This window comes from Neltuma alba, unplaced genomic scaffold (genome assembly GCF_004799145.2).
Source record: "Neltuma alba isolate B1F8T4 unplaced genomic scaffold, ASM479914v2 tig00011756_pilon, whole genome shotgun sequence".
Classification (NCBI taxonomy): Eukaryota; Viridiplantae; Streptophyta; class Magnoliopsida; order Fabales; family Fabaceae; genus Neltuma; species Neltuma alba.
The window spans coordinates 1-72089 of record NW_021636384.1 but is presented as its reverse complement, the minus strand read 5'-3'; the positions used below and the strand labels follow the sequence as shown (position 1 = coordinate 72089).

The 72089-nt window shown below is 32.1% G+C and overlaps 5 protein-coding genes and 1 pseudogene across 6 annotated transcripts; 5 read left to right on the top strand and 1 right to left on the bottom strand.

Annotated features, from left to right (window-relative positions):
• Positions 1 to 8962: 8962 nt before the first annotated feature.
• LOC114717564 (peptidyl-prolyl cis-trans isomerase FKBP13, chloroplastic-like) lies at positions 8963 to 10815 on the top strand. Its single transcript, XM_028902755.1, has 5 exons — positions 8963 to 9379; positions 9489 to 9581; positions 10152 to 10212; positions 10298 to 10366; positions 10539 to 10815. Exons 1-5 carry the CDS (start codon positions 8996 to 8998, stop codon positions 10601 to 10603), a joined length of 672 nt encoding a protein of 223 aa, XP_028758588.1. The 5' UTR covers positions 8963 to 8995; the 3' UTR covers positions 10604 to 10815.
• A 3043-nt stretch (positions 10816 to 13858) lies between these two features.
• On the top strand, positions 13859 to 14176 carry LOC114717592 (CLAVATA3/ESR (CLE)-related protein 41-like). The gene has a single exon (XM_028902803.1). The coding sequence runs from the start codon at positions 13859 to 13861 to the stop codon at positions 14174 to 14176; it is 318 nt and encodes a 105-aa protein (XP_028758636.1).
• A 13584-nt stretch (positions 14177 to 27760) lies between these two features.
• LOC114717591 (LRR receptor-like serine/threonine-protein kinase GSO1) lies at positions 27761 to 31653 on the top strand. The gene is made up of 2 exons (XM_028902802.1): positions 27761 to 31202; positions 31292 to 31653. Exons 1-2 carry the CDS (start codon positions 27761 to 27763, stop codon positions 31651 to 31653), a joined length of 3804 nt encoding a protein of 1267 aa, XP_028758635.1.
• A 1500-nt stretch (positions 31654 to 33153) lies between these two features.
• Positions 33154 to 36152, bottom strand: LOC114717624 (uncharacterized). Of its 2 annotated transcripts, XM_028902832.1 has the most exons (4): positions 36009 to 36152; positions 35788 to 35925; positions 35548 to 35550; positions 33154 to 33393 (listed from the first exon to the last, which is right to left on the bottom strand). In XM_028902832.1, the coding sequence occupies exons 1-4, from the start codon at positions 36097 to 36099 to the stop codon at positions 33380 to 33382; spliced, it is 246 nt and encodes an 81-aa protein (XP_028758665.1). In that variant the 5' UTR covers positions 36100 to 36152; the 3' UTR covers positions 33154 to 33379. The 2 variants fall into 2 exon arrangements, with proteins under 2 accessions (XP_028758665.1, XP_028758666.1); XM_028902833.1 differs by lacking the exon at positions 35548 to 35550 and having other exon boundaries at positions 36009 to 36149.
• A 7079-nt stretch (positions 36153 to 43231) lies between these two features.
• Positions 43232 to 47011, top strand: LOC114717590 (probable WRKY transcription factor protein 1). The gene is made up of 8 exons (XM_028902801.1): positions 43232 to 43938; positions 44026 to 44212; positions 44824 to 44918; positions 45061 to 45720; positions 45837 to 46320; positions 46426 to 46564; positions 46661 to 46766; positions 46894 to 47011. Exons 1-8 carry the CDS (start codon positions 43232 to 43234, stop codon positions 47009 to 47011), a joined length of 2496 nt encoding a protein of 831 aa, XP_028758634.1.
• Positions 47012 to 70768: 23757 nt separating this feature from the next.
• On the top strand, positions 70769 to 71965 carry LOC114717577 (galactan beta-1,4-galactosyltransferase GALS3-like; annotated as a pseudogene).
• The last annotated feature ends 124 nt before the right edge of the window (positions 71966 to 72089 follow it).

The window sequence follows — 72089 nt, the reverse complement described above, 5'->3', positions numbered from 1 at the left end:
CCGATAAAAAAATTCCGATTGGTTTTAGTGTCCCCATATTACAAGCTTTAAATCATGGAAATTAAAAAAAAAAACTAAGATAAAATAATCTTAATCTGTAATTAAAATTTTAAAAAAAAATTGTAAGCAATATTCTAACAAAAATATCTAAAGTAAAATAATTTCAAGTTTTAAATCTAAAATATTTTATTTTTTATTTGATATCTCAAAGTAAATACGCAGCCAAAGGAAGAAAATGGAGAGTTATCAAGATTTATGATGAGATTCATAATAGAGTTTTAAAAAAATGACACCCAAGTTTTATAGAAGACAAAATACTGCAAAAAAAAAAAAATCCCTTCAAACTTGCTAATTCCATTGGATCTCAAAAGAATCTGATTGCATTAATAAAAAAGGTGAGCACACACACATATGTTCTTGATAACAAAGACACATATAACGCTGAAAATTGAGAGGAAGAATGGATTTCTTATGTCTTCTTTCTTGAGTTCCTACATGAGAAAGAGAAGCTTAACGAAGAAGGAAGCAAAGTGGTGCAACATCTTTTCCGTCATAATAAGTGAAGTCTTTATTATCATAACCGATTTTGAGATTTAAAATTTTCTTTCCTCTCATTTCCTATAATTTGAGATATATGATCACTTACTTTGCAAGTGGCTTAAGATTTATGCATTGGGCTGCAAAAAAAGATATAAAATTAGTATGACAGAACAAACAGAATATACACCAATGCTAGAAGCTCAATTATAGCAACCCACTTGTGATCAACATCCTTTATGGAATTTCTAGCCCCTCGATCATGAACCCAATAGCACCAATCACCTACAAGCATCCTAGGGAAGTGAAACGATTCCGCATTGAATAAGCAAGCTCTTCAAATGCAAAATAGAGTTATCCTTAATTAATAACTCAACCCAAAGTTCATATCAGAAAGAGTAAATGGAAGGAAAAGGGCAAAACACAAGGAGCCAATAATTAAACACAAGCTTAGTTAAATCTCCTGGCCAGCTATCCTACCCTTCAAAATGTCTACAATTAGCAAATCTAGATTAGTCTGGACCCATTGACATATCTGAAAGATGGTTTGCCTACGATACTAGATGAGGTCACTCCAAAAAATAAATATATAAGATAAACACAAGCTTATGTGATGACATCAAACAAACCAAGCCGCACAGCACATGGCCCGCTCATTGTGAAGCCACGACGTTTATGAAAATATTGATGATTGATGATAATAGATAATAAATAAATAGATTGAAATCTTAATAATTTCATTTTTTTTTTCAATTTTTTTAAAAGCAGAACAGTGAATTTTCTTCCTTTAAATTAAAACCACAAGCCAGCACGTTGCTGCGGGGAAAGGCTCATTCAAAGTATAGTTTAACAAAAATATTCAAATAATTTAGTAAGCTGACATGGGGGATTAAAATAACGTGAGTTGGAACATTCTTAATTGTTGGATAGACCACAGATGAGTTGGTGTTGTTAGGAGCATGCAAGTATTTCTCATATAAGTATATAACTATTGCCTCCTATTGAAACGCCTAAATTTCATCCTCTTTCTCAGGTCCATCACAGGTTACTACGTACACATCACCAATGTCTAGGATCCCAGAAAAAATCCATCCCAACATGAGCATGGAGGATCCATGTGCCTAGAGTTATTCCAAGAGATTGTTCTTCCTCACAAAGGGAAATAATGATGCATGGCGATCACTTGCCGTTTCTTAGCCAAGATATCATCTTAGAGATTCTTATGCGACTGCCAGTAAAAATTCTAATCCGATGTAAACTTGTGTGCAAGAATTGGAAACATTTTATCGAGGCCGCCTCATCTGAACACGATGATCACTACTCATCAACTCTTTATTATAACCCTTCCCTTATTTTCTGTGACTATAACAGAACAGGCCAATCAAAGCTACATTTAATTGACTGTGATATGCAAGTCCGTGTGCTTAGCCATCCTTTATTTGATTATTCCTCTTCCACGGTTTCACTAATTAATTCCTGCAACGGCCTGCTCTGCATTAGAGTCACCCCTAGACACAGTCCTTTGCTAGACTCTATTTTATTGTGGAATCCAACTATTCAAAAGGTGAGGCAGGTTGCTACGGATTATAGGAGTTTTTCTTACGTCGGACTTGGGTACCTTGGAATTGTAAAAGATTACAAGCTAGTGAGAATCTGTGCCGACAAGGGTTCTAATTCCCACCGAGCAGAAATCTATTCATTACACACCAGATCATGGAGGCAAATTGAGTGTAGAAACTTAGAGGGTGTGGCGCTTTGGGGCAGAACCGTCTGGGTTGGTGGATCTATTTTTTGGCTAGTGGGCGAGCTGGATGAGGGGAGGTGGGAGGAGTTCCTCATGACGTCGCCCAACTGGAGGGGTGATCATTGTATTGTGATTGCTTCATTTGATATGGCAAAAGAAGAGTTTGGATTGATACGAACTCCGGTGACCCACTCTATTGGAAGGTCATACGCATTCCTTCATGCGTATGATGATAATAAACTTGCCATGATTTGTCGCATACTGGGAAGCACGATTAATTTGTGGGTGATGGAGGAGGGATTGAGTTGGAACTTGAAATACTCTATACAATGCCCTTCCAGTGGCTTGTGTTATCCATGCGGTATTTGGAATAAGAATAAACTTGTATGCAAGAACATTAATGAGCAGGAAGAAGAAACACAAGTATCTACCACCACCACCACTACTACTCTATCTTTCATTAATATCCATAGTTTTGTCCTGGAGAGGGTTATTACCATACACAGTCGCCTTGCAGATTGTTCAGATATTGTCAGTCATTGTGAAAGTATTGTGCCACTTGGCTACTCAAAAGACTAAAGCCAGGCCGAACAGAAGGCCGGCCAGGTGGGTGTGATTCTTTCATTTCCATATTTATATGTGGTCTTTCATAGCTCAAATGAGTGAGTTTGTTTACAATATTGTTCCTTGCTCTTTCCTTCCATTTGAACTGGAGCTGATTTCTTTTAGTATTAATAATAATGTTGTTTAATTTGATGCAACTAGTCTTTTGCTGAGGTTCTTTGTTTTCCCGTTTCTAACTGTTTATATGTAAGGTCTTGTCTTATAAAAGAGCCTTGAGTATTGACCTGATACTTCCATGTCTTGAGAATTTGTTAGTCCTAACAATTAATAAATACGTTGGAAGCAACGCTCATATGTAGATTTAACAACTGTTTAAACTCATCCTTGCAACAGCGTCGTTCATTCTCTCAAGGGTTAATATAAATTTTATCTCTCAAGTTTGCTTTCATTTTGGTTTTAGTCTTTTAAATTTCAAATCATAGGTTTTGGTCCCTCAAATTTCTTTTTCATTTATAATATTAGTCTCCACAACCCAATAAAACTTGGACCATTTTGCCCATTAAGGGACTAAAACTTATGGTTTCAAATTTGATAGACTAAAACCAAAATAAAGGCAAACTTGAAGAACCAAAAATTATATTAACCCAAAAGAAGAATAATAATCAACAATAAAATAAGGATTAGAGTGGAGATCCTACAACAAAAACTTCAAAAGTGGTTACTATATTAGATCCAAAAGAACAGGAGGGAAGCGGACGTTCCTTTATTTTTATTTTTATTTTTCTCCTCCGTTCCTTTTTCAATTATTATAATATATATAATATGTGTGTTATCTTTATTGTTTGATAGAATACTTTTGAATACTATTTTTTATTAAGATATTTTTTATAATAAAAATATGATTATTTTTACATATTTTAACTAAATTATATTATTTTAATTATCATCAGTTTAATATCTAGTTGACCCTGATTTGGCCAGCAACCCTGATATATTTCAGATTTTTCAATTCCTAATTATGAATTTCAAATATGCATAAGGAAGCTATCATAATGAAATATGAATTGTGGTAACCGTTTGCAATTTATTTCATTTTAAAATTTTAATTCAAAGTACGGGAAATAAGATAATTTGAAATTTGAATTCGATTTTAAAATGTTAATTAGCACATTCATCTGATAATTAGAATTGAAGTTAAATTCAAAATATGGGAAATAAAATAATCAGAATTGAATTTAAAATATCTCAAATAAATTCATGAGGAAATTAAAAATTATAGGTTTTATTTTACAACCCCCACAAGAACCGCAAATGGCTAACTAAATCGCGAAAATGAGGAGTTATTTAAATTTAGTTTTTATACTTTTCACTTTTCAAACAGACGAAATATTTTTCCATAATAAAAAGAGTGTAGTGCTGCCATACGTTAGGTTGGGAGGACTCTCCCATGTAGCGCGTTCTACTTGCACCAAGGGTGTGTTTGAATTTTCTTTCTTTAAATCCAAATCAGAACTCAGCACGTTGCGGGGAAAATGCTTAGTCAAAATATATTTTGATTAAGAAAAATATTGAAATAATTTTTATTTTAAAAAAAAAAATAGTGAAAATTAGTCGGCCGACATGGGGGATTAAAATAACACGAGTTCAAACATTCTTATTGAATAGAGTATTGATGAATTGGTACTCTTGAGGAGTAGGTTGGTATTTCTCATAAACCTATTGCCTTCTATTAAACGGCTAGATTTCATCCTCTTTTCATGTCCATCACAGGTTACTGCGCATCGTCTATGTATAGGATCCTGTAAACGTGACACAATCCATTCAAGAAATTGTTCTTTCTACGCTTCCCTTAGAATGGTGATTTTTTTTTCTTTGGCATTTGATGCAGATGGATCTCGCTTACTCTTTCACTGATGTTGAGGACAGGATAGGAGTCGCTCTCTTGTTTTCTTGTTTTGCTTAAGCTTTGTTGTTAGTTTGTATTGTTTTGGTGTGGTATGTTGTAAGCTTAGGTGTTTTCGCCAGTGCTTTTTTTTTTGGACCCTAAGGCTATGTTTGGATTGCAGTTGGAAACGACAAAAGCTCCTAGAAAAATATGAAACTGAAGTTTGCAACTGAGTTGGGCACAAATAGTTGTTTGGCTAGAGCTAAAAGCCCAACCAACTTCTGGCTTTTAACCTCAGCTGGACTCAACGAAATAAAATCTAACTTTTTAAACTATAGTTTCAAATGATGATCATTAAAAATGAGCATCCCAGATTTACCTTTATATTTTCCCTTTTGCCTCATATCCTTTTTTAGTATAATGAGTTTTTATTCAAACCAAATGAATTTTAATTTATATTCATGTTTGTCCATTATATATGTTTAATTAATTATCTACAATGTGTTTTCAAATTTTTCTCTATAACAAATATCTTTATTTTGTAATTTCACAAATAAACTATTCATATTTTATCATAATAATTTTATGTATTTTTTAAACTATTATCATGTTAAAAACATAAAATTTCAAACACTACTATTCAATAAAAGTCATGTCCTTTTCAATAATTTTACAATTAAACTAACTTTTCTATTAATCATCCAAGCAACTTTCAACTTTTTCAACTGACTTTTTACAAACACTTATCCAAACATAAATCATATTACACTAACTGACTTTTACTTTAACTTTAGTTACAAAAATCAGTTAGACTAGAAGTCAGTTTTGTCTAACGTCAATCCAAACATATCCTAAGTTGGCTATTTGTGTTTGTAACCTTTTTTTTTTTTGTTATTAATAAAATTGACTGTTTTTGCTCAAAAAAGAAAAACAAAAACAAAATAGGCCCCTCAAGGTTACATTTACTCGACTGTGATATGCAAGTCCGTGCACTTAACCATCTTTTAATTGATGATTCCTCTTCCATTGTTTCACTATGTATGTTCTTCCTGCAATGGCTTGCTCTGGCTTGAAATCATCTCTGTAGATTTTCCATCTCAACCTCTTTTTTACTGCGGCATTCAACTATTCAAGAGGGGAGGCAGGTTCCTATGAATAATTTTCAAAGTCTTTTAAAAAAAAAAAAAAATTTCGGGCTCGGGTACCTCGGAATTGTAAAGGATTACAAGCTAGTCAGAATTTGCGCAGAGGGTTGCGTTGTAACCAAGTCAGACGAGTGGAAATCTATTCATCACGCACGAGATGATGGAGGGAAATTGAGTGTGTTAGGAACTTAGAGGGTGTGGCACTTTCTTCTCCAAACTCGATCGATGGAACTATTTTTGGGTTAGCAACTGATCGACCTAGAAGATGGGAGGGGCAAATTCCACACGTCCAAGTTTGGTAGGGTATTGGATGGTTGTATTGGTATTGTTTCTTTTGATATGGCAAAAGAAGATTTTGCATTGATGCGAACTCCGGTGAGCTTGGGCGACAATCTTTCAATTGCATGTGCACACCTTGATGTGTATGATAATAAACTAGCTATGATTTGTTGTACACGGGGTACGATTAATTTGTGGATGATGGAAGGATTGACTTGGAGTTTGAAATATTCTATAGAATCCTCTTCTGGTTGGTTCTGTTATCCATCCTGTATTTTGAAGAATAAACCTGTATGCAAGAACATTAATGGGCAAGAAAAAACACGAGTTCAGACAAATATCTACTCTATCTATTTTTTATATCCATAGTTTTGTGTCGGAGAAGGTTACTATACACGAGCGTATTGCTTCTTATTCATATCTTTACTATCATACTGAAAGTGTTGTGCCCCTTCGCGATGTTTAAGTATTGATTACTTAGACGACTGGCCAAAAAGAAGTAGTGCGAAGGATGCTTTTGAGAAAGCTATATATGTTCAACAAGACTCAAAGACCAATTAAAGCCCGAACAAAAGGTTGGTGGCCCTTTCATTTCCATGCGGTGTTTTGTAGCTCAAATGAGTTTGTTTACGTTGTTCCTTGCTCTTTCCATTTGAACTGGAACTTGTCTCGCATTGATTTCTTTTAGTATTAATTACGTCACTTTTAAAGATATTGTGTTTTTAGCAGAATGCTAAGAGTTTGAATCTTATAAATGTTTGTTCCAACATTAACAGTTAGTTTTATTTTACCTTCTAAATATTCTTACGATGAAGACGAGGATGAAAATGAGATTATCTTGGCCACAGTAGTCACGCAGGGCTTTTTTGATGCTATTAGTCTTTCGCTAAGGCTCTTTTCTCGTTCCTAACTGTGTATATACGTACGTACATTAAGGCCTTATTGTCTTATAAAACAGCCTTGATTGGCGCATTGAATAGCATTGACTTGATGCTCCCAACTCTTGTTTTTGTCCCGAGTGATGCTCTTGAGGATTTGTATTGATGAAATTGCTTAAAATTTGATTGCCATATGACTCGTAATAAAATAAGAATGTGATATGAATCAGGATTGATATATTGCTCTCCAAGTGCCATCTGCCACCTTTTGCTCACATAAGGCCAATCTTTTGAGGTTGGCTTGTTGAATATAGTTTTCTGAAAAGCCTTCTTGACACTTGCTATTTCTTGGCCAGTTCTATGAGAGTAATACTTAACAACCACATATTTCCCTTCACAATCAAGCAGAAGGATTGATATTTTTCCCATAAGGATCAAAGTTATAATATTTTCAATAAAAAAGTAAGAAAGGATGTTTTCATTTTAACATCACAAACCTTTTTTTTCCCTGCTTTTATACATAGGTCAGGGTAAATAGCTAGTAAAGCATATGGATCATAATGGCGGTATTGACTTTAGATTAATAAATTATGTTACTTAGAATCTGTGTGTAATTTTCTCTTATATTAATTTAAGGTTAAATTGTTTCATTATTAATTTTTAATGGGACAAAGATTGAGGTCATTGCATGATGTCATATTGTGATTGTACCCCTCTAGTCCTTAATATAAGACCTAATTCTTGAGTTGATTTTGGTTCTAACTATAAAACTCATTTATCATATTTATTAATTTTTTCTAAATTACTCCTATGGATATTTCCTCAACCATAATCAAGTAGAAGAGGGAGAGGGGGTATTAAGAAAGATGATTATAGTGTTTTAGGAAAAATGTGTCACTTTTCTTATAATCAACTAATTCACCTAACTTTCTTAATCTAATCAATTTAGTTAAATAGATCTTATAAAAGATTAGAGGAGTACTGGATACAGATACCCCATTCTTCTTCTTCTTCTGTTCTTTTTTTTTTTTTGGGGAATTGAAAAGCTAAGCTAACGCCACGACATGATAAAATGATGACTACCTCTCATTTATGTGGGCAGGCAGTCCAGCTTGCAGTTCCAAAATAATAATCCTTCTAATTAACGAACTAACTAACTAAGAACGAACCCCAGGAGGCTCATAGCATTAGCAAGCCACCCTTTAACCCTTATATTTAATATTTGACAATTATACGTTATTGCCTCTCCTTTTAAGAACCCTTGCCCTCAAGGGTCTTTAATATGAAATGAAGGAACTGTTGATGTAACTGAAACACAAGCAACCTAGCTAGCGTCCTCTTCTGGAAGTTGTTTCCTCTGCACCAAAATTTACTAACAACTCTACCCCTGTTTCTCCCCATATGCTTAATTAGAATTTTTGATAATCAAGCCAATTCTGCTTCATGGTAGGTTATATATTTTGGAAAGAGCATTGGATTTGGACCCAAGAATCCCCCCTTTTTCCTAAGCCCAGATATACTTCTATTGAATGCAATCTTATACGATATACTATCAAGTACCAAACATAGACACCAACGGGAGTTGGATCTAGTGGAAGAGGCTAGTCTCTCACAACGTGACAAATTAATGTTCGAATCCCTGTTGGGAGGAGGATACCTATGTTTTAGCAAAAAAAAGTACTAAACATAGACATCTCTCTCAGTAAAAATTTAAACCTTAGTTTTTCATATTATAAGGGTTTAGTTTTTTTCTACTAGACTAATTGCCCTGCTTTTCATTTATAAATCTTTTGGCTGCATATTATCCTGGGCATCAAATGCAGGCTCAGTGTGAAATAAGCGGCCCAACCCAAAGAGCTTATGATAGTATTGTACGTGGAGAAGCAACGTCCACCACAAAGTCCAGAGTCCTAAACGAATAATCCCCGGCAGCCAAGCACAGGCTTGCTCTGTTTTTCTGGAAATGATTACGTTGCCATATTCTTCTCCTCTATCTCCCGCCTCTACTTGCTTCCGATCTAAACCCAAATTCAGTACGAGCTGCTTCCTCTCTCGAATTCAAAACAATGATTCTCCAACAAAACCATCCAATTTCGTCCCATTCTCGGGAAATCATCCCTCAGTAACCTTGCAAACCCCAGACGATAACTTCAAGCGAAGAGAGGCTATAATAGGTCTTGCCTTCGGATTCGGCCTTTGCAATGTTGCGCTTCACTCGCTGCCACAAGCCACGGTGGCGGCCGAATCAGCAGCTCCGTGCGAACTAACAGTGGCTGCTTCAGGCATCGCCTTCTGTGATAAAGTTGTGGGAAATGGTCCTCAAGCAGCTAAGGGGCAGCTCATTAAGGTAATCTGTAATATGATTTAGGTCTTACTGTTTTCTAATCACATTATTCCTTCGGGTTTACAATGAATTACAGCAAAATTGAAAACGACGTGGTTTCTTGTTTGGGTAGGCTCATTATGTTGGGAAATTGGAGAATGGGAAGATTTTCGACAGCAGCTATAATCGTGGCAAGCCTCTTACATTTCGCGTTGGCGTTGGGGAGGTATCTATTCTAATAATCGAGTAAATTCATATTTTAATTGGGTTTTCTAATATAGTTCGTTCATGAACAAAATACAGAAAAAAAAGGAATATATCAATACAAATTGAAGTCATATACTAATATGTTGATGTCATTGTTCCATCCTACTGTTTTCACTGGAACAGAACATATCATAATGCACCACCAAATTATTTGCGGGGTTGTAAGTCGGAGGATGTCCTCTAATGAGTCCCACGTTGGAGAATCTCATAAGCATTGCGGGGTTTATAAGTTTAAGAGGTTTTTCATCCTAACAGGCTAATCTTTTGGGATTGAGCTCTCTTGTTCTGTTATGAGTCCCATGTTGAAGAATCTCACAAGTAATATAGAGTTTAAAAGTTCAAAGGATTTTTCCTCTTAATAAGCTAGGCTCTTCATTTGGGCTTATCACATGTCCATGTTCTGTATTCTAAGATTTTGATCACAGAAGCTGAGTATGAGTTATGAAGTGGAATCCTGGGAATTGGTGATTGAAATTGGGGATTTTGAACAAAGATTTAATACTGATGAATGATGAATGTGAACGAACAGGTGATCAAAGGATGGGATGAAGGGATATTAGGAGGCGAAGGAATACCTCCCATGCTTACAGGTACTGTTTCGACCTTTGAACTTCAGTTTCTAAGGTTTTCACTTTTCAATTACCCATTTTATGATTTGTGTTTGTGTATGTGTAGGAGGCAAACGAACATTGAAAATTCCTCCAGAACTTGCATACGGCTCAAGAGGTGCTGGTTGTAGAGGAGGCAAGTCCACTTCCTTTCCTCTTTCTCTATAGATATTTACATCAGGTTCTTTGTATTCATTATATCCATTATGACTTGTTCTGCATCATCACATTATAGTTTTTATTGGAGATTTTTAATCTGAATTAATTGGAAATAATATCTGAAAAGTACTTTAATTTGTGTGACGTAGGTTCATGCATCATCCCTCCTGATTCGACCCTGTTATTTGACGTGGAGTTCATAAGCAAGGCCTGATTTGCTTAGTCATCCGATTTGCTGCAAAAATCTTCTTTTTTTTTGCCTTTCTCTCACCTGTATTTTAAATTATAATGAGCTTTTATTAAATTTTATTTCAACTCTTGATTTCTCATATAAAGGCAGCGAACTTTGCATTGTATTAATTTTGTTGCTTGTAAGCTCAAGTAAATCTAATAGTAATTAAAAAAAAACTCCAGGCTTATTTAATACTACCTACAGTTCTTAATCTAAGACCTCATTTAATTTTTATTTTGGTCCTAAATATAAGATTCCAATCCATTTTGTCTCTCATATTTATGTGTTTTTTTCAAGATAGTCCTTCTAACAATAGTAGTTTTAACTAATACACTTGATTAGTAAAGATATTTTAGGAAAAATAACACATATTTATTACAAATAACTATAACTTTTTTTCTTTAATTTTTTTAAATTAGTCAATTAGGTCTTATAATTAGGACCGGAGAAAGTATTCCATATGATCATTGGTGATTGATTGTATAAGCTAGTGCAAATACTTGGTTTTTTTTATTAAAAAAAAGTTTAATTTCTGACCCATCTTGAAATTTGTTCTGGACGTAAAAAAAATGTTGATAACGCTCTGTAGATCAAAGTTAAATTAGACCGAATCCATTTTTTAAGGCTCAATTAGGTTACATAATGTGTGATTCATTAGGCGGAAAAAATGGTAATTATAAGAGTTTAACTTCTCTTGCAAGTTTTTTCTTTTTTTCACCGCTATTGTCTCCTCCAACTTCGGTGATTATGACTGATGTGGATAACTATGGATAAAGCAGAAGAAATGATTGAAGACTGAAATCTTTGACTCGGGCCAAAAAAAAAAAAAAAAACGCACTAAAAAAGACACTTTGAGTTGGGGTCAATGGTCATAACGTCATAAATCCGGCAGGTCTATAATTTCATATAATGATCAGTGACAAGAGTCTCCGTATGCAAGTCTTTTAGATAATATACTTCTCTCATCTTATTTATAAACCCAATTAAAAAAAATTTCGTGATTGTTTTCATTTATAAATCATTTTATTAAATTTTTATATATGAAAATATTAGTTTATCCTTTATTTATTATAGTATAGATAATTTTCGTTTAAAATGTGTATGTATTAAATAAGAGTAAAGTTAAAAAATTATTATATTTTAACGAAAAGTTAATACAGTATAAGATTTTTTTTAGTATATATAAAATATGCTAAAAATAACTTATAAATAGGACCAATAAAGTACATCTTCAAGATGTTTAACACCAGTGAATTTGGCTTGGAGTGAAGAGAAACCTCATATCAAGTAGAATTGAATTAGAAAAAATGTATACAATTATAAATGAAAATATATTCAATATCTTAAAATTTTGATTTAATCTGAACGGATTAAGATGTGGTGTCGTGTCCACTTGTGTGCACCTCCGTGCCCTCTCATCTTTTGGGATGCTATTCGAGCTTAACAAGTGATATCAGACTCTGATTCTAGTAAAAACTGAACGATATGAAGACGATGGGAAAGATTTTGAGAGTGTTACAAGTTCATGTAAGTGTTACTGCGGACAGAGTTTAACCTCAGTTGCCAATGCTACAAAGGTAAAAAAAAAAAAAAAAAGGTTAATACAGATCATGCAATGGCAGTACTATATATATATGTTAACGGAGGAGTGACAGTGAGATAGTATAATTGTAAGAGATGGTTGTTAGGTGGGCTGCAGGGAGCGTGTCCGTGAGCATGGCAAAATTCCAGAAAATGCTATTTGTGTTAGGTGGCCTCTGTCTCCTCCTTTCTCCCTCTTTCTCATGCATCTCTTTCTCCAATATTTTTCAATAAATCCTACCAAACACTTTAAGGGTTACGAGACTGCGAGTTCGAATTTTCAGGAGAAGGTACAATGAATATTATTATTATTATTATTATTATTATTATTATTATTATTATTATTATTATTTATTTGTAATTTATTCTCTTATATAAAGGAATACATTAAAATGATAAAAAAATTTAAATTTATCCTCATTTAAAAAAATTTCTTTCGACATTTACAAATATTCATATTAGCATACTCTAATCATAAACTTCCGTGAAAACCATGTGAGATATATATATATATATATATATCTCTCTCTCTCTTCATGCTCCGTAAGGACAATTTTGTCTTCATATAATGTTTCATGTGATCGTTTCTGCTCATTAATTTCTTCATTTTTAATTTGCAGCTAAATTATTTTTAAAATTTTTACCTAAAAATAACAATTTAAATATGCATTCATAAAAAATTTTGCAAGTAAAACATACTGCTTCCTCTAATAGTAAATGTTAGTCATGTTGTAAAAGAAATTTTGAAGTCATAAACATGTGTCAGTTTGCATGAGTTTTTGGAGCATCTGATATTGCATTTTTTCAGAAATGGCCTCATTGCAATTTCCACCTGAGTTTTTGTGAAAACTTATTCAATTCTAAGACTATTTAAATGAAGAAATTAATTTTTCTTGGTTGAGTGTTTTTCTTCTTTTCTTTTTTGGCCAGCTTCTTGGTTAAGTGGTTAAGAACTGACATATTCAAAAATTTTCATAGTAGATTACATGAGAATGGTTGCATTTTTGCAAATATCCATTTTTTGGGCTTGTTAATAATTCAACAAAATTGATAATAAACCGTGTAATACATTCTTTATTAAAAAAATAAATTATGGAAATGGAAAAGGCACAATAACAAAAAAAAACTGGAATTTTATAAATGCTAAACAAGGAATATCAACAAAAATTTGATGTCATTTGTAAATTCAAACTTATCAATATCAAATAAAGTTGTGTTACCAAATCTCATTTGGGATTTGTAATTTTTAACTTTTTTTCTGTCATTCTGCCAATGAAAAATTCCCAAAATTAATTTTGTATAAATTAAATGTGAGGAACACAAGATTTTATTGTACATATTTTCACCGGCATGACGACAGAACATATACTTGATAAAGTTATGCACCTGGCGCCAGACATGGTTAAAGAGCCACTCCGCCATTTTCTGCTTTCCTGCTTTTCCTCTCTCTCTCTCTCTCTCTCTCTCTAACCCAGCTTTCTAATTTGAACTTCCTTTTCCCTTATAACAAACCCTGCAAGGTATCTTCTTCCCCACTCTTCTCTCTCTCTCCCCGACTTAGCTTTCATCAGCCATTAAACAATTTGATCTCTCTCTTAACCCTAGCTACCCACCTCCCTCTCTCTGCATGATTCTTCCTTCCTTCTTATTTCATGCATGGCGGCTTCTTCTTCTCCTCACTCCATCACCCTCCTCTTCTTCTTCTCTCTCTTCTTCATCTTCTTTTCTTTCTCTACCTCTCGCTCTCTCCTCCTTCTTCACTCTTCCTCTAACATTATGCCTCCACCTCCTTCTCCTTCTTCTTCTCCTCCTCCACCCGATAATCCCTGCAACTGCAACACCATTCATGCTCCACCTCATCAACGCCAAAAACGACGTCGCTCTCCTGTTCTGACGTCTTCGCACCGGACAATAAGCTTCAACGACAGTGAACATGAAGTCCCAAGTGGTCCAAACCCTATTTCAAACAGGTGACCTTTTAGCCCTTTGTGTAGAAGACGACCCTTCAGAATCCCACAAATTACCAAGAAAATCATATATGATATATGTTTGTATTGAATTCTTCTTACAGTTGGGTTTGTAATTTCTAGGGTTTTCTTTTTCTTTTTCTTTTTTTGGCCTACTCTTTATGATCTCGTTTATCTGGGTTTTTTTTCCCAATTTTTTTGTTCACCATATTGGGGGGTGTTGGAGGCTTAATTATCTAAAAATATATGAGTACAGTGTATTTAATTATATATATAATTATTATTGTTGTGAAAGAATTGGCAATCATTTGAAGATGAGGGTCATGTGGATATGAGATATTGTATGATTATGTTGATCATTCTCTTATGTGCAGCTGAAGCTTACTTCTTTTGAGATATGGTCATCATTATTTTTTTAACTTTTGTGTCAATTATGTGTTTGGCCTTGGCTTGCTGCTTCTTTCTGCACTCATATTTGGGCTATTTGATTATGAGCATTCCGATGAAGAAGGTTGAATGACATGAAAGGACCATGGAAAAAGCAACCAACCAAGTTAGCAGTAATGATTATTAATTACCATTAAGAATTATCAGTATGTTTTTTATTATAAGTTATTTGTATCCTAAAAATTTGTTTTAAAATATAAATTACTTGTAGTATAATTAATGATTCTTTTCCAATTTTACCCCTATTAATTTAATAAAAAAATTAATTAATTTAAGCCTGAAATAATAGCTCATCGAAATATGTTCCTGTCCCTCTCAATCTCTCTCTCTCAACTTTTCATTTTCTATGCAATCTGTCTCCTCCCTCTCTCTCTCTCACACAACTTTTAATAAGGGTAAATGTGAAAAAAAAATTGATTAATTTAATGTATTTCTTAGCTTGCAGGTTTGGGATACAAGTGACTTATAATAAGAAATAGAGTGGTAATTTAATGAGATTAAGTTTTATTCAATTTTCATTTTAGGATGCCCTTCATTTTTCCTATTTCTCTCTCGTGGCAGTCCTTCCAAATTGTCCTTGCTGCTGCTAGTTTGTTTTTTTTAAAAAAAAAATTAAACTATTGACTGAAACTATGACCATGTTTGGATGGTGGAAGGAAAAGAAAATTATAAGAAAAATAATGAAGGAAATAGTAGGAAAGAAAAATTTTAAAAATAGTTAAAAAAAAATTACCATTTTAGAGAATTTTCATTATTACTCTTTAATTTTCTCCCTAATTTTCTTCCCATCACGCAGTGGGACAGGCTGCATGTCCGACTAGGAATTAATATTAATGCGCAATTATATTGAAAGATATAATATGAAAATAATATTTTTTTATGAGAAAAGTCCTTTCAGTAAAACGTAGATGGGTTCCATGAAAATGATTTTTTTATATAAATTTTTTTTTAATTTTCAATGTGTGTGTGTGTGTTTGTGTTTCGTTAATTAAGATTTGAATTACGAAAGACAACTCCAATACTAGCCGGCCGGCCACATTTTATTTTTATTTTTATTTTGTATCCTTCTAGATAAAGTATTGAGAAAAATTACGTGTCCGAGTACAAATTAACTTCTTTTTGGCCAAGTCGTATCAAACAATATATTAACTTCCAACGTTGAAATTCTATCTACTTTTCCCTTGGTCTACACCTCCCTGTAGGGGAGAAGAATCCTTTCATTGAACCATACACCTCTCTGGCCGAGAAAAAGAAAAACATGCACATCTCGCTTCAACTGAAAAATAATATACTTAAGAAGTTGTTTTTAATTTTATTTATGAGTCATTTTCAATATGCTTTACTGAAACTAAGAAAAATCCTAAATTTCAGAATCATATAGCTTTTTAATTTTACTTGTATATAATAATGTGACTTATAAATAAAATCAAAATTAATATTTCGTCTCTGAGCAGAGGAGTAGTATCTTTAAAGTTAATGACATCTGAATTAGCTAGGTAATGCAACTTCATAAATAATTAAATCTAGTTAGTCAAATTTAATTACTTTAAATTAATATGATAGTGTTTAATTAATACTCAATCTCACTAGGCAAGACAATGCGATACAATACTATATATATGGCTAAGTAATTAGGTATCATGGAACTTTTCTAATCTATTGAACGGTCATTGTTGACAAAAAGTGTATATATATAAAAGATGTTAAGACTTGGAAGGTTAAAGGGAAAAAGCCAAAGATGAAAGCGTGTTGAGGACACTTTGTTTTTTGGTTTTTTTTCTTTTTTTTTTTTTTTTGGGTGAAGATGCTGGGGACAGTTAGTTACTGAAATGCAAAGTTCACAAAATGTAAATAAAAATTATTAAAGAAAATATAAGAAAATAAGAAAGGATAAGAGTGTGATTTTGAGGGGGAAAAGGGAAGTCAGCTGACAGATGAGAAAAAAAGAAAATGTTAGGGACATAATGATTCAAACTTCTCGTAATGTAGGACACTGCGACTTTCGTTGATGACCACCACTACTACATCTCACGCTCTTCATTTCTGGACCCTACTTACCCTCCCAACCAAATTTACATTTGACCTTCTTTTTCATGTTTTTACTTTTATCATTTTTTTAAAAACGAAAATTGTTTATTTTTGTTACAATTTATATCTTCTTTTTTGGTCAAGAATTATACATCATATTAGTTTCTTGTTCATAAGGTACTAAAAATTAACCAGTGATTGAATCAGCTGATGAGATATAATACTCCTCCAATCTTTAACGTACGTAGGACCCAATTGTTAAGTTGGTTTTGATCATAAATATAAGACCCATTTCTTATATTTATCAATTTTCTCTAAATTATCCTTATGAATACTCCTTCAACTATAATCAAGTAGAAGAGGAAGAAGGGGTATTAAGAAAGATGATTATGGTATTTTAAGAAAAACGTGTCACATTTCTTATAATTTACTAATTTACCTAACTTATTTAATCTAATCAAATTAGTTAAATGGGTTTTATATTAAGGACCGGAGGAGTAGTTTAGATTCAATAGTTCAAATTGAGATCAATTCAAGATCAAATTAAAACATATAAACACCAGAAAGTATTAGTTTATGTTCATATATAAATCCTACATAATCTAGTTAAATGGAGTTATTAAAGCACAAATATGATGAGCTCTTCTTTTTTTTTAACTCGAAATAACATCATTTCAGGATCATTAAGGAGAGTAAAAATAAAATAAAATTTAAGTTGATTGATCTGTTCAAAACCCTTAATTCCGAAGCTGGAGTTAGATCAGCTAGGTTATGCATGCATTTCATATACTTTCATTATTGGGGTGTGTGTGTGTGTGTGCACATGTATTAAGGTGAAAGTAATTAATTCATTGCATAGTTTAAGATAAGTACCTGAATTTGTTTATGCTTCAAAACTAAAAGAATTTAAATATCCATAGAGGAGAGGGATATTCTTTTTTTGGTCAAAGAGGAGAGAAGGAATATGATTTCACCAAATAAAATGGTAAAGAGAGATGATTTATTATTGATTATTCGATTTTAATATTAATTAATAATCCATAAAGATTATTGAAGTGAATAAATAACGTGTGAGTGGTTAGAATGAAAGAAAGTAAAAGGCGAGAAATCTATAGGCTTTGCTTTGCGTGAAAAAGTTAAAAACGAAGGAGGCATCCAAAGCAGGGTTTGAAGAAGCGTCAGTATCGGCGAGATCCAATTTCCCAAAATAGCCTCCATCGCCATTTGTATCTTTGTCCTCTTCCTTTAAAACTGAAGCAAAGTTACGAGATGGGGCTGAAAGCTTTTGGGTCTCTTCTTCTATCTTCTTTGTCTCTTTCCTTCCTTCTGTACGTACGTATATGTTTCAGTCTCTCTCTCTCTCTCTCTCTCTCTCGTACGTATTTACTAATAAATGATGGGATGATATGAATAATAAGATGAAGTGAGAAGAGGCTAAGCTTGTTTGGCCTTAACGAGACAATACAATTCATCACAGCTAGGGCGGCCGTATACATACAATGAGTAACTTAATAGTTTGTGTTTGTTAGCAGCTTTATTGATTTGGGAATCCTGAATAAAATGTCTTCATATGCCTAGCGAGCTCCCAACCAAAAAACATCAATATGTGTGTGTGTGTGTGTGTTTTTGTATGGTCTTCATTTGATTTCTCGTACCTAGGTATTTTCTGGGGTCGACCTAAGCATATTCACATGTATGTCCACTCTCCCAGCAAGCTGTATAATTAATCACCCTCTTCTCTAAACCATGTAATAATAAATACTTGAAGGGTAGCTAGCTACCTATTAGGTTAATTCATTGAAGTTGAAAATGGGCACGACTCGAACCATGCAATTTTGTTAGAGGGGATTAATTAAACTCATCTCACTTAGTTGAGGTTCTATTTATCAATGTGTTGAAAGTGTGAAAGAGTGTTAAATTTAATCCTCATTTAAAAAAAGAAAGCTAACATATGTTCTCACCTCATGTGTAATCTTAAGAGTTTGGGGCTTGTGTGTTCTACGATTTGTTGACTAATAATCATCAAAGTTTCAAAATTATCATTATTTCTCTCTTCTATTGGGGTTGCCATGCAAAGATATATTTGGTTCAAGTTGTACCCAAGGACATTGTCCTTATTATTCTGCCACACAACAATAATTAATGCAGCAACTCCTGAGAATTAAACCAACTCTTCTTGCAAGAAACAAAGAGCAGAAAAGTAAAAATATACTACCTTCGGTTCTAATTATAAGAGCCAGTTGACTAATTTGAAGAGATTAAGGAAGTAAGTTGAATTAGTTATTTGTCATAAATAGGTGTTGTTTTTCCTCAAATATCCTCACTAATCAAGTATATTGACGAGAACTATCATTGTTAGAAGAGCTATTTTGAAAAAAATATACATAAATATGAGAGACAAAGTAGACTGGGGTCTTATATTTAGAACCAAAATAAAAGTCAAATAAGATCTTATATTAAGGACCGAAAGTAGTATAATGCAGCTGAGCAAGAGAATAGATGAAAAGAAAAGGAAGAACTCAAAAACTCAAGTTTGGTGCGTTTTGGCGCGCACCAAACGTTTCCTATTCATAGGTAGAAGTCACTTGAATTTCTTAAAAATTAACCGATGCGAGACATTATTAGCTCATAAGTCACACTCACACATACCTGCATGGTAAATGAGATGATTTTTTTTAATATGGGACTTTTTCCTTTTGACACGCCTGTATGCAAGCACAATATCTTCTTCATTCTCAACAATTGCATTGTATGTCAGTTCATATGTATTGCTATTTCTGAATAAAAAAGTGTTCGAGTAGAAACAAAACTATAATTTTAAAAGTGCTTTTACAATATACGATGTAAATATATGAAAAAGTTTATATCAATTTGCAGAGAAGTACTACTCAGAAGTACTTTTAGCGTTACCTAAACACCTCCAAATAGGACCTCAAATGCAATGCCTATGAGTGTAGTTTGAATAAATATTATATTCCCCAAAAAGACAACGTAACTTTACGTACGTGACATAAATTAATTAGAACATTCTCTATGTAATGAAATGGCACATTGATGAATTGAAGAGAAAATTAGAGAAATAAAAAAGTAATTAACCAGCAGGCAGGTGGCTTCCTTTCGGCAAGGAGACATGATGTAGCCTTCACTTTTAGTTGTTACAAGCCGAAGGAGCCTAGCTACATTGTCTTGTCATCTCTCACCACTTTATAAACGTACTACCTACTTACTTAACTCTTCACTTTTCTATCTAACAAATTAAATCAATCCCGGCCAATATATATATAGTCTCACTAATAAAAAAGCTCACAGGGGATGGCCTTTTCAGAATATATGTGTTTATGCTTTGAGAAAAGTAAATGTATTAAAGTGGGTTTCACAGCTTTCTTTCTTCATTCCTCAAAGTTGACTGCTTCTTGCTTTTTTTGATTCATTCGGTTTCCTTAGTTTTTGCCATTACTCATAAATTACTTTGAAGTGGGAGAGAGACTAGGGAGCCAAAAAGGGCACTCATGGAGTGGTCATTTCTCCCTTTTAAGGTGGGGATATCCCTGTTGCCTGCATTATATTCGCAGCGTGGTACGCATGAAAGCGGCAAATGTCACATTAAAGTTCGTTCCAATGAATAAATCAAATGACAAACATTTTCACTGCTTTATATTTATATATTCTATTATATTGCACTCTTGTTATACCGTAAAAAAATGTCATTTACGTCACCATGCAGCTGTCTAATAATCGACTAAAACTAATTATTTAACCATCTTAGCTGCTAAATTAAAATTCTAAGAAATCTAGTAATCAAAACGTGCATGCATGTTCTAGTTCTACGTACGTATAATTTCTTGTATTCTTCTCAATTAATTATTTGTTCACATATCTGTAGAAAATAGTCATTCAGTAAGTGAATAATTAATTTAACTGATTTTAATATCTATAAATTAATTATTTAATTTCTATATTTAGAAAGTAAGCACTCATTTTAAATAAAATGCCAACCGATAATTTGAAAATAATATCTGTTTAGATTAATAGTGAAGAAAACCGTAACAAATAAAAAACAACCACTGTTTACAAGTAGTCGTTTTACAATGGATTAAGAAGTTATTTGGATAAAAACCAAATCATGATTTTAAAAGTAATTTTATGATATACGAAATAAGTATGTGAAGGGTTTTGTCTCGATCTGTATGAAAATTATTTTTGAAAAGTGCTTTTTCTTAATTCCAAACACCCTCTAAAATTTACGGCTAGCTTCTCTAAAAATATATAAATCTTCATGCATGGAGCTTTGAAACGGTAAAATATCTCTTTTCAAAATATAAAACAAAACCTGCCACAGATTATTATTACTAGGACAATCATTATTAATCACTTTTTGGTGATGAATTATTGAAGTTTTCTTTTATAAGTTTCCTCCTTACATTACCGCGCCCCATGCACCAAATGGGCTAGCTTCTCCTAAACTATATAATTTTGTTTTCAAAGAGGGTACCATCTGAGTGAATTTTTAAATGCCGATTGCTCAGAATAACTTACAAACAAAAAGTAAACAAATCTTTATTTTGTTTTGGATTATATATAATGGGGACTTCAATTCAGAGACTGTCCCCACTTTTCAAAGAAGACCGATGTGATCTTACTGAAACAACCCCTTCCCCAATTTCCTTCCCCCCCCCCCCCAACCCCACCCCCAATCATTCATTCTACAGCTGGAAATTTATTACAATTCTCAATTCTTCATTTTGCTTTTTAGTTTCTTTGTTTAGAAAAAAAATTTACAACTAATTTTGAATTTATCATAATCTATTGCTTATGTTAATGATAATTTCTCTTATCATCACTCTCACACTTATCATATTATCTCACAACCTTACACTGAATATCATTTTGATGCCTATTATAAATCACTTCTATGAAAAAAGTTTGGTCGCAAGTATATATACAAGTCACTTGAAAGGTTATTAATTATTATTATTTTTATTTCACACTTACTTAATTTTTGTTGGGGAAAAAAGATGAGAGTGATTTGAAAGGTAGAAAAGGAAAAAAAAATTAATAAGAATAGCATTGACAAATTTTATCAATTTAAGAGATATTTAGTGACTTACAAATTTACAATCATTCATTGATAATTGAAAAGAGCTAAAAGTGAAGTGATTTATAATAGAGAATAGAGTGGTAAAACCTTAAGGGAGATATTTGGTGTAACTTGGGTTACAAGTCTTGACATATTAATGATAACTAGAACTTTAGAAATCAATTTTTTTAAAAAAAAATCATACGAAATATGATACAATTAGCGTTTCATAAAATTATCAATAATGCTCATTTAATGCAAGCTTATTTTTTAACGAAATTATTAAAAAAATTTATAAGGATTATATGCTTCATGATAAAGGAACCTTTAGAGTAAGTATTTATCTTTTCCAACTTAATGAGAATTTATTTTTAAAAAATGTGAAGTTATCTGAATTATTAAATATTTGCATTTTGAAACATAAATGCAAATATTTAATAGTTGGGTGTGCAAAAAAAAATACTTTTTAGCCTCACTTTTTTTTGGTTTGGATAAGCATAGGTATTTTTTTATTGGAGGTAATCCTGGTCGAAGTACTATCAGGTACTAAATGTGGGCACTTCTCCCAGCGAGAATTCGAACCTTGGTTCAATATATTGTGGAAGACTAGCTCCTTCCGCTAGATCCAATCCTGTTGGTCTTGGGCCTCACTTTTTAATTGGTGATTACAGATGAACTCTCTTGCCAACTCTCACTAATTTCTCTGCCATTGGTGAGGCAATTCTTCATTGATCTTATTGTTTTATGAAGCTAGGCCTTTCTTTATCTATATGGCCCTTAGCCTTGTTACGGCCATAGACTATATGGGCCCAAACCCACATAATAGAGTTCAACGCATTTTGTGAGAATAAGCCAATTTGTATTGAGTGGTCATAAATAATTGTTTCTTTTATGAAAATAAAAGTGAAATAGAAATGAGAAACCTTGAATAAGATTGCCTTAGCTAAAAAAAAAAAAAAGTGAAATAGATACTAGCTCCTATCCTTAATAAAGAAGGTAGTTGACTAATTTGAATAAATAAAAAAATTTATTTAAGTTAGTTATTTGTAATAAATATGTGTTGTCTTTCTTAAAATATTTTTATTAGTCATGTGTATTGGATATAACTACCATTATTATAATAACTATCTTTAAAAAAATACATAAATATAAGAGATAAAGTGAATTGGAATCTTATATTTAGAATAAAAATAAAAGTCAAATGAATTCTAATATTAAGTACTAGAGATAGTATTTGAAAAGTTTTCATGATAGGCACCGTTTTAGAGGGATATTATTTCACTTTAGAATATTCTATTCAATGTCAATTTTCTTATCCACTTTATGCCAAAAATACGATGATATAATATTTAATGGGATTTAACATATTAATATGGAGGGTCAAACCATCAAAATATTTTTGGAAAAATGACAGTAAAATACCATGTGAATTTCAAAAAGACAAATAAGGCACCTGAATAAGCAAAATGAGAAATAAAGCATTGGATACCAATCTGGAATTTTGATTTTTGGCCTAATGACCGAATTGCCCTTATTATATTTGAAAACTGAGGAGATGGAGAAAGGGAGAAATCACCTCCTCCTAGCGAAAGCAATCCCCCCACTCGGCGAAAGCAATCCCTCCACTCGGCTAGTGAAACCGAACCCCCCCACTCGGAGAAACCAATCCTCCCACTCGGCGAAACTAAATCCAAGCTCCTCCAATCATCGAAAAAGGTTCTCTGAAATCACATTGCCGCCGTCGCAGGAGTAAAGTGCTGTCGGTGAAATTGGTAACCGTCGCAAGAGTAGAGTGCAGTCATTTGAATATATGTAATGTATCTGCCATCATATGGCTACTGGTTTTTGGTAAATACTGTTATGTGAATAGTACATTCCATTACACATGTAATTAGTATGAAAGTTAATGGTTCAATATTTACTTTGATATACTTCAGGTGCAGTCATTTGAATATATGTAATGTATTTGCTGTTATATGGCTGCTGGTTTTTGGCAAATATTGTTTCGTGAATGGTGCATTACATTACACAAAGTAGTAACTCTCACTATGAAAGTTGTAAATACCACTATGTGTTTTGTAAAATTCAGTGTGAAATTGTATTGTTTTTTATAGAGAATTTACCCCGTTCCTCACAAAAGGTTGCAAAGCCCATTGAAGAAGTAGTAAACATCACTGTGAAATTTGTTATTCCCAATATGTATTTTGTAAAATTCAGTGTAGAATTGTTTTGTTTTTTATAGAAACATTGCCCAGCCCCTCACAAAATGTTGCAAAACCCGTTGAAAAAGTAGTAAATCTCACTGTGAAAGTTGTTATTCCCACTATGTGTTTTGTAAAATTCAACGTGGAATTGTTTTGTTTTTGACAGAAAAGTTGCCCACCCCCTCACAAAAGGTTGCAAAACCCATTGAAGAAGTAGTAAATCTCACTATGAAAGTTGTTATTCCTACTATGTGTTTTGTAAAATTTAGCATGGAATTGTTTTGTTTTTGACAGAAACATTGGCCAACCCCTCACAAAAGGTTACAAATCCCATTGAAAATATAGTAACACTCACTGTAAAAGTTGTAAACCCCACTATGTGTTCTGTCAAATTCAACATGGAATTATTTTTGTAGAGAAAAGTTGCCCTACCCCTCAAAACAAGTTGTCAAACCCCTCGAAGAAGTGGTCAAATTCACTTCGCGAGTTATAAATCTCATTATACGTGTAGTAACATTCTGGGCAAATGATTTAACAATACTTGAAAATCAGACAGCTTTACATTTCCTGAGAATAGTTTGCAAATCCCCTTGCAAATCGGAGAACCTTTTTCAGTGACTGGAGGAGCTTGGATTTAGTTTCGTGGAGTGGGGGGTTCGGTTTCGTTGAGTGGAGGGATTAGTTTCGTCGAGTAGGGGGATTCGGTTTCGCTGAGGGGAGGGATTAGTTTCACCGAGTAGGTGGATTGGTTTCGCCAAGTGGGGGCAGTTTCTCTTTTGCCGAGTGGGGGGATTGCTTTCGCCGAGAGGAGGCGGTTTCTACCTTTCTCTGTCTCCTCAGTTTTCAAACATAATAAGGGCAATTCGGTCTTTAAGCCAAAAATCAAAATTCCAAATTGATACCTGATGCCTTCTTTATCATTTTGCTTATTTATGTGCCTTATTTGTCTTTTTGAAATTCACATGATATTTTACTGTCATTTTTCCAATATTTTTTAAGAAGGACACACATTATATTAAATTATGTTATATTATATATATTTGTCATATTCGGTTGGAAAGAGCATCCAGAATAAATTTGTTGGTTTATTGTGTGTCAATTAATGAGTAAGTCAAACACAAATACGTGAAGAAGCAATCATGCATCGCCCAAATTTGGCCACATTCATAAATGTAAATATGTAATACATCATCAAATATATACTCGCACTATTTATGGAATCTTTTTGTCCCTTAAACAATTATTAACATAATTAATCAATGCTATAAAATGTGGCTTAGCAGGGATAAGTCAAGAGAATATATAATTGTGATCTGTCACGGGTGAATCGTAGATTATAAAATGAATCATAGCTGTAAGAATATACAAATTTTATTGGTGAACCCTTTCTTCATAATTTCTTGTATTATTTATAGGCTTTTAAGGATAAGCCATCAGGGATCAAAATTCAAAATTGACAATTTAATAATAAAATTGTGTGATCATAATACACACACACAAGGTGATATGTTTAGGATTTTTTATTTAGTATGTTAAGGATTAATTTTGTTTATGATTTCACACATTTAAACTTTTAGGGAGATTGACAATTGAAAATCATATATGTAGGAAGATTAATGTTTAAATTTGTATAGTTTTAAAATATTTTTTTTAATTTAGTTAATTCTTGTTGCTAAACTTTTATTGCCATTTTATTAAACGATTTTATTGAATTTATATTTGTATAAATTAATCAAGAACAGAGTAGACGTAAAAAGTAGTTGTTGACAAACAATTAAACAAAAGCAATTATAAGATAAAAAGCAAGTGATTTGACTTATTTAACGCAAAAAGTATTAATAAGTAAAGATGGTTGAGTAGCTTTGGATTTGCATGAGGATGAGCAAAACAGATGAATTAAGGAAGATTAATTAAGTATGCTAATTTTATTGATTAGGACAACTTAACAGGAACATTATGAAAAAGCAAACCTTTTGGAGTAGGCAAAAGGGTCAGACACAATTATATATACAACCAATCCAATTATAAAGACGAAACGCTGCAAAACGACACTGCGATTTGGTGGCTCAAACCAATAAACATTCATATCAAATTAATTAAAGTATAATGCTATATACCTTGCGTTTCTTACAATCTCAATTATATTATATCTGTTTTTCTTTCTTGATTATCAGCGTTCAAATTACAAGGTGAATTCAAAAGTTTTTCAAGATAAAAATCTAATTTTAAAATAATGTAAGATTTAATTTCTTAGAAAAGTTAATATATAGGGAAAAATAATGTCATACTTATTTTTATTTGTTTATATTGTTTTTCCTTCAGATATTATAATTATAGAAGGTTAATTCTGGCATAAAAGAATTATAGAAGGTTAATGAAGCTAAATTTTCACTTTTTTTTTATTTTTTAAATCTGCTACTTTTGTTTAACCTGTGTTGATGACAATGGTTCTTCTAAGTTGCCTTATGCAAATGAATATGACTTTTGTTGGTCCCCCCCCCCCCCGGGGGTAAACAAGAAGAAGAATATGCTTTGTGGGGTCTCTATTAGCTTTGAAAGGCTTGCAAAGTACAACTAGCCCCTACTTCTATATTAATAAAATCATGAAGTAAAAAAACTATTTAAAAATATATATTTTTTTAAAATTATATTTTCAATATCTTAAACTAGCTACCCCATAATTGAATTAAAATACAACATTTGGAACAACTAAATGTTCAGCTGCAAATGTTCCATATGATATGTTAACAAAATACTATGGCAGAGGGCAATATCAAACACAGGTTTTGGGAATTGTATATATGGTCATCTCACTTTAACATTTAAAAGTTGATTATTGAACTTAATTTCATAAAAAATTAAAGAAATCAAGTAGATAATTTATTATTTTACCTCTGATTAATGTCAATGGCATGGAACATTTTTCTAATTGAAATTAAATCATACACAAACAATTGTTCTAAATTTGAAATTTTTTGTTGTTGACATATAAATCTATCATATTGTATAGCCATGGTACTATAGCAAATAGTGCTCATGAACGAAGAATGTATGTAAAACTAGGATAGGAAATTGAAGAAAGAAGAAACAAAGAGGGAAACTGAACTGCTCTCTTTATTTATGGTGATCGCATTCGTGTTGAGCTACGACACTAAAATGAAATAATACAATTACTCACTGTACACCCATACCAACTCTTCATTGCTGAGTCGCCCAACCACTGTATATCTTCTCTCTCTCTCTCTCTCTCCTAGTCCAATCCCCATATGACCATATCTCCCTCCATCCTTCATAGTTCATCATCATCTTCTCTCTCTCTCTATCTTCATTCATTTGCTTGCTTTGACTTCTTCTTCTTCTTATATTTCCCGTGCTCTTTAATCTTAACACTCCTTTCCCCATTTTGACTCTCCCAAGTCCCAACTAACGTATGAATATGATTACGTATATCATCAGTATCACCTTCTCTTTCTTCTATCTCTGCAAGTCTCATTAATCGCCTTCGTTTCCCTTCTCTGACACACCTCTCTCGTTTCCCACTCACCTTCCACCCTTTCTTCCTTCATTAATTTCTCTCCCCACCAAATACCAACCCCTTCGTCATCCCCAATGCACGCCATGCACCTCATTCCCACTAATCACACACCAGTACCACCATGCAGTTTCACTCTTCTTCACTTTAACCCTCACAATCACATGACGCGTCGTCTCCCGTATTATTCTACACTTGCTATCCTCAGCACTTGTCCCTGTTACTAGCATTTCAACACTCTTTTTGTCAACTTCCTGCGAGTGTTCTGGATTCTGTAGCTAGCTAGCTTCATCACTTCACTCAATGGCTGTACCAGTGAGGATCGTTCCATCTCTTGGAATGCTGTTACTCTTCTTCTTATGGTTCTCTTCTGTTTTGCTTCTTCTCTGTCATGGCAAGTCAGACTCAGATGGTGATTCATCTTCCACGTTGAGGTTGCTCTTGGAGGTGAAGAAGTCGATCATTGAAGACCCAGAAAATGTTTTGGCTGATTGGTCTGAGAACAACACTGATTACTGTAGCTGGAGAGGGATTACTTGTGGATTGAACTCCATGGATGGTTCGGCTACGTTGGTGGGACTTAATCTTTCTGACTCGTCACTCACTGGGTCAATCTCTCCCTCACTCGGTCTCTTACGTGACCTGCTCCAACTTGATCTTTCTTCTAACCGCCTTACTGGTCCCATCCCACCTGCTCTCTCGAACCTCTCTTCTTTGGAGTATCTGCTTCTCTTCTCTAACCAACTCACTGGTCACATCCCAGCTGAGCTCGGCTCGCTCGCGAGTCTCCAAGTCATGAGGATCGGGGACAACCCATTGACAGGTCCCATTCCTTCGTCTTTTGGCAATTTAGTTAGTCTCGTGACTCTTGGCCTGGCCTCTAGTAGTCTCACTGGGTCTATTCCATTGCAACTCGGACGACTCAATCAGCTTGAGAATCTTATTTTACAAGAGAATGAACTCACAGGTCCGATTCCGCCCGAGTTGGGAAATTGTTCGAATCTCACTGTTTTCACTGCTGCAAACAACGGACTCAATGGGACTCTTCCGACGGAACTTGGTGGCCTTGAGAATCTTCAGCTTCTCAACCTCGCGAACAACAGTATAACAGGGGAGATTCCGAGTGAACTGGGGAATCTGAGTCAGCTCACTTATTTGAATCTCATGGGCAACCAACTCGAGGGTCGTATTCCATCGTCTCTAGCTCAACTGGGTAATCTTCAAAATCTGGACTTGTCCCTCAACAAGCTTGTTGGTGGGATTCCTGAAGAACTTGGAAACATGGGTCAGCTAGAGTACATGGTTCTGTCTGGGAATCATCTCTCAGGGACCATCCCAAGAGGCATATGTTCCAACTTGACTAGTTTGGAGCATTTGATGTTGTCGGATACTGCACTGTCTGGAGAGATTCCCAGTGAGTTAATCCAGTGCCAATCCCTGAAACAACTTGATTTGTCAAACAATTCCTTAAATGGATCAATACCCGTTGAACTTTATCAAATGACTGGGTTAACTGATTTGTTACTCAATAACAACAGCTTGGTTGGCTCAATCTCTCCTTTCATAGGAAATCTCAGTAACATGCAGACACTTGCATTGTTCCACAACAATTTACAGGGTGCTCTCCCAGGAGAGGTTGGGATGCTGGGAAAGTTGGAACTACTGTATCTATATGATAATCAATTATCAGGGGAGATTCCCATGGAGATTGGTAATTGTTCAAGCTTGCAGATGATTGATTTCTTCGGAAACAAGTTTTCTGGGGAAATTCCCATCACTATTGGAAGGCTCAGAGACTTGAATTTCCTTCATCTCAGACAGAACGAGCTTGTGGGGGAGATTCCAGCCACTTTGGGTAACTGTCATAAGCTAACTATCGTTGATTTAGCAGACAATTATCTCTCAGGTGGGATTCCTTCAACGTTTGGATTACTGAATGATTTGGAGCAACTCATGCTGTATAACAATTCACTTGAGGGCAATCTCCCTCTCCAACTGATAAATCTGAAGAATCTGACAAGGGTGAATATTTCAAAGAACAGATTGAATGGTAGTTTATCAGCATTATGTCGCTCCCGGAATTTTCTTTCTTTTGATGTCACTAACAATGCATTTGATGGTGAAATTCCACCCCAGCTGGGAAATTCACCTTCTCTTGAGAGGCTAAGATTAGGAAGGAACAACCTTTCTGGTGAAATACCAAGGACATTGGGGAAAATTGAAGAGCTTTCTTTGGTAGACCTGTCTGAAAATTCTCTCACTGGATCAATACCAGCAGAGATTTCCTTGTGCAAGAAGCTAGCTCATATAGATCTGAACAATAATATGCTGTCTGGGCCAATTCCATCCTGGCTTGGAAGCTTGCCTCAGTTGGGAGAGCTTAAGCTCTCCTTTAATCAGTTTTCTGGGATTCTTCCAACAGAGCTGTTTACATGTACTAAATTGCTAGTTCTCTCCGTGAACAGCAACTCTCTTAATGGAAGTATTCCTGATGACATAGGTAATCTCACATCCCTCAACATCCTCAATGTCGAGCAAAATAACTTCTCCGGACCAGTCCCTCCGGCCATAGGTAAGTTAAGCAAGCTTTATGAGCTGAGAATGTCCAGGAACAGCTTTAATGGTGAGATTCCAAGTGAGCTTGGAATGCTGCAGAATCTCCAAAGTATGTTAGACCTCAGTTACAACAATCTCTCTGGTGAAATCCCACATATGCTCGGGACACTGGCAAAGTTGGAAGAGCTTGATCTTTCTCACAATCAACTCACAGGACAAGTCCCTCTTGAAGTTGGTGAAATGAGCAGCTTGGGAAAGCTTAATCTTTCCTACAATAACCTTGAAGGTGAGTTAGATGATCAATTTTCCCATTGGCCGCCTAAGGCTTTTGAAGGTAATTCACATCTTTGTGGAAGCCCTCTTAAACATTGCAATACGGATGGCTCTGGCAATCACCTGTTAGGCCTGAGTAAAACATCAGCAGTGATAATCTCGGCTCTTTCAACATTAGCAGCAGTTGCACTAGCAATACTTGCAGTAAGAATGTTCATGAAGAGCAAGCATGAATTTCTCAGAAAAGGCAGCCAAGTGAACTATATTTACTCCTCCTCTTCATCATCACAAGGGCAACGAAGACCACTCTTCCGGTATAATACAGCTGCAAAGCGAGAGATAAGGTGGGAGGACATCATGGAGGCCACTGAAAATCTAAGCGACGAGTTCATAATTGGTTCGGGAGGATCCGGGACAATCTACAGAGCAGAATTGCCATCAGGAGATACAGTGGCAGTGAAGAGAATTTCAAGAAAAGATGACTTTATGCAGAACAAGAGCTTTGTGAGAGAAGTGAAGACGCTGGGGAGGATCAGGCACAGACATCTAGTGAAGCTGATGGGTTATTGCAGCAACAAGAGCAAAGGAGAAGGATGGAATCTGCTGATATATGAGTTCATGGAGAATGGGAGTGTGTGGGATTGGTTGCATGGGAAACCAGAAAAGACCAGAAGATGCCTTGATTGGGAAGCTAGGTTCAAAATTGCAGTAGGATTAGCCAGAGGAGTGGAGTACCTGCATCATGACTGTGTCCCAAAGATCATCCACAGAGACATCAAATCCAGCAATGTGTTGTTAGATTCCAAAATGGATGCTCACTTGGGAGACTTTGGATTGGCAAAAGAACTCAACATTGACAACTCCAACACTGAATCTAATTCTTGGTTTGCTGGCTCCTACGGCTACATTGCTCCAGGTACTAACCAAACTCTTTTATTTTTCTGATCCTAAAGACAAACTTGTCTCAATTTTTAACAGACCCATGATGAATTTTGTTGGTTTCAGAGTGTGCATACTCACTGAAGGCAACAGAGAAGAGTGATGTGTACAGTATGGGGATAGTGTTGATGGAACTGGTGAGTGGGAAGATGCCAACGGATGAAGCATTTGGAGGAGATATGGATATGGTGAGATGGGTTGAAATGAACATTGAGATGCATTCTGAGGAATTGATTGATCCTCAGCTGAAGACTCTGGCGCCAGCACAACAGTTTGCAGCATTCCAAGTTCTTGAGGTTGCGTTGCACTGCACTAAAACGACGCCGCACGAGAGACCGTCTTCGCGCCAAGTCTGTGATCTTCTGCTTCATGTGTTCAGCAACAGAGTGCTTGACTTTGACAAGATGAATCTGAATCGCCACGAGTGACATTTTTTTTTTTCTGGGCTAATTATTCAAAAGTGATGACTTTTGTGTAGGCGAAAGCAATATTTGTTTGTTGTGAGTTGTGAAGTGGTAGTTCTAACTTCAAGCCAAAAGGTTTGGCTGTGTGCGTTTGAATTAATTGTAAGCCTTCCAAGAATTGAGTAGTTTCAACATTTGAATTTCTATAGTCTGTAGAATGATACAATGCACTTTCCATTTTCTTAAGCATTTATGGTGTTCTCCAATAAAATAAAATTACGTTTTATAGGAAACACAACAAATTTTGATTAAATTATCGGCCAATGTATAAAATTTTCTAATTTTACATTAGTTTTCAGTTTATTCTTTTCAGTTTTGAGACCCTACTATGTTTAGTTTCAAATGATATTTTTTTGACACAATTATTATTTTTTAAAATTAAATTTAATGTGTTAATATTTGACAATAAAGAATATTCAAAAAGTAATCCAACAACATCGGGCCAACTCACCGATTATTATTTTGTTATATGAATATTATTATTATTATAAAGTTAAATTCACCGATTGCATGTTTCAGAGTCGCTAAAATAGAGCTAACTCAATGCTTCCACAAAGCTGGCCTTGAAATTCGGAAAAATTGCCTCAGTTCCAAAGCGTTGCTGCCCATACCACCCCGCCGCTCAAACATCACATCACATGCAAATTTTTTATATAATTTTTTTTGCCAGAGTAAATATATAATATTTAATTAATAAATACAATGTTACCCATTGGTAGGCCAAAAAATGTTGTTACATATTGTACCTCTATTATGAAATTATAAGTTGAGAATTACTCCCTCCGTTTCTTATTATAAGAGACATTTGATGCTTATAGCATGTTCCTAAATATAAGAGACACTTAAAAGTTGTCTCTACTTTTTTGTGTTGATTTCCTATTTTACTCATATTTATTGTCTCCAACTCACACTCTCTCTCCTTCCCACTTCTCTTTCTTTTAAGAATTTACTATCTCCTTCCCACTTCTCTTTCTTTTAAGAATTTACTATTGTTCTCTCTCATGCTCTCTCTTTTTATTAATGAGGGCATTTTTAGAAAAAAAAAATTATACTTTTTACACATTAATTGTTCTTAACTAATTTTAACTGTTTTTTTATCAATGTAATTCGGTTATTCGTCTCTTGTAATAAAGAACGGAGGGAGTAGTTTACATCTTTTTAACGAGTTTTTTTTCCTCTTCACAGCAATTGACAATATGATTTTATTCAATCTGTAACAGAATGTCTAATTTTAAAATTATGAATCCAATAAATTTTCTTCATAGATATTGAACCGATCATGTCAGTCATTTTGATTCCATCTAATCTATTATAATGATGATTAGATTTTTATAAAATATTTTAGAATTCCCTTGAAAATTTAAATATCTAGAGATATATAACTTACAAAGATGATTAAAAATCCCTTTTCTTAACTATGAATATCATATTTGATATTAAAATTAAAGAACTCAATTGAGAATCTGAGAAAGTAAGTGGACTGAATCTATAAATTATTAATGAAGCTACAATGATAGCCATTGAACATTATGAGTCGCTGACCTTGTGCTCAAAACTGGTTCATCAGCAAGTTATAACAGCCTCACAAGTACGATACAACCACACTAAAAACACCAAAGCATTTGATTATAACGACAATTTACCACAAGATTCTCATGACAGAAGTAATGCAGCCCTTGAAGAGATGCTCTTAATCATCATCATCTGCAATGTAACATGCCCACATCGATAATACATAACAAGGAGACATGATGGCTCATATGTAACTTCAGAATTCAAATGAATAGTAATTCACGTTATCCGTTTTCTAATGATCAACCATATCATAGAAGTAATATAGCTCATAGGTAACTTCAGGATTCAAATGACTAGTAATCCATTGTAAGCTACGTCAAGGAAATAATACACAGAATTTGTATGAGCTATTCTTCCTCTGCAATGTTATATTACAGATAAATGAAACAATTAAATAAAGGAGGGGAGCTATTAACCAGTTGACAGAACTATACATACTTGATTACCAGCGTATATTTTTCTCAAAAAGGAAATACTATACTACGCTCTTCTTATTAGACCAAGATTTAGCATTCCTTTTTGTCATAGATTATTTGCAGAAGCTGGGAAGCACAGTAAGGTATTCCTAATAGAGTAGATTCATACCAAAGTTCAAATAAGGATAAACATTTCAAAAGTACTAGAAAATTTTACATCTAGCTGAAAGATGAGATATTACAATCAGAAATTACAAGAGATAGGCTCAAAATAGAACACAATATTCGAAGCTTTCTAAGGCCTATTAGAGTGCATGCAATCTATTTGCACTAAGATAAAGTGGTGCCCTCATAAAAGAGCATGTGCACTAAAAGGAAGCTGTACACACAATCATATCTCAACACAATTGCGGGTGAAGATGTACTCTTGAAGAAACCCAGTAACCATAAATTGCCACAAATTTTAGGGTTGCTTGATGCTACCGAACCATATAAATCAAAGAACAGTTCCAATTACTAGGATGTATCCTGTCGTCACTTAAAAAAAAATAGCAAAGTTGATTCCACCCGTAACTAACAGCTAAAAAAATGGAGGAATAAATGGAGTTTTCTAGCTAAATCTTCACCTACATGTATCAGAAGAAACAACCAGATTGGGTAATCAAACCTACAACATATCAAGGGTTTGATCTTTTGTTATTGTTGTCCAAATACAAGATTTGACCTCTGAGGGAGTCCTAGAATTCCAAATTATCTTATCAAGAACAAATTGTTCCCTCGTAGAAGAGTGAGAAACCACAAGAGTCCCAGTTGAAAAATCACCAGATTCCAAGTTAAGAAATTGCAAGAATTGGTCACCCAGCAATTCAAAGTTTGAGCACCGAAAAGATCACGAAAGTCAGGGACTCCCAAACTGGCATTGCACCACTTTTTTTTTCTTTTTCTTTTTTCTTTTTCTTTTTTTCAATTCTTTCATCGAGAAATGCCTATTGTAATGTCAAAAGGGGGCAGAAAATGGTAGTCAAGCCCCACAAGAAAGCTTGAAAAATATAACATGAAACAGAAAGAACCAAAATATTAAGGAATATATTTGACAAGAATCAAAATTCAAAAACAAAGCACTAAAAACAGTCAAGACTTCAATGGTTTCAAAATTTTTAATGATTAATATATGTTGTGAGGAGGACGAAGAACTTCAAACTCACTTTCCTTATTTCTTTTCACAGGATTTAAGTGCTTTCAATCAACAAGTATAAGGGTATATATTTGATCTGATGGAACTTAACTAAAATATTACCACAACCCCTTGTATCACTGATAAAACAATAGCAACTAGAGAATGCATCTAAACATGCAAGAAGTATTCAGATACAGTTAGAAAAGTGTGAAAAGAATGAAATTTCTCCTTAAATAAATCACTTGCAGAAACACTAGTCTGCAGATTTACTGAGCCTGGCCAATAATAATTGACAACTCTCATACAGAAATTTCACAGAAGCATCGCCGCATTTAAATCACTAGCTTGATTTTACTGAGTCAATCTGTCACGTATGTGAAAGCACACCTTAATATCTCAGCATCCAATCCACTAATGCACTAAGAAGAATCAAATTCCTCGACTTTTTCTTACATTAAAGAGTAATTCAAGTAAAATACCATCTTACTGGGATGATATACAAGTGGATTATAACTACATAAATGATGGAATAATTCAGCCTTTAGATTATTTCTCATTATGTCATCCTCTTCTCATCTAAGATTTTCAACCATTAAAGAAATTTAGGAGCAACCGAAACAGCAAAACTACACATCTCATGGTCATTGCAAATATAACTTCACCCTCTCAGCCGAAGACAGAGAACACAACCATCTAAGAAAAAAGAACGGTTAGACTATCCAGAGCATCAGTGCCTCCTGCCCCAAATCCAATATAACAAGTATAATCCCCACAAATTAAAGGCACAAAAAAGATGCACTGATCAGAAAGCAAGAGAGGGGAAAAAATCAGAAAGGAAGAAAATTCAAGAAACAAGGAACCAAACTTGATGCAATAAGATCAAATGCAGAGCGACAAGGCAAAAGGGTCCAATAGAAGGAGGAGGCTAACCAACATAACGGCGCTCGTTTGCGGCTTTGGCCTTCTCGAGCATCTTGTCGAGGTCTTGTTGGAGTTGAGCATCCCATTTCACAAGCTGATTAACAAAAACAGCACCCAACCCCATTCCCAAGACATGCTCCCACGGATCTATAGTAAGGAAGAGAGAATGAGAGAAAGAAACAGTATTCCGGAGAATCAAAAAGAAATCGGGGCGGAAACTGGAGACTTACGTCGCATGTAAGGGAGCTTACGGAGGGCGTTGGAGTACATCTGCGTACCCAAACCCAGCAACATTCCGATCGCCGTCGCACCCAATGCCATGACTTCCGTCTCACGCCCACTCGCTCGTTTGGTTGTTCCTATTCGGCTATTCCTAATTTAATTTCGGGTTCCCTTTTTCATGGCCTTCACCAAATGTTTCATTTTATTTTTATTCTTACAAATTTCATTTTAACTCCTTAAATTTTTATTATCCATCATCAATTTTTCAAATTCATTTTTAATTATCAAAATAATTTTTTATTCTGGCCAAAAAAAAATTTAATCGACTTTTACTATGACTCAAAATCAAGCAAAGGAAACTTTGTTCATTTTCAGGAAACTTTCCCATGGCTATTATAACGATTATATACTCTTTTGTTTTGGCCTATTATATATAATTCCACATTCCATTTTATTATTATAAAACTTCAATTCAACCTTATTTTTTTAAAATTATAGGGACAGATACTCACTTAAATTTTTTTTCTTTTTTTCTATTTTGGCTAGAAGATACTACCTCCGGTTTTAATTATAAGAGTTAGTTGACTAATTTGAAGAGATTAAGAAAAGAAGTTAAGTTAGTTATTTATAATAAATAAGTGTTGTCTTTCCTAAAATATTCTTACTAATTAAGTGTATTACTTAGAATTATTATTATTAGAAGGACTATCTTAGGAAAAAAACATAAATATGATAGACAAAGTGGATTGGGGTCTTATATTTAGAACCAAAATAAAAATCAAACAAAATCTTATATTAAGGATCGGAGGTAGTACTAAATTAAAATTATAAGTAAAACTGAACTCGTGACTTTTTTATTTATAAAAAGAATTTTTATGTTACTAGATTACAAAGTGATTGTCAATATTATTTTATTTAAGCCTTCAACTACTACACTCAAAAAAATCAACTAAAATTATATTTATTTTGATAATGTTACAAATAAAGAAGAAATAGAGAGAATAATTATATAGAGGAAGAGATGATCAAGAAGAGAGAGTATTTCTTATTCTATTCAAGTGTGCTCAATACATTATACATGGCCTCTATTTATAGGTACAACTTTACACCTTTGATAAAATCTACAGATTACATAATAATATGAGATAATTGTGGGATACAGAAATAATATGAGATATTAGAAATTATAGGAGATGTAGGAGATAATAGGAGATATATGGACATCCACAAAGATATTATTATATTCATAACACTCCCCCTTGGACGTCTAATATATATGAATGTGCCTGGTTAAAAAACTTCAACTAAGAAAAACCCTGTGAGACAAAAACCTAGCGAAAGAAAAAGAATGCATCATTTATTGATACACTATGCAATGCTGCCTCATTAAAAACCTTGCTAGGAAAACCCAGTGGGATGAAACCATAGATAAGAAAAAAAAGAGTACAGCATGTATCAATTCCCCCTTTTGGCAACATCAGTTGACATCTTCGAGCCTACAAAGTCTAATATAATGAACAACCCTTCCAAATATTGTAATGAGATAAAAACGTAAAATATGAATTTCATGATCTTCTAAAAATCATGAGACGAATAGTCCTTTTATGGCTTATCCACACATGGATCATACTATGATCTCTTGACATGAGGATCAAACAAGAATACTTTATCTATATAGCTATTAAGCTTAGTTTTGGATACTTTCAGATAAAATAATATTACCTCCACGGTATCTTTAAAGTAATGAAGAATATTTTTAACTTCATTCCAACATCTTCATGTTGATAAAGAACTATATCATGCTAATCAGCAAATGATAGCTCAAATTCTGTATAGCTAGATAGATATATAAATGCTTCAGTGAAATATGGTACTTCTGGACCAAGTGTTTATTCATTACCTTCTAGAGGTCTAAATTGATCTTTAGTCCATATCTAAAGATCTTGCAACTACCAAAACATATAATGGATGTTGCTTATCCACATAATGGATGTAACTTATCCATATGTATTCTTCTGAAAGCTTTTATTTCAAACTTTTTCTTTAAGTAATTCGCAACTTTTGAAAACTCATCAGGAGTTTTGATACTATCATCATAAATAATACTGATAACAAACTCATTTTAAATCTTTTCACAAACAAACAAGTTGGAATATGTTTACATCATTCCTTCAGTCAATATTAACCACATATGTCTCATATAGAGACTTACTTGAATAGTGTCCTTGAGAACATAATTGTATGCTTCTAGAAACTTAAATCCTTCAAGAATTTTCATACATTATGATCCATATCTATTCATATATTGGATCGTTTATATTTATATAAGGATTTGAATCCTTTTGGGATTCACATATAATTTTACTACATAGTGAGTCACTGTATTTTCTAGACGTATAAGAGATATTTTTATATATTATCAAACTGCCAGATTGATAAGATACATAAAAATTTTAATTCACCACAAGATTGTATTTCTCTTTTCTTGTACAAATGCCCATTACACTTCAGGTACTTGGGTTAAAGATACACAAATCTCCTGTTATAATGTTGCGTCTTTTCTTTTCTATTGGCCAATCATTTTTCTGTCAATATTTCATAACATATTTATATATAAGATCCTCATTTGATCATATGATATCATCAATCAAATTGTTGTCGATAATTTTATTCCTTTATCAGTCCCATTTTCTTTTATGACGTAATAAATTGATATCTCTTTATTGCTTTTATACACTTAAACTTCTTCAGGGGTCAAAGAATTATGTATTAACCTCTTTTGCAATTCATGCTTCCTTAGTATGATCATGATGATCATTTGCTCCTTTTTTTTTCTTTTGGAACCGATCATAATATCATGCTTTTAGCATGTCTTTAAGAATGAGAGCATTTTTAGCCAGAATATAAGAATTAAGAATTCTCACTTGGGTCAGTAATTGCATCTGGCAGATATTAGTAATGTTTTACGAATGCAATACTTTATGAACTTCTAGTTCATACTACTATATTTGAGGATCTACATTTGATAGTGAAAATGCATTCTATGTGTTTTCTTTTCCAGCTACACATTTTCTCCCCCTCATATTGGGAACATGTAATGTAGGTCTCCCAAATCCATAAATCTCCTTTAGAAACATTATTTTGCTTCATTTAGAGACAAACAAGAATAAGGAGATTCTTATCCAACAGTGATCCCAACTTACTTTTAATATCCATCTATATACATTATTATAGTGAAATAATAGATATTGCATGTTCTAAGATGAAAATTGTCTGGATCCTGACCAAAAGTCAATTATAATGGGAGAATTCATAATACATTGTTGGCTTGATGCATTTATGTGCAAAAGTATAGAAAATCAATCATCCCAACACTCAAATAGGAATTTTGTTCTCATAAACTCTGATCTAACTACTTATGGAGGCTATTACTAAGTATATAATCATTAGCAACGTGAGGAACAATCACTAGCAATCTCAACGAGAATCATATTGATTGCATAATCAAGAACTTATGTACTCCATGTAATTCTCTAAACATATTTGCAAACTTCAGGTTGCAAGTTGATCATAAATACCTGTGACCATTTTATAGATGCATCTTTCACTTATACAATGTTACTTTAGTCCACATGATATCTAAATGGGCCCATATATAAAGTTGATATATTATAAATCTGCACGGATCTGATTTTGAGCATAGCTAGCGATGTTCTCTTATTTAGTTCTTTTGAGAACAAACAACACATAAAAATTCTTGAATTATATATCATTTTTAAAGAATCTTCTAGTTCTTTAATAAATGACAATGCACATTTTTCTTGATATTTTGCATCATTATGATCCGAGATAATCTGACCGGTCATGCCAAACTATAAATGTATAAACTTCTCGTTTGTTATAAAATTATTCTCAATTATTAGTAAACTTCTTGTTACCATGTCATATTATTCATTTTTCACCTTAATATTTCATAAGGAATATGCTATCAATTATAGATTTTATCTTCAGGATAATGAATCATGATATAACTCTTCTAGAGCGTTATTTTTCATCTTTTACCTAATGGTAAAAACCTGTGCACTCACGGAAGGTTGAGCGCTATTGACTCTTCTGGAGCCTTTTTCAAACAGAATATAAGATATAAAAAATGATATTAATATTAATAATAACAAATTTCATCCAACATAATTCACACTTGTATTTCAACAATCTCCCCCTCAAGTGTGAGTCATATAAATATATTTTTCTTATTTCTATATTTCAAATAGAGTGAATATAGTAAGCTAATAATATATATTTAACTTGAAAATCCAAATGCTTCCTAATTCAGATATAATAATGAATTTCAATCCAATTGCACTATCACCTTAAAACCCTTTGATAAACAAATATTCTAACATATATAGTTGTTTAGGAACTAACATATATTAATTTTTCACTATATGATATACTTTACTTCTAGTTATGCTTTTTCAAAGTATGAAATATTTTTTTTTTCAAAACATAAAATTTTATGGATATTCGTTATTCAAAAACTTCACTTCTTTGTATATATTATGTAATGCTTCAAAACTTATTCATAAAATTATAAATCCAACAAAAATTTGAGAAGATCTACAAAGACTAAAATCAAACTATATAGTTATGAAGATTTAAATCATAAGCCTTTAGAGCTATTTATAAGTTATTAGTCTTCAAGACTCTATATAGTAAATATATATTTTAAAAATCATCTGTGTCCCTTAATATTTGAACCATAAGTCTTCGGGGCTTTAAAAACATCATAAGTTATTATTTTCATGTCATTTAATAACATAAGTGTAATGGCTAATGGCCATTTAGTAATAGAAAATTATAATATTGATAAATATCAAATTGAATGTGAAGAATATATGAGAATAAAATAAGAATAAAACTTAAATTTTAAATTAATTAAATGTAATATGAAATAAAGAGAAAAATGTAAACTCTTTTACCAATACATCCTTCACTATATAGTCATTAGTTTTCTAGGCTACATTATTTATAATTCTAATTGTCATAATTTTTCTTTTATAAACAAACCATATAATGATCCTTCTCATAATCAAAACTATATGACTTCAAGCCATTTAATAAAGAAAATAAAGATATATGGCATCTAGCTATTTAATTTCAAAATAAAAAAAATTAAAGATATATGGTTTCTAACCATAAGATAAAAATTTGATGTTATATGGCTTTTAGCCAATTAATAAAATAAAAAAATTAAATCTTTATGACTTCTAGTTATAAGATAGAACATCAAAGTTATATGGATGCGAGCCATTTAAGAAGATATAGAAAAATTATATATAAATATATATGGCTTCTGGCTATAAAATAGGAAATTTAACATGATGTATATAAATAAAGATAAATTAAATATATATGACTTCTGGCCATAAAATAAAAAATTCAAATTATACGGCTTTTAGCTTTTTAATGAGATAAAAAAATTCAAATATATATGGCTCCTGGCCATAAGATAAAAAATCAAAGTTATATAGCAACTAGTCATTTAATAAGATAAAGAAAAATTAAATATATAAGACTTCTGGTCAAAAAATAAAAAATTCAAATGAAATGGCTTCTAGCCATTTAATAAGATAACAATAATCAAATATATATGGAATATATATGTATTTCTTATTCTATTCAAGTGTACTCAATACATTATACATGGCCTCTATTTATAGGCACAGCTTTACACCTTTGATAGAATCTATAGATTACATAATAATATGAGATAATTGTGGGATACAGAGATAATAGGAGATATAGGAGATAATAGGAGATATATAGACATCCACAAAGACATTATTATATTCATAACAGATAACTTAATATAATTTTTCTTGAATACAGTTATTGAGAAAAAAATCTAAATATATACATCCATAATTGTCCCTCTCTTAGCCCTAACTCTAAAAGATAGCCACCAAACCCTCTATCAATTATTCAGTTTTCCAATATTATACCACGTTGATCAAAATTTATCCAAGTATTATCTATACATTCTGTAAAAAATAAATTCTTTTGTTCTGTGAAACATACATAAATCTATCACATTAGATAAAAGTAGAATGAATAGACCATATTATTTTACTTTTTATTACATTAATTCTTAATATATTATTTCTTTTTTTCCATAACAATTTTATTTTAAATAATCAACTAAACACATTTTGTTATAGATTGAACAGGCCCGCGGGGGTCTCATAAATGAGTTACTCCTCCGGTTCTTAATATAAGGCTTTTTTAACTGATTTGATTATATTAAAGAAGTTAGATAAGTTAGCTAATTATAAAAAATATGACATGTTTTTTCTAAAATATCATAATCATCTTTCTTAATATTCTTCCTCTCTCATTTCTTTGATTATGGTTGAGAAAGTATTCATAAGGGTGATTTAGAAAAAATTAATAAAAATGAGAAATATATCTTATATTTAGGACTAGAATTAACTTAGCCGGAGGAGTATATTATACTTAATTGAAAAGAACACTTGTTTATATTTAAGGTCTAAGGTACCCGCTTAAACCTAAAGTAGTTGGTAACACACGAAAAAAAACGCAAATCCCTATTAGAAGTTTTAATTGTAAGTTTTTTTTTTGGCAGGAAAAACAACATTCCTAAACAAAAGAACCTGAACCTAAAATGCAAGTCATCTTGTGTGTAACAAAATCCTTATTCTCTCATATTATTGTTGGGACGTTGGGTGATTCAGATATTTGTATGCAGTTATCTAAAAACCTATCGCTTCTTTCCCTCTTCGTCTCTGCATGTCATACTCCAATGAAACAAAGCGTCCCTTCTAATTATAGCGACGCGAAAAAACCTTTTTCTCTGTTTAATTAATTAAATCACATATATCTTGAAGGCACAAAGAGTTCTAAATATAGGCAGTGAGAGAAACCAAAAATGAGGTAATGATATAACATTGACGACTGGGACATCCTTAATTAATAATGTCTGTCCTCTATTTTTGTTCAATGATCGACGATCTATGTACTCTCCATCTCCTCCTCTAGTTTCAGAAATTTAAGACACATGCGTCTTTGGTTATGCCTTTTGTGAGGTTGGCTTCATCGCCGCATGTTTTCAATCTCACCATGATTTTGGTTTGTTCCTCTGCCCAGCCAATCCCGCCATTTTGATTTGCAGTAATATATAGCAGAGAAGAGGAGATAAGATATTCCTTCATTAATGGCGTCGTCCCAGGTTGAAATTGCTCTAACATCGCCGTTTGGTTGTGTTCTGAGAAAATATAATCATCATCGTGAGAGATGCAGGGAAAGTACCTCTCGAGTTTCTTCATCACAAGGAACAACTTTCCACCAGAACAATAATGACAGAAGCAGCTTTGTGGTCGGAGATCATCATGTAGCAGCACAAATGGATGTTGTTAAGAACATGAATAACAGCAACGTAGGATTGACGAAGAAGGAGAAAGAAAATCAATCCTCATCCTCGTCGAATAACAACAACAACGACCCTAATAGGCAATCACAAATTCTGGATCGATGGGCTGCAAGAAAAGCTAAAGAAATGGTATCAACAATTGAGACAGAAGCTGAACTTTTGGAGAATCTGGGTAATTCTTCTTCAACTTCTTCATTATCGTCATTATCAGAAACAACATTGAATAATCGTGGAGCTTCGTCTCTTGTTCAAATATGGGAAAAGAGGTTGAATAACCTGAACCACCAATCACTAAAGTGCAATACAACATCAAGCAGAACGTCATCGCTTGGGTCATCAGATGTTGGGGAACTCATGGATGAATCATCATCATCATCATTGTACTCAGATTGGGTAGGAGCAACAAGTACTGATACAAACGAAGCTGCATCATCATGTTCAACCCCAAAGGTGGCAGATATTATCAAGAGATTGAAGGAGAATAAATATGGGCAAGATCAACAAAGTAATAATAATTCAAATTCAAATAATAATAATAATATGATGATGATGGGATCGTCATGTTTGTCATCAAGTAGAGATCAACAAGGACAACACACAAGCGTGGTGCTTCATCATGTGGCGAGTTCGCCTCGCTTTCGAGGCCGTCGAGCACTCACAGATTTGCTTATGCAGATGGAACGTGACAGACATGGAGAGCTCAATAATTTGGCTCAGCTTGCACCTGTTTCCAACTTTTCACAAAGAGGTCGAGGTCGTATTCAGGTAGAGTAACTAGACAGGAATGAGTTCATGACTTGTGATGATGTGTGTGTGTGTGTGTGTAGTTACAACTTGTTGATAATTAATTGCTTAATCTTTATTGCAGAGAAGTTATAATATGCTTGTTTCTTTTTTATCAATAGTTAAAGGGATCTTAAGATGGGAATGTGAGGTGCTGCTAGCAATTTTTTTTCATAGTTTTATTAATATCTCATTTTGATTGTTTGGTATTTTTGTCTTCACCTTGAACTCATTAACAAAACTAGGGAAGTAACATAAGGAGGAGGGAAGCTATCACTTACTTCTATATATAGATCCATTTCTTAAAAGTTTAATATTTTTAAAGTAATTTTTTCTCATTTTATCTTGTCCTACACTTGTCCATAACTAGGGTTTTACATAGAACATGAAGTTGTAATTTGCTATATAAATAAGAAGACAAGACAAATAAGTATTCAAAAGCTAGTCATTTCTCTATTATATATCTACTTGTATAAATAAAATAATTTTTTAGCCATAGATATAAGAGATAGTGCGCCTTTAAATTTGCATACTAAAATTTCTCCTCATTATTCATTTGTTTGCTTATAGAAAATTGCATTAATTCTTTGCAGTCACTCTTGCGGCTTAGATTATTAAAACGACACCATGAATCAACAACATATGAAAAGAAGAGACAACCAAAAGGGTCCACAATTATGCACCTAAGGTATGATAATTATTTGACGCAGAAATCTTATTTTTTCGCCGCTTCTTAATGTCAAAACAAGACACACACACACACATATATATTAATCATCATTCTGTGTCATATTTGGCATAATTGTTAAAAATGTACCAATAAAATGCAGGGAAAGATTTAATGTAGAAGTAAAACAAGGAAGTACAACTCAGCCAGAAAAAGATAATTCAAGAAATACCCACCTTAATCAACCCGAAAGCCCTATTCCTGTTCATAACCCCATCGGCGAGCACAGGTCGAACCCGATCGGGTCAGACCCGGAGGTCAACATGACAAATGGCTGCCAAAATGACAATGATGACGATGCATATGATCACACAGAAGCATGTGCTCATAAACCAGAAGAAGAAGAAGCCAGTGCAAGTTCAGAAACAGTATGCTTGGAGGCTCAGGACAATATTGCATCACATGAAGTTGGCGAGACAAGAACTTGCTATATGGTTGAATCAGATGCAAATCATGAGACAAAAGAAGAAGCAGAGCTGGCAGAGGTAAAGCAGGATCATAGTGCTGAAACCGAAATCAATTATGTGGATAATGGAACAATAACGAATACTGAAGATCAAGATGAACATGCAAGTGATGAAGGGGAAGATTATGATGATGTTGATGATGATGACCGTAATGATGACGACGAACATTATTATGATTGGATCAGTCCTATTGCTCGCCCAAGAAGTTACTGGGAAGATCGTAGACAAGCCTGGTACAAGGAGATGCTTGACACTGCTTCCTCTGATAAAAGAGAGATACGTCAACTTCTTGAACGGTACGTATGAAACTTTTCCTTTTTTGGTGATTTAAAATATTATCACAGTAGTGAAGATATTTTCATTGTAAATTGAGCATTATATTGATTTTGAGTAAATATGAATTTGTGTTCAGAAGAACAGTTTCAACTTTCCTTTCAAGTGACTTCAGAGAGAGAGTGGACAAATTGATGGAATACCACATAGGTTCACAAACACATTTTATCAGTAGCCAAGAAGATGATGAAGACAATGGAGGAAGAATGGGCCAACTAGTGTCATTTTTGGAACAACATATACAGCGCCATGGTCATAACCTAGAAGAAGCTGAAAAACAAGAAGAGGCACAAAAGGAGGAGGAGGAGGAGGAAGAAGAAGAGAGGTTGAGTAATAACAATGGAGGTTATAATGAAACCAGTGATGATGGCAATCAATCATCATCGTCATCATCATCAACAAACAATCTTATTTCCTCTTCTCCAAATATGTCATCATGGAGCTATAGAGACAACGAAGCCGCCAGTGATGATTCTGAAGACAGAGTTGATGAGTCTACTACATCATCTTCAACACAGCCTTCTCAATCTCCTACTCGCCAGTGCATTAATCCTCATTCAGTGGTGAGTCCTCGTATCATTTTAGCTTATCATCTCACTACTGTATATACTTCACTGAAAACAAAGGAGATAAGTAATATCTAAGATTACTATCTATGGCATTGTTAGGAAATGGATCTGATATGTGATATGAGAGGGCAAATGGAGCAACTATACAGAGAAATGGCTGAGATTAGAAAATCACTAAAGACCTGCATAGATATGCAGATGATGCTACAAAAATCAATGAAACGCGATGTTAACACAGGTTCGCGCAAATATACATACATATTCTTTTACATATATGAACTATATTATCTCAGTAGTATATATGAAACTAATGAAACAATAACGAACATGACAGCACTTAGAGAAAAGAAGAAGAAGAGGAAGAGCAATGATCAGAAGGCACCAAAGAAAGGCAACTGTTGTATCTGCTATGAGAAGAAAGTCGACTCACTTTTATACAGGTACGTGTGTGTGTGCGTGTGTGTCTATATAATATCTGCCTTATAATATAGAATTGAATATGTGTAATGATGAGTATATATTGAATGATGTGAATGAAGTTGAATGTGATGGTGATTTGATTTGCAGATGTGGGCACATGTGTGCGTGTATGAACTGTGCAAATGAGTTGCAATGGAACAGCGGCAAGTGTCCAATATGTCGAGCTCCAATAGCTGATGTTGTGAGAGTTTATGTGGATGCATAGATATCAATTATCACTCATAATGATGAAGGCACAAATTTGAAGTCAATGATTCACATGCATATACTTTTTTGTAAAACTAATTGGTTTATGTTTTTCTAGGAGAAATGCATATTCAACAATGTCTTGTTGCGTTATACTAGCTTTTTATTTTTCAATGTAACTTTTTTCTTCATCTCTCTTCTTTATGGTTTTCTGTTGGGTGAAACCACTAACGTATACTCTTTTATGCTTTAGCTAGCCCAATATGATTAGGTTTGAGTCAGTTTACTATCTAGTTTCTCCTGCCCCAGTCGGAATATATAGTTTTCCCCCTCTTTAAAGTCCAAGGATTCAAATGAAAAGAAAAGACTCCTTGGGGGTTATTCTATATTATTTGCAAAAAATTATCAAATATTTTACACGTTTTGTCAAAACTTTTAGAATAATATACTATCTCCAATCCTTATTATATGATCTTGTTTATACATTACAAATAAAGTCTTATAATTAAGACCGAAGGTAGTATTACGCTAAGCAAACTGTGAAGGGAAAAAAGCCATCTACCATCTTTTTTGCTTAATGATGTGCATCATCGTAACATGTTAATTTAATAGAAAACATATGAGAATGAAATAATATTTGCCTTTAAAATTTTATCACGAAAGATGCCTCATAAGACTTTAAAAAAAAAAATAGACATTTATATATGACTGTGAGCTTTTCATCACATAAATTGTTTCAAAGTTATCATTAAATGAAATGCATGCAATTATTAGAGGAATTCAAAATATAAATACACGATGGTTCAAGACAAAAGTTTAACCAGAATAAGAAGAAAAAAAAGTTGGGAAAAAGTCCCTATTAAAAATTTTATTTTGAAAAAGAACCTAATAAATTTTAATATATCATTACTCTAATTAAGACTCTTCTCATGGATAAAATTCTCAATAAGAGATTTTTCCCAATGTTCCGTAAGAGAGAAACAAACAAATTAGAATAAAACCTTACTTTTATTCTAATAAACAGTAAGGTTGGGCTTAACAGAAGAGACAGTTCCTTTGCAACAAGATTCAAATGCCCCTAAGAAACATGTCTACGTTTAGTGTCCAATAAATCTTTAAACCAAAAAAAAAAAACAAAACAAAACAAAAAAGACGAGTTCACTTTTATGGATTTTAGGGCCTGTTTGGGTGACCCTCAAAACCATGGTTTGGGAGGTAAAACTATAGTTTTGGTGAGATGTCACCCAAACAGCATCAATTTTGGGCCAATAATCTAAAACCATGGTTTGAGCCAAAACCATGGTTTTGGAATCCAATATTGGGCCCCAGCCCTCAGTATAATACCTAGGGTCTAATTTGGTGGATCGGCAGATTTCAAACAAAGTATATCCATTGCAGATTTTAAATTTTTTTTTTTGTTTAAATCAAACTTACTGGTCCGTAATCCAGAATATATCTGTGTTTGTGAAATATTGCAAGTGAATAAAATAAAAAGCAAAAAGCCAACAAAAGTTAGTCTAGTTGGTAAGAAATCAGTTCATTACTCACAAAATTATGAGTTTAAATCTCACTACAGATATGAGAACCTTATTGACGGGTAATCTATAAATACTTCTATAAGCACTATCTAAACATATAGGTTTAACAAAAAAGAAAAAACAGTAGAAAAATGTAGATCAAGATTCACCCAGGGCTTTACTTTTTGTTATCTATGTTTCTTCCTCTTTTTCTTTTTCCTTTTGAAAAATAGAGATACTTGCATACAATCGTTTCATGTCAAAAGACACAAAGCTCGGAGGCGAAAGATTGTAAAGTTAATTGCGAACAACTTCTCTTTATATCTCATTGGATCCAACCACCCCAATTACATATATGTACATATACATATATATTATTTAAAATGTTAGGATAATATTAAAGAGAAAATATTATAGAATCTTGTTTTTGATGAAGAAAATATCAAATTTATTGTTGAAATGTGCTCTCTAAAGAGTGAAAAGGTAGATGCAAATAGTTTATGTCATACCTCATATTCTTCTTTTGTTGTATGCCTAGTATCGTCCACTATAGTCTAGAGCTTAAGTTAAAGTTCTAATAATCACTTACTTTAAAAAAAAAAAAATGGGTTTTCCAGATTTTTTAAATAAAATAATTATGATTATTTTATTTCTACTAGATCATCTGAGGGAAGCTAGAATTTATATTCATTATATATTTTGTCTTAAAAAATTAAAAAATAAATTGAATGGGTGTGAGTGAAAATAAAATAAATTTAAAATTCCAAATTGTTGCTCTAATTGAATTAATGAAAATTCCTATTTACAGAAGTTGCACCAGACAACACGCATTGGTTTGGGGCTGGGAGCATTTAAATAAGTGTTTTTGTATTTTATAAATAAATTTTTTTTGTAGAGAAAAAAATTAAAATAAAGGTCATGTCAAAATCCCAAATTAAGAATTATTACAAAAACCATAATGTCATTTGTTTTTCCAGTGTGATCAATTACTATTAAAATATAATAAACAATATTGATTTAAAATTTTAAAATTCAAGAGGCATTTTTGAGATTTTCCTTTCATACACTTATTTCACATGACATAAAACTGCTTAAAACAAGATGTCGTTTTTAGCTCACTTAATGAAGGGAGTAATATTGGGTCCGTTTGTATTAACGATTAGAAAAGTAACTTTTAAAAAAGTAAAGTTGGATAAAAATTCAATTGGATAAGTTGAATTATATTTGGATTAGAGTTTAGAAAAATTAGTTTGCAAAAGTGATATTGGTAAAAAGTTGTTTCGATTATAATTGAATAAAAGTAAGTTTGGTTGTGAAATTACCAAAATGGGTATGAGTTTTAATAATAATGAAACATAGTTAAAAAAATGATTTTACATAATACAATGAAATTAAAATAATTTAATATAAAGAAGTCAAATTGAATGAGTAAATTAAATTTTAAAACTTCATTAAAATCATAAAAAATATTGTAAATATCATATGAAGCATGAAAAAAAAAGAATTAAGATAATATAATGAAGAAGTAAAATTTAATGAGCGAAATAAATTTGAAAACTGTAGAGAAATCATAAAAATATTTTTAAAATAAAGTGAAACATGATAAAAAAAAATGAATTGACATACTACAATGAATTTAAATGAGGAAAGGCAAGAATAAATGAGAAGAGGCAGGAATAAATGAGAATAAATGAGGAAAGGCAGGAATAAAAATATATCTGACAAGAAAATAATTTTCCAACAGTCCAGTATAAGCACAATGCAATTTTAAAAAGCTCCTCTCTTGTAACTTATTAAAACGCACGGTCTAATCAGTGATTTGGAGTTGAAGTGGGATCTTCCAAAAGCTGTCCCAAACACCCTTACATGACTAATCGGCTTTATCAACTACTTAAACATCATTTTGGCTCACAAAACACCCATCCAAACAGGCAGATTGTCAAGTTTCAAAAGTTGATTCTCTAAATTTAACATTTTTATGTTTTTAACTAAACTCTAACAATTGTTTATTTCACTTTTAATTTCAATTGTTTGTATCTGAAATATATTTAAACAAAATTATTGTATTTTTATATTTTAATTATTTAGTTATATTTTTTTAATAACTATTTATTCATGATGATTGACAGGAAAAAAACTCATGACATTGACAACATTAAACGAGAGTACAAATAAATGAAAGTAGCCACATGATTGTGGCCTCCACGAGAAGTACTCGGCCCAACACGCCGAAAAAGAGTAAAACCTGCCCAAGCCAAACACACACAGTGCTCAACTTATTAAGAAATTAGATTCTAGAAGCCCAGAATTTGTAAGAGAGAAACAAGCAAATTAGAATAAAATGTTATTTTTATTCTAATAAACAATGAGGTTGGGTTTAGCGGATAGAGTTAAGGTTCAAATACTTCTTAGAAGGATACTTACATTTAATGTCTGATAAATTCTTGAACAGGATTGCCTGTACTTAGCAAAAAAAAAAACAAAAAATGAGTTGAATTTTGTGAATTCAAGTTAGGGCCTTCACCCAGATTATCAAATGTTGGGCCCCAACCCTCAGTCTAATATCAAAGGTCTGATTTGGTGGGATGGCACATTTCAACAAGTATATCCATTGCAGATTTTAAATTTTTTGTTCATCTAAATCAAATTACTGGTCCTTAATTAATCCAGTATATATTTGTGTTTGTCAAATATTGCAAGTGAATAAAATAAAAAGACACAAAGCTAACAAGAGTTGGTCTAATTAGTAAGAAGTCAACTTATAACTCATAAAATCATAAGTTCAAATCTCATTACTGATATAAAAACCTTATTGATGGGCAATTTATAAGTACTTTTACAGACGGTCTCTGAGTCTATAGGCTTAACAAAAAAGACAAAAGAAAACTGTAAATCAAGATTCACCTAGGGCTTTACTTTTTGTTATGTATATTTCTTCCTCTTTTTCTTTTTCCTTTTGAAAAATAGAGATACTTGCATACAATCGTTTCATGTCAAAAGACACAAAGCTAGGAGGCCAAAGATGGTAAAGTTAATCGCGAACAACTTCTCTTTATATCTCATTGGATCCAACCACCCGAATTACATACATGTACATATACATATGTATATTATTTAAAATGTTAGGATAATGTTAGGGAGAAAATATTATAGAATCTTGCTTTTGATGGAAAAAAATATCAAATTTATTTTTGACATGTGCTCTCTAAAGAATCAAAAGGTAGATGCAAATAGTTCATGCCATCCTTCATATTCCCCTTTTGTTGTATGCCTATTGTCGTCTACTATAGTCTAGAGCTTAGGCTAAAGTTCTAATTATCACTTATTTTTTCAAAAAAAAAAAAAATTGGGTTTTCAAGATATTTTTTAGTAAAATAATTATGATTATTTTATTTCTACTAGATTATCTGAGGGAAGCTAGCATTTATATTCATTATTTTAATAACTATTTATTCAGGATGTGGACAAGAAAAAACCCATGACATTGCCGACATTAAATAAGAGTGAAAGGAGCCGCATGATTTTACGATGTGGCCTCCACGAAATGTACTCGGCCCAACACGCAGGAAAAGGAAAAACCTGTGCAGGGCAAACAGAGAGTGGTCAACTTATTACTTATCCAAGCCGACCGTTTTCATAGCAAGAAATTAGATTCTAGGGGCCCAGGAATTGCCGAGAATTTGTAGTCAAATAGTACAATATTTTATATATTTTTGCTGGAGAACTTTTTTAAAAAAAATAAATTGCCCATTATATTATATTATACCACCATATGTATATCCCTAAATTTTTTTGAGCCAAAATTCTCTTATCATTCCTTTAACTTCTTTGGGCAATGATGTCATGGTGTTGAAAGGAGGCAAGTCAAACTCTTTATTTCATATAGGACCTCTTATTCTTAATATAAAAATTAGTTAAATAATTTGAGTAGATTAAAAAAATTAGTTAAATCAGTTATTTAAAAATAAATAGGTATTGTCTTTTTTAAAATGTCCTCAATAATCATACGTATTAACTAGAACTGTTATTTCATAAAACATTTAATATGTGTAATTACTATAATAATTATCTTAAAAAAATGGATAAACATGACGAATAAAATAAATTAGGATCTTATATTTAGAATCAAAATATTAAACTAGTTTATATCAAGTATCGGAGGTAGTGTATTTCATGTTTATCTCTCAATCGTGATAACGTTAAAAATAATGGGATACATATATATATATATATATATATTTATATATATTATATATAAACTCAAGGGAGGATGACACTGTGTACGTACGTGCGTTTATTCGCTTCTCACCATCCTCGATCTCTCTCTCCTTTCAGAAATACTACGTAAAATATAAAATCCATAAGTTAATATAATTTTTTTGTTGTGTAGACGAAGCAAGTTATGACTATTAAAAGTGAAATAGGTCTTGTCTTGGGTATGGAAAAGCTTTAAAATCCCGGGCTAGCTGTCCCACCCATCGAGGTGCCTATAAGCCAGCGAAGGGATTAGTCACCGGATCTCCAGTAGATATCCTGACGTTTCATAAAAAAAAAGTGAAATAGGTCGTGATGCTAATTTACGAAATTCGATTTTTTAAAAACTCAGTTTAAAGCGAGACTTTGGGCGGATAGACCAGAATCCCTGAGGAGGTGTTGGGGTTTCAATTCCTAACTTAGTAAAACCAGGTTAATATTATTTTAATTTATAAAATTTGCTGTCGTTTTAATTTTGGCTCCTGAAATTTTTAAATCTCTAATTTTGATTTCTGAAGTTTGATTTCATTTTGTGTTTGGTCAAAATTTTTGGTTCTTGAAATGAGAACCAAAACCCAAAATAAGGTTACATTTCAGGAATAAAAACTAATTGTTTTAAATTTTAGGAATAAAAGACAAAATGAAATTAAATTTTAGGAATTGGTTTCAAATTTCATAAGCTAAAATTAAAATGAGATCAAATTTTAAGACCAAAAATAATATTAATTATTTAGTAATTTTGTTGAGCTCTCTCTCTTTATTTATTTATTTATTTTTGTGTAACTTAGGATATCCTCAAATAATTTTGGACTTTAAGACTAATCTCTATCAGATAGAGAGTATTAAAATTAAAACCTTTCTAACAAATATGTTTTTTAAAATTTAAACTTTTTTTTTTTTATAGGATGAAACTACGTATCATCTCAATTACAATCTTTCTCCACGTGTCTACTCCTTAGTTATGAAACTTTCCTGTTTAACGAGGGAGTTGAAAGACGGATCTGGTGGAAAGTTCAGGAAAATTCATGAATAAAGAATAATGACGTGGCCGGGGGAGAATAAAATTAATAGTACCATATTTTTTTGCCAACAAATAAAATTAATTTCCCAAAAAATATTTTGCGTGAAGGGTTTTTAGTTTTTACCGACTAAAAAAACGAAAACGAAAAAGTGTGAAAAAGAGAAGATATTATAATCAAATTAATTAAAGAGACCTTATATTAAAAATTGGAAGAGTATTATATTTTTTTGCCAACAAATAAAATTAATTTCCCCAAAAACTTGGCATGACTCTTTTTCGTTTTTACCGACTAAAAAACGAAAAAGAAAAAGTCAGAAAGAGACAGAGAGGGTAATGATGAAGAAAACATGTGAGGTGTGGGGGCACGTGGCACAGTGAGAAGAGTGGGTGGATGCATGATTGAGTCTAATGGTCCCTCCCGCAGGATATTCCGCACGGCCTTTGACGCTGCGAGACTCCAGTCCCCTCTGTTGTGCCAACCAGGAACACCTTAACCGCCTCCACCCCACCCTACCTCCCCAAATTTAGGAAAATTCGTAGCATTTCTTTTTATTTCTTTTTTGCCAATTGATAATTTCAATTTTTTATTTTTTATAATTTTTAAACATGTTAAATTATATAACAAAGTGAAAAATTAGATATCTTTAGGATAATAATAATTTATTCTGACATTATAATTATTTTTGCAATTTTTGAATCATTTTTTCATGAATCATAAGTAATCGGACTATATGTATATGTTATATAAATTGTTTTTCAGGGGTGAAAAATTGAGAAACTACAGAAGAGTTGAGGTGAAGATTGAATAAAATATTATTAATATATTAATAAATATGATAAAATTTGTGCTTGAAGCTGATGGGGTTCTTTTGTTGGGGGAAAAAAATAACGAAGGGGTTATTTTGGAAAGTTGCTAAGGAAAAAGATGAGTCTGGGGAATGGGCGTGACGGCGGATAGAAGAAATGATAAGGAGATGAGAATGAGAGAGGAAGAGAAAGGAAGAGAAGGCCAAATTGGGCATCAACATCACTCCAACGGTAACAAGTTCTGCTGCGCCCACCGACTCAACATTATTCTATTCCTACTCTTTTTTAAATACGTAAAAAAATATAATTATATTTTTATTATTGATGATTAGCATTTTGTTTATGGAAGATTAAGGCCAAAAAGCAAGGGGAGGGGGGCAAAACAAAAAAAAAGGACCCACACACACTCACATATATATCTTTATCTTTCAAGCTGGCATGGCTCTCATTACTATGACTTTGGATCTCCTTCCATCATTTTTTACGGTCCTAATATTCCCTTTCATTTATCTCCGCTTTCAGCGCCCTTACCCGCTTTGCGCAGTCGCTATCCCATTCCCATCCATCAATCATCTCTGTTTATTTCTCTTGTGGTCCCTTTTTGGTGCTTCCCTCGTTTCTTCTTATAAATAATTTTAGATTAGAAAAATTACAAATAAAGACTTCTAAATATATAAAATTACAATTTGAGACTTTAAATTTGAAAAATAGTAAATAAGGATTCGGTCCCATTTTTACAAATTAAAATGTGGATAAAATGTCTGAAATGCCTCTCAGTCAAATTGTGATTTAATCTACTGAAGTTGTCATTCGCTAAAGTGAACTTGTCATTTCCTATAGTCAACTCGTCATTTGGCATATCCTCAGCTAAATTATGATTTGGTATCCTGAAATTGTCATTCGCTAAAGTAAATTTGTCATTTCTTATAGTCAACTTGTCATTTGACTGAGGGGCATTTCAGACATTTCACTCACATTTCATATTTGTAAAAGTGGGAACGGGTCCTTATTTGCTACTCCCTCCGTTCCTTATTATAAGAGACATTTGATGCTTATGACATGTTCCTATATATAAGAGACACTTAAAAGTTGTCTCTATTTTTTTGTATTGATTTCCTATTTTACCCCTATTTATTTTGTTTCCAACTCATACTCTCTCTCCCTCCTATTTCTCTTTCTTTTAATAATTTAATTGTTCTCTCTCATACTCTCTCTCCTTATTAATAGGGGCATTGTTGGAAAAAAACATTATACTTTTTACACATTAATTGTCCTTAACTAATTTTAACTTTTTTTTATCAACGTAATTTAGTTATTTGTCTCTTATAATAAGGAACGGGGGAGTATTTTCTAATCAAAGTCTCAAATCAGAATTTTACATATTTGAGGGTTTTTATTTGTAATTTTTCCTTTTAGATTTCATTATATAGATAAAAAGTTAATTAAAAATAATAAATAGATAAAAAGTAAAAAAAATTCTCTAAAATATCTTTATTTATAGGAGAAAGAGTATAAGAGCGATAATAAAAAAATTATTATAATGAAAAGAATCATAAGAGAGAGAAATGATAATTTGAGAATTGAGATAATAAATATATTGAGTATTAATATAAGTAAGTAATGGGGGTAAAATAGAAAACTTGCCACAAAAATTTGAGACAACTTGCAAATGTTGTTTATATTTAACGACAAGAGAAAAATAGTAGTTGTTACTTATAAAAAGAGATAAATAAAATAGTATGTAAAAACTAGAATTCTAGATAAGAAAGCGGAATTAGAAATAGAGTTCTAACAAACATGTTTAGTATGGTAATATCTGAATTATCAAGAAATGCAATTCTAGTAAAATGGCCGGAATTTGATTAGGCATTTATTTAGAATTGCCTAATATAAGCATTTTTACATAAACTAATACAAAATCCTTCTTACATAATTTATCCCATATTTCAGAAAGCATGATTGAGAAGCTGTTTTTAAATACTCTAATAATCATTTCCCATAGAATAATCTTCTCCTCGTTTTTTTTTTATACTTTTTTTCTAAACAGGTGTTTTAGTCTTTTTAATATTTAAATACATAAAAAATCAAAATTTGTAAAGATTCCATTTACTACTAAACATATTCTTATAACCCAATTTTTATTTCATTCTCAATTTTTACTTTAACTGTTTTTTTTTTTTTTGAGAAAAATCTCCCATCATGCCCGATGGCCTTTTGTATTTTTCTGCCATGAATATAATATACGTGTATTTAGTTTTTTTCCTTTATTTCTTGAATCAAATACGGGTTAAGCTCACTGTTTAGTTTTTTTCTCGTATGTAGTCTTCTTTCTTTAAATACAATTTACTTTTAAATTGACATTTAAATTTCACTTTGTTTTTAAAATTTTGAAAAATAAATTACTAAAAGCTGATTTAGAATGCTGAATTGAGATTGATATATCTTTAAAGGAAAAAATTGATAATTAGCTTATGTATTCTATTGTTTATGTTTAAAAATATTCTATTATTTATGTTTAAAAATAAGTCCTATTATTTATGTTATACTATATTGACATCCAACATTAATTTTTTTATTAAAATTCACAATTTTTTTTTTGAAATTGCTATATCTCAAATAAAGAATTCCTACAAAAAGATGTTGTATTTGCAAATTTAGTATTGTCAAGAGTCATCAAATCTAATTTGGGATTTAGTAATCAAGAATTTCAGTTTGAAGTTTATGGCCTTTTGGTGAGATCTTTGCCCGTATATTGCTTCTCTTGTTTTTATGAACTAATTTATACTATTTCTACCTGTTTTGCAACTCTCATAAATGGAATATTTGAGTTCATAGCAACTAATCATGAATATATTAAGATAAATGATACTCAACAATGACTAACTTTTTTGTCTAACAAAAAACTCTTCCAACATATAAAAGAGGTGATTGTTGTTGTGTGTTTATTTGAATATTTGGATTTACTATATTGCTATCAATAAAGTTCTTACTTGATTGCAGAAGCGTCCTGAGTGAAAGATTGATGTCATTATCCCCAAAATCAAGTAACACCTTCTAATGTTGTTTTGTTGTCATATTCCCTAATTTCCTTTCAGAATTTTTTTCATATGTATTTCAGATTTAGATAAATGGTATATCTAAAATGTGGTATTAATGCCTACTCACCTAGTCTCCTCCATGTACAATTTTTTTCTTTTTTTTCCCCCTTACATATGATGCACTATTTATATAGTTCATTTTGGGTTATAGGTTAAGGGAGTGTTTGAATAGAAACGAAACCATAGTTTTAAAAGTGATTTTACAATATACAAAATAAATACGTAGAGAAGTTTACCTCGATTTGCAGAAAAATACTTTTGAGAAGCACTTTTATAGCTTCCCAAAACCTATGAAAATATATCAAAAATTCATCAAACATCATAAAATTTTTTTGGACTCAAATCTACCAATCTGAGTTTAAAAAGAGCTCAATTATGCCAGCACCATTAAACTTAACTTACCTCCTTTTTTTTTTGGTTGTGGAACCCATGATGTTTTTCAATAAAAGTATCAAAATACCCCCAATTAAAACCAAAAAAGTTAAGAATAAAAAATACTCATGAACTTATATATCAAAAGTTCACCAAACACTATATAATTTCAATGAAAGTATCCAAATAACCCCAATCTCGAAGGACTATTGTATTAGAGTGTGTTAGATATTCTTAATCATAATACATTTTTTAAATAACTTGTGTAAAAAAGATTAAACTTCAACGATAAGTTACTTATATCCCCAATCTTTTTTTTAGTAGATATTATAAGTATCTTTTGAAAATAAGTTGTCTGTATCATAGGCATATAGAGTTGTGTGTTTATCCTTCTATTTATATTATCAAATTTAATATTTGACTTAATTTTTTTACGTCACTTTTGATAGTGAGACCCACGCTATTTTTAGTGAAAATAGTAAAATACCCCCGGTTAATTAAAAAAAGAAAAGAAACTAACATCTCCCTCTAACCTGTCGATGGTCTTTTCAGTTCATTTGTTTTTCAAGAAAAAAGTCCATCCTCTTACAAAATGGATTAGATTCTTTATTTTAATCAAACTTTAGAGCATCCTCATATAATTTTTTAAAGATTGGATTATAATTTTTTAAATTGAATAAAAATCTAAAAATATCAAATAAATACTAATCAAAAGATTAAAATGTAAATATTTATTTTATTGACTTTATTTAACAATTCTCTAAAGTTAAAACACTTCAGAATAAGTAATAATGATATTAAAATATAAAACGCGATAAGTTATAAAAATGTTTAATTACTATGTATAATATTTATGTTATTAAAATATTTTCACCCATACCAATCAATATAATAACTATAACAATTAGCTGATTTTTATGAAAAAAATTGGCTGATCAAGAAAAAAAAAATTATTAAGAAACGTTAATAATCTTTTCTAATTATAAATATTGGGAATATAAAAATTTATTATAATTAATAATCTCTAACACACTTTAATGTAATAGCCCTTCGAAATTGAATGTATTTTAGTACTTTCATTAAAAATCATATGGTGTTTGGTGAACTTTTGATATAAGTTCATAGGTGTTTTTTATCCTTAATTTTTTTAATTGAGTGTATTTTGGTATTTTTCTTTAAAAAATTGTGGGCCCCACAACAAAAAACAGACGTTAGTTAATTTTAACAGCGCTAACATTATGAGCTCTTTTTAAATTTGTATTGGTATATTTGAACCCAAAAACAATTCATGGAGTGGATGAACTTTTGGTATATTTTCCTGAGTATTTTTTTCCTTTAATCCTTTTATTTTCTGTTTGAAATGTTTCGCCATCCAAATCATAAAAAAAGAGCTAAGTTTTTAGTCTTGGGTTTCAAATCAAGAATTTTAATTTGAAGTTTATTACCTTTTTGATGAGATCTTTGCCCATATACTATCTCTTGCTTTTATGGACTATTTCTATATGTTTTACATTTCTGAATTTATGATAACTAATCATGAATATGTTGATATAAATTATGCTTAACAGTTACTGACATTTTAGTCCAACAATGACTCATCGAATACATAAATGAGATAATGCTTGTTGTGCGTTTATTTAGGTTGGATTTACTATCTTGATATTAGTAAAATTCTTACTTGATTGCTGAATCGTCTTGAGTAAAAGGTTGGTATCATTTTTCCCAAATAGAGCAGCTCCTTTCAAGGTTGTTTTGTTGTCATATTCCCTAATTTATTTTCAAAATTATTTTCATATAATATGTCTAAAATGTGGTATCAGAGCTTGCTTACTAATTCTTTTCTGTTCACAATTTTTATATATGATGCACTATGGATATATTTTCATTTTTTTATTTTAAAAAAATTTCACTGTCAAAATCATTAAAATGTAGCTAAGTTTTCAGTCTTGGGTTTCAAATCAAGAATTTCAATTTGAAATTTATTGCCTTTTGATGAGATCTTTGCTCGTATATTGTTTCTCTTGTTTTTATGGACTATTTTGTTTTGCAACTCTTATGAATAGTTGAGTTCATGATGACTAATCATAAATATGTTGAGGTAAATTATGCTCAACATAGCTAATTTTTTTGTCTAACGAAGAACTCCTTTGATACGTAAAAAAAGTGATTATTGTTGTGCGTTTATTTGAATTGGATTTATTATCTTGATATTAATGAATTTTTTACTTAATTGTAGAAGTGTCCTGAGTGGAAGGTTGATGTTATTATCCCCAAAAGTGAGTAATTGGCACCTTCTAAGGTTGCTTTGCTATCATACTCTCTAATTTTCTCTCAGAATTAATCTCCAAAATATGAGATTGTGAATTTTGATTTTCTAATTATTTTTTAGATTTTGGTGGTTTGATTTTAAAATTTGAATTTGTCTCTTTAAGATCCAATGGCGACTTAGGTACAGTATTATGATCTTAAGTAATTATAGTGCTGATAAACTTCATCAGTAATTAAAATTTTACCATCACTTATTGACATGTAATGACTGTTTTTAGATCCTGCAATATACAACCAGGGCTCACTTTAGCTCACTTTCTCATAATCAAAAATTGAAATTAGTAACTCTATTCATCCACTTCATAAACATAGCAACAAAACAATCAGATCCCCTGCTCCAAAGTTGTTTGTTTACCCATTTGCCTAAAATTGGACTGATTACGTGTAAGACACAGCATATGCATCTAACTAATGATGCGCCTAAACCAAAAATGCCATGAGATTCTTGCCCTTTTTTTTTTTTTAAATATTCATCCGAGACGAACCCTTGGAGTCACTAGCTTATTTTGTTGGGACATAGCCGATCTTATGATGCTTATGGTTTGCCTGGATGGCGTTTGTTTTGTTATTGCCCCTTTTCTAAAAGGGGTATTTTAGTCTTTTAGTATTTAAAGGCATACAGATGAATAAAATTTTATCCAGGATTCTTGTAATCCAATTTTATTTCATTATCAATTTTCATTTTAATTATAATTTCTTTTATAAAAAAAAAACCCCATTGTAACCTCACTACTTACTAACTAGAATTAACCATGATAGAAAGAAATAAAACTAGTAAACATATCCTATCATGGTTATTTAGAACTGATCACATCACTAAAGGGCTAACCATGATAAGAAAAGCATTTAACCTCAATTAAGGCTATCATAGTTAGAAAGAGAATAACTTATATCTGTAATCATAGCTAACAAGGTTATAAAACGACACGCCTCAATAAATTATAATAGCAGTTCAGATTTGATTATATAGTTAATACTAATAACAACTAAACTCACGAAAATTGCTATTATCACATCGTGGATCCACAAGAATTCAATCACATGCAATCTAAGGGCCTCAAGCCCACTACCAGCACCCTAATCCAACGTCCAGACAAAATAAACCAAAGATAGAAGATATAATACGTTCATTAAGGCAAACGATATAAAAAATATAAGAAGGAAAAATAAGTTCCAAATGAATGCAATCCTGATACGTGGTAATATATGAAAAGATTACATAAAATAAGATCCAGAAGCTTTACACTGTCAGCTACAACTATTAAGTCTCAAAAGTCTTCTTTGAAGGTCCTGCTAACGTATTGTTTCTCAAAAATAGTAAAGCAACGGGAGTGAGACAATGTCTCAATAACTAAATCCCTACCTATCACACACCTTAGTATGGGCTAGTGAAGTGTCAGGTGGGATATAGAGTTAATAATAGTTGATAGACATTATTTAACATTTAAACTCATAATAATCATATAAATCAAATATTTCCACTAATCTCATACAATTGATACATTTCAAAAGAAATAACATACTTGTCATTTATTTAAAAGATATAAATATCAATGAACATCCCATGTCATATGCAATCTCTGAACCCAAATCCATCCTTATATCCTCCTTATTTCTGCCAACTGGACCCATGAGCTAAGTTCTTCCCATTTGACTAGCAACTCTGATAAGCTCACCACACAAGTGATGTGGACCAACCAAAAACCACAGAGTACTCGGTGGACCATGGGTCCCTCCTCGAAGAACTAGTGGGGTATCACAGTCCCTCGAAGAATTAGTGGGACAATAATAGCGGCCAACCATAGAGCTCCGTACAAAGACCAATACCATGTGGCAAGTATATGAATCTCAATAACTCCAATTATCTCCTTTTCCCACCCAAAATAGATGCACAAGGTTCAAAATGATATATTTATATGCATAATCAACCGAATTTCATAATAACACATCATAATCATGATCACCAATTTCTTGCAATACAAGCTATGCCAATCTTTTTTAAAATAACATCCTACAAGACAGTTCATACAAAACATAATATACTTTTATAGAATTAGTTATAAAGCCGCTCACCAACTTCATACTAGAGCATGTAACAGATAGAAATTTAGTTACCTTCATAGCTAACAGTCAAATACAACCAAAGTCTAATCTCGAAAATACCACAATAGAGTTTCTATCTACACACAAAATTAAAATGTTATCTCTATAGTATTAGAGTAGACTATTCACAAGATTCTAGTCTCTAATTCCTCCTCTAAAAGCTTTAATTTTTACTCATAATTCTGCTCTAAAAGACCTTTTTTTAAGGTTTGGAATGAAAATATATATATATAATTTAGACTCGATTCCTAAATTTTTCTTGCTAAGTATCCTTTAATTATTAGATTATATTATTAGAATCATCAAATTCATAACGTAAATAGACAAACCGTAATTTATAACTTTTATTCTTCTTCAAATGACTTAGATAAATAGATTTAATATGAGCCAGGTTATTCTCACTACAGAAGTTAAACCCTTAATCGACCATTGAATTTAATTTCCTATCTATCATGATACTATCCTCCAAATTATAGCTTAATCTAACGGTGAACGAACTTTAAAATGCTAATTTACTATTTAGGACTCTATCTGCTAAATATATAAAAAAAAAGTAAAAAACGTACCTAATAACTTGTAACTCGAAGATCAAAATGTCGATCCAACCATTGAAATTAATGATTTGTATGTTCCAAATGGGCTGACCAAATTTCAGTCCGATCCAACGGTTAAGAAACTCAAAACTAGCACTTTTCTGAGACTATCTCAAATATGTGTGAAAATTATTTTCTCACTTCAAACTCCACCCACTATCTCCTATATGTAAGCTCCTCAAACTCCTTCACTCTAAAGATTAGTCAATGTGGGACTTCTATACCATGGTATAATTTTCTAGAATATCATCCATACACACACACACACACACACACACAAACATTATTAAAATAATAATAATTTGCCTATATCTAAATTTTTTGTTAACTTAATACTAAAATATATTTATTTATAAATATATTTAAATACTAGATAAAAATAAGGATGTTACACCCATCATACCCGAGAGCCTTGTGGATTTTTCTGTCATGAATATAATTTACATGTATTTAGCTTTTTATTTCTTGAATCAAATACAGGTCAAGCCCAATGTTTAGTTTTTTTGGTTTGTAGTCTTCTTCCTTTAAATATAATTTACTTGTAAATTGATATTTAAATATCATTTTATTTTTAAAATTTTTAAAACTAAATTAGTAAAAGTTGATATAGGATGCTGAATTGAGATTAATATCTTTATAGGAGAAAACTGATAACTAACTTATGTATTCTGTTATTTATATTTAAAAAGATTAATATAAATTTTGGTCCCTTAAATTTGGGCCCATTTTGGTATTAGTCCCTAAAATTTAAAATCCATAGTATTGGTCCCTCAAATTGTATCCGTTTCTAGTTATTGATCCCTGGTAGCTTTAGGCCGCCAAAATCGTCTGAGTTGGCACTAACTCTGTTATATTGATGATGTACACATAGAAGTTGGCATGTGCGTGGATCTTATATGGAAAAAAAGAAAAAAAAAATAGATAAATGGACATTTTAAAATGTAGTACAGATGCAAGAGAAATAAGTTACCTGAAGAAATTGACACACTAGCGGTTGAGAAAGAAAAAGGGAAGGGGTTAGGTACTTAGGGTTGAAGAGAAGGCCATCGGTGACGACAAGAAAGATCCGATACCCATAGATAAGGTGATTGAGGAGAAAGATCCGACAAACGAATTTAAGATCAGATGAAGCCAACAAAGATCCAGCAATTTTAGGGAAGGGTGATTGGTATTTAGTAAGTTGTTGGTATAAGTTTTTAATTATTTGCAGCATCTTTCCTATCCCATCTTCTACTTATTTTCAACATCTCTCCATTAAAATTACCTTTCTTTGAACTGTTTTTTTTTAAATATATATTAGAGAATTGGTTTTCTCAAATATATATTTGAGAACTGATCTTATCAAATACATATCCAAGAACTAATTTTTGGTCTTCTTGAATATATATTCAAGAACTAGTCCTCTTTGCTGTTCTCAAGGTCTGAGAAACCAGACATTGAGTTCGTTTTACTCCCTCGCTCTCCACTACTTTCACAACTCTCACTTCTCTCTTTCTCCCCATCCATTTTTAACCTGCAGAGTAAAACAATAATTTAAAACAAAACACATGAACCAGTGCAACATAGCACATAAAGAATCAACGCCATTCCAATTGATTATGCATAAAACAGAGCAACATTGTCAACAAAGCAAAAAACCCATCCATATTGATTCACAATAACACAGTCAAAGCTCAAAGCAATGGGTTAATGCTCCAAAATACAACCAAATGAAATAACAATTTATCTAATCATCATACCAATGTCTTCCATTCAAGAAATGAGAACAAAGCATACTTGAACACATAGCACGCAAGAACGACAACATCAAACGACTTAATGGGTAAAGATCAAATGTACCACACCTCTCAAATATACATCGATTGAACAAAAAATTAACAAAAACAAACATGCAGAGCTCACCAAAACACTATCATGGCTTTAACAAGCATAACTCGGTGAAAATCAACTTTTGTTTTCTTACATTGCACAAGTTATTACTAGAACGCATTAACATATACGATAGATTCTCACTTTCAACCAACAAAACTCGCTAAAATTACAGTTACTGTTTCTTCCTTGACTACTGTCGATAAATCACGTTCCTCTGGTGATGGACACGTCATAGTTCTTTGACAAGTGTGGGTCCACTTCACTATTGACCTAACCCTTTTTCCCCTTTCTTTTCTCGAGTTCTTGCTCTTTTTTATTGCTTTGTTCATGTGTTTTCTTTTCAACTCAGCATTTTTTCCTCCATTGCTTATATGTATATGTCAGCAAGCCACATTATCAAACTATTTTCCACCTTATTCTTTTTAAGTCAGATGCCACATCATAGGTTAACAGAGTTGATGCCAACTCAGACGATTTTGACAGCCTAAAGCTATCAGGACCAATGGCCAGAAAGGGATACAATTTGAGGGACTAATACAATGGGTTTTAAATTTTAGAGACCAATATCAAAATGGACCCAAATTTGAAGAATCAAAATTTATATTAATCCTAAATATAAGTCGTATTATTCATGTTGTATATTGATATCTCACCTCGTTATTTGCATTCATCCCTTGCGGTGGGAAGGGGGGACTACTCAAATTCTCTTTTTGTATTATTTTTAAGGTATTTTTTAATGGTTTTTTTATTATATTTGATTTACATAAAACCTCAATTAGTAAAATGCTTGAATTACCCCATCACTGACATTAACAGTGCATCTTAAATTTATAACAAAGTGACCTATAAATATATATTCAACAAATTATTTAACAAAATAAGATAAATTCAAATGGTTACGTTATTTAAAATTTAAAAAGGTCACATATATTTATTATGCTACATGTAACATTGGGCGAAAGAAGTTAATCACGTAACAAGTAAATTTAAATAGTTAAAAAAAATTAAATGATCACTTGACTAGATAAAAAATAAAAAATGCAAACTCTTGTCAGACAAAAATCAATAAATAAGTTAAATTTAACGGTAAAGTATACATTTAATTTTTAAATTTTATATAAGGTTTTAAATTGATTTCTTAACTTTAAAAAGTATATTTTAAATCCTTTAATCCCAAAATCTTCAGTTTTAAATAATTTTTTTAATAATCATAATTATTTTAAAATTTAAACTTAATATATTAGTATTTAAAATTTTTTTATCAGTATTTAATATCTCAATATTATTTTTTTGTTAATAATTTTAGAGCTAAAGAGCTAAAAATATATTTTTTAAAATTAAAAGATTATACTAAAATATTGCATAAAATTAAAAGACTAATAATATGCTTTGGCTTAAAAGTAAATATAGGATAATAATAATCAGGATTTAAATGATTATTTCCCCAAGAAAAACATTCAAATGATTATGGACAGCATTTTCAGAATAAAAGCAATGGAATAAAATTAAAGATTTATGATTTCATTTCCTTTTTTATTGTAAATCTTAATCTTAATCAGTAGTTTATGGTCTATTTCTATATGTTTTACAACTCTTGAATTTATGATAACTAATCATGAATATGTTGATATAAATTATAGGGCTGTTCACGGGATGGATCGGGACCGGAACAAGCCCGTCCCGATGAACATAACGGGACAGATTTTCTGTCCCGTGTCCCGACTCGTCCCGGGTTGTCCTGGTCGGTTGAGACGAGACGGATCCGGGACGGGATCGGGACGTCCCGAAATTTTTTTATTTTTTTTTATTTTTTTTAAAAAATCTGATTTTTTAATTATATTTTTTGAGCTTAAATCTTATAAAAACATCTTTTTATTTTTTTATTTGTTTGGACACTTTTAAACAAAATCTCAAAATATTACATATAATAGTCATTAAAAACTCTAAACAAAAGCTTTTAACACAATCAAAACTTGCTAAAAATTCTAATCATCAATAATATCAAATCATTAACAAATATAAAAACTCTAAATAAATATATCCATAGTTCCATACAATAGTCTCAAATTTAAAAAAATATGAAAAAAATGATATTATATAAATAGAATAAAAAATAAAAATAAAAAAAGGAACCGGACGGGACCGGGACGGGACGACCCCGTCTCGTGTCCCGTCGTCCCGTCCCGGTCCCTTTTTTGTCCCGTCCCGTCCCAATAAGACCGGGACCGGAACGGGCCGACCGGGACGGATCGGCCTTGAACACCCCTAATAAATTATGCTCAACAGTTGCTGACATTTTAGTCCAACGAATGATTTATCAAATATGTAAATGAAGTAACGATTGTTGTGCATTTATTGGGTTGGATTTACTATCTTGATATTAGTAAAATTCTTACTTGATTGCAGAATCATCTTGAGTGAAAGGTTGGTATCATTGTTCCTAAATGCGAGTAGCACCTTTCAAGGTTGTTTTGTTGTCATATTCCCTAATTTATTTTCAAAATTATTTTCATATAGTATGTCTAAAAGGCGGTATCACAGCTTGCTTGCTAATTCTCTTTTGTTCACAATTTTTATATATGATGCATTATAGATATTTTTTTATTTTTTTATTTTTAAAAAATTTCACTATCAAAATCATTAAAACGAAGCTAAGTTTTCGGTGTGGAGTTTCAAATCAAGAATTTCAATTTGAAATTTATTGCCTTTTGATGAGATCTTTGCTCATATATTATTTCTCTTGCTTTTGTGAACTAATTTATGGACTATTTTATTTGTTTTGCAACTCTTATGAATAGTTGAGTTCATAATAACTAATCATAAATATTTTAAGATAAATTATGCTCACTGACTAACTTTTTGTCTAATGAAGAACTCTTTTGATATGTTAAAAAAGTAATTACTGTTGTGCGTTTATTTGAATTGGATTTATTATGTTGATGTTAATGAAGTTTTTACTTAATTGTAGAAATGTCCTAACTGGAAGGAGTTTGATGTTATTATGCCCAAAAGTGAGTAATTGGCACCTTCTAAAGTTGCTTTGCTATCATATTATCTAATTTCCTCTCAGAATTAATCTCCAAAATATGAGATTGTGAATTTAGATTTTCTAATTATTTTTTAGATTTTGGTGGTTTGATTTTAAAATTTGAATTTGTCTCTTTAAGATCCAATGGCGACTTAGGTACAGTATTATGATCTTAAGTAATTATAGTGCTGATAAACTTCATCAGTAATTAAAATTTTACCATCACTTAGCAATATACAATCAGAGCTCACTTTCTCATAATCAAAAATTGAAATTAATAATTCTATTCATCCACTTCATAAACATAGCAACAAAAACAATTAGATCCCCAGCTCCAAAGTTGTATGTTTACCCATTTGCCTAAAATTGGACTGATTACGTGTAAAACACAGCATATGCATCCAACTAACGGTGCACCTAAACCAAAAATGCCATGAGATTCTTTCTTTTTTTGTATTAAAAATATTCATCCGAGATGTTTGTTTTGTTATTGCCCCTTTTTTAAAAGGGGTATTTTAGTCTTTTAGTATTTAAAGGCATACAAACAAATAAATTTTATCCAGGATTTTTTTACTACCAAACAGATTCTTAGAATCCAATTTTAATCATTCTCAATTTTCATTTTAATTATAATTTCTTGAGAAAAAAAAAAAACCTCCCATCATACCCCATAGCCTTGTGGATTTTTCCGTCATGAATATAATTTACATGTATTTAGTTTTTTATCCTTGAATCAAATACTGATGAAGCCCAATGTTTTTTTTTTTGGTATATAGTCCTCTTCCTTTAAATATAATTTACTTTTAAATTGGCATTTAAATATCATTTTATTTTTAAAATTTTTAAAACTAAATTACTAAAAGTTGATATAGGATGCTGAATTGAGATTAATATCTTTGAAGGAGAAAACTGATAATTGACTTGTGTATTCTGTTATTTATATTTAAAATAAGTCGTATTGTTCACGTTGTATTGTATCATCTGTTATTTGCATTATTTTAAGGTGGATTTTTTTTTGTATTTTTTAAGGTATTTTTTAATGGTTTTTTTTTATATTTGATTGACATTAAACCTCAATTAGTAACATGCTTGAATTACCCCATCACTGACATTAACAATGCATCTTAAATTTATAACAAACTGACCTATAAATAATATTCAACAAATTATTTAACAAAATAAGATAAAATTCAAATGGTTACATTATTTAAAATTTAAAAAGGTCACATATATTTATTATGCTACATGTAACATTGGCAGAAAGAAGTTAATCACGTAACAAGTAAATTTAAGTAGTTAAAAAAATTTAAATGATTACTTGACTAGATAAAAATAAAAAATACAAACTCTTGTCAGACAAAAATCAATAAATAAGTTAAATTTAATGGTAAAGTATACATTTAATTCTTTAATTCTATATAAGGTTTTAAATTGATTTCTTAACTTTAAAAAGTATATTTTAAATCCTTTAATCCTAAAATTTTCAGTTTTAAATGATTTTTTGAATAATCATAATTATTTTAAAATTTAAACTTAATATATTAGTATTTAAATTTTTTTTATCAGTATTTAATATCTCAATATTATTTTTTGTTAATATTTTAGAGCTAAAGAACTAAAAATATATTTTTTGAAATTAAGAGATCCAACTAAAACCTTGCATAAAATTAAAAGACTAATAATATGCTTTGGCTTAAAATTAAATATACGATAATAATAATCAGAATTTAAGTGATTATTTGCCCAAGAAAAACATTTAAATGATTATGGACAGCATTTTCAGAATAAAAGCAATGGAATAAAATTAAAGATTTATGATTTCGTTTCCTTTTTTATTGTAAAATCTTAATCTTAATTAGTAATACCGGTGTACACACATGTAATGGGGGCATGCACCACAACACAGAATCAAATTATTTCCTTTTCCTTACCAATCAGATTACATGCGCCGCTTTTTTAATCCAAAATTCATCAACAAACTGGAAAAAAAAACTTGTACTGCGTATCTGAAAAGCACAAAATTTAAATACCTATATTTTTTTTAATTTTCAGCCTCTTTTTTTAATATTTCACATCATACTATTTCTGCTCTTTAATATAAGACCTTATTTGACTTTTATTTTGATTCTAAATATAAAACTCCAATCCACTTTGTCTCTCATATTTATAAATTTTTTTCTAAGATAGTCCTTCTAATAATGGTAGTTCTAGTCAATACACTTGATTAGTAAGGATATTTTAGGAAAGACAATACTTATTTAGTACAAATAACTAACTTAACTTCTTTCTTAATCTCTTCAAATTAGTCAACTAGCTCTTATAATTAAGACCGGAAATAGTATATTCTAATAATATTGGGTTTTAAAACAACATTAGCTCCTTTTTTATAAGAAAAAAAACAATAACTGTTATAAAGTCCGAACCTTGATTTTGTTCAACAAATATTCAGTCTTTTCTCCTCAATTTAATCATTGATTGATATACCTGAGATCCTTAACTTTTAATAACATAAACTTGAGCTCCTTAATTATGACTTTCCCATTAAACCCTCAATCATTAACCATGATCATCATATATTATGGTCCTATACTTTTTCTGTTTTTTGTTTTTTAAAAAAATATTATCAATAATCACACTAGGCAGGCAAAAGGAAATATCGTCAATATATACTGTCTCTGTTTTCCTGATTAGCGCCTGCCTCACTGGTACTTCCCTTCTCCTTCTTCCTCGTCTCTCTCTCTCTCTCTCTCTCTCTCTCTCTCTTCTCCCGCACTTCACCGGCAATGGCGAAAGAGAGAGAGAAGAAGCTGCTTCTGCCTCCTGGCGTACTGGGTAACTATACAGCAGAGCTCAAGCTTTCTTCTCATCACTCTTCTTCTTCTCTGTTCGGTCGCTACTCTGCTTCAGTTTATCCCTTCTCGTTTCACCATCTCTGCTTCAGATCTCCGCGTTTGCATCTCACGTGTCTCCCAAGTGCCTCCTGCTTCTTCTTCGTCTTCTCTAATTCGTCCTCTGCCTCGCAGAAATCTGTAAAGCTATCTTCACCGCCATCTCTTCCCCTTCCACCTCCTCCCGAAGAGAAGGAACGTGTTCTCGAGAATGGAATCATCAAGAGAGTTTTCAAGCCCTACGGTTCAGCAGCTTACAATTTCGTCACCATGAGTGCTTACAGAGGAGGTCTCAACAATTTCGCCGTTGTGGGTTTATCTTCCAAGCCTCTTCACCTTTATGGCAAGCCCACTTATGAGTGCGAGTGGCTTCCTCTGGTCCGCGACGACTCTGCTAAACCCATAACCACTGTCGCTTACAAGATTCTCCCGGACTGGGGCTATGGTCGCGTGTACACCGTCGTGATAGTGAACTGTACCTTCTCGCAGCCCGTCAATGTCGACAACTCCGGCGGGAAATTGATCCTCTGCGCTTCCACATCCGGCGGAGGCGACACGAATTTCAATATTACTGACAGAATGGAGGTTCTAACGGAGGCTCCAGGAAGCATGGACGCTTCGATTTTCACACATCGGAGCCTAAGTACGACTATTTCTATTGTGGGTCATCGCTATTCGGAGGCTTGAACCCGCGCAGAGAGTGAGAGAATGGATCGCTTACCATGTCAAGTTCTTCGGACCGAAGTCGCATTTCGTGATTCACGATGCCGGTGGGATTCACGAGCAAGTGTTGGAGGTATTGAAGCCCTGGATTGAACTGGGCTACGTGACGTTGCAGGATATAAGAGACCAAGAGAGATTTGATGGGTATTATCACAACCAGTTCATGGTGGTGAATGATTGTTTGTTCAGATACAAGTTTATGACTAAGTGGATGTTCTTCTTTGACGTTGACGAGTACATTTATGTGCCGCCTAAGAGTACCATCAAAAGTGTCCTCGCTTCGCTTTCTGAATACTCACAATTCACCATTGAACAAAGGGCCATGAGCAGCAAGCTCTGCCTCTCTGCTGATGCCAGCAGAATGTACAGGTACACCAATACTCTTCTCTTTCAATATATTAACCAAAGTTTCTGGGATCTTTGGTGGTGTTTATTATTTATTATTCTGGTAATTTGTGTTTGTTGAAGCATTTTCCTATATCGCTGTTCATAA

Bases quoted from the DNA above. Each gene is read 5' to 3' on its own strand.
- LOC114717564 (XM_028902755.1), top strand. From the start codon at position 8,996: ATGATTACGTTGCCATATTCTTCTCCTCTATCTCCCGCCTCTACTTGC. The intron at 10,213-10,297 runs GTACTGTTTCGA...GTGTATGTGTAG, and splicing joins AATACCTCCCATGCTTACAG to GAGGCAAACGAACATTGAAA. The intron at 10,367-10,538 runs GCAAGTCCACTT...TGTGTGACGTAG, and splicing joins AGGTGCTGGTTGTAGAGGAG to GTTCATGCATCATCCCTCCT.
- LOC114717592 (XM_028902803.1), top strand. From the start codon at position 13,859: ATGGCGGCTTCTTCTTCTCCTCACTCCATCACCCTCCTCTTCTTCTTC.
- LOC114717591 (XM_028902802.1), top strand. From the start codon at position 27,761: ATGGCTGTACCAGTGAGGATCGTTCCATCTCTTGGAATGCTGTTACTC. The intron at 31,203-31,291 runs GTACTAACCAAA...TGTTGGTTTCAG, and splicing joins CTACGGCTACATTGCTCCAG to AGTGTGCATACTCACTGAAG.
- LOC114717624 (XM_028902832.1), bottom strand. From the start codon at position 36,099: ATGGCATTGGGTGCGACGGCGATCGGAATGTTGCTGGGTTTGGGTACG. The intron at 35,926-36,008 runs GTAAGTCTCCAG...TCCTTACTATAG, and splicing joins TAAGCTCCCTTACATGCGAC to ATCCGTGGGAGCATGTCTTG.
- LOC114717590 (XM_028902801.1), top strand. From the start codon at position 43,232: ATGGCGTCGTCCCAGGTTGAAATTGCTCTAACATCGCCGTTTGGTTGT. The intron at 43,939-44,025 runs GCAAGATCAACA...GTCATCAAGTAG, and splicing joins TTGAAGGAGAATAAATATGG to AGATCAACAAGGACAACACA. The intron at 44,213-44,823 runs GTAGAGTAACTA...AATTCTTTGCAG, and splicing joins GAGGTCGAGGTCGTATTCAG to TCACTCTTGCGGCTTAGATT.